At 39.4% G+C, this 62007-nt stretch overlaps 1 protein-coding gene across 6 annotated transcripts; it reads right to left on the bottom strand.

Annotated features, from left to right (window-relative positions):
* Positions 1-28262: 28262 nt before the first annotated feature.
* LOC129546801 (phospholipid scramblase 2) lies at positions 28263-57394 on the bottom strand. 6 transcript variants are annotated; one of them, XM_055412148.2, is made up of 10 exons: positions 57254-57392; positions 56881-57051; positions 49094-49133; positions 46402-46443; positions 41527-41729; positions 40175-40217; positions 36918-37138; positions 34868-35029; positions 31476-31637; positions 28263-28921 (listed from the first exon to the last, which is right to left on the bottom strand). In XM_055412148.2, the coding sequence occupies exons 3-10, from the start codon at positions 49104-49106 to the stop codon at positions 28868-28870; spliced, it is 900 nt and encodes a 299-aa protein (XP_055268123.2). In that variant the 5' UTR covers positions 49107-49133; positions 56881-57051; positions 57254-57392; the 3' UTR covers positions 28263-28867. The 6 variants fall into 6 exon arrangements, with proteins under 6 accessions (XP_055268123.2, XP_055268113.2, XP_055268096.2 ...); XM_055412138.2 differs by having other exon boundaries at positions 49094-49119; XM_055412121.2 differs by lacking the exon at positions 56881-57051 and having other exon boundaries at positions 49094-49119; positions 57254-57394.
* Positions 57395-62007: the final 4613 nt, after the last annotated feature.

Here is a 62007-nt window from a genome sequence, read left to right as displayed (position 1 = left end):
AAAAGACCATGATAAAGGCTGTCACTTAGTAAAAAATGCCACTAGTCCAAAAGGAACTGTGCTGCTTGGATGCCTAACTTCTGCCTAGGGAAAATGAGAAAGCCTAAAGGTTACAGGCCAACAGCAACTCATGACCCCTCAGCCAGATTAAAACATTGAAAATCTTTCCTTTTTCTGGACCCAGAAAGATCAAATGAGCATTTCAGGATTGTACTGTCTTGGTTTCAGTAACCTGCATCACAAGTTTCAGGGAACTGACATGAATGAGTAATTAAAGGAAATACAGAGATACTATGTCTCACTGAAAATCTAGTGTATTTCGAGTTTTGAAACATTGGTTACCTAAAAAAAGAACTTGTGCAAATCAGTAAGAAAAAATAAGCAAGTCAACAGGAAAAAAAAGATTTAAATATATTAAAAGGGTGATTTATATTAGAGGAAATGTGGACATCCAACAAACAATTGAAGCTATGCTCAACTGCACTAGAAATCTTGGAAATGCAAATTAAAACAACAACATGAGATTCCTTACTAAAAATACTAGTTGATGAAAACTGAAAATATATCAAGTTGTGGTAAGTATGTAAAGCAAGAATAATGCTCTTAAGACAATAAATTGGAATAACCAGCTTGAAGAGCAGTATCTCATGATAATGAAGATGTTCATACACTTTAAACAGTAATTCCGATAATAAGAATACCCCAGAGAATCTCCTCCATATGCATACAAGGAAACATACAGAAATACTCACTTCAAGATTGATTATAGAGAAAGTATTAAGGGTTTTCCAGAGAAACAGAGGGCTTCCCTGGTGGCTCAGTGGTAAAAAAATCTGCCTGCAATGCAGGAGACACAGATTTGATCCCTGGGTGGGGAAGAGGGGGAGATTTTTAAGAGTTGGATCACATGATTGTGGAAACCGGCAAGTCTAAAATCTGCAGGTTAGACCAACAGACTGGAGATTCAGAGAAGAGAAAATGTTGCAGTTTGAGTCCAAAAGTAGTATGTAGGAGGGTGCAGGGATAGGAGTGCAGAAGAACCTTTCCTGTCCTAGGATAATATAGACTCAATATTCTATGTGGTTTTGCCTTGTACACAAAAATCAATTAAAAATGAATTAAAAACTTGAATGTAAGACCTGAAAACAAGAAACTGCTAGAAGAAAAGATAGGGGTAATATCCTTGACATTGGTCTTGGCAATGGTTTTTTAGATTTTACACCAAAAGCACAAAGGCAACAAAAGCAAAAACCAACAAATGGGAATACATCAACTAAAATGCTCTTGCAGAGCAAAAGAAACTCAATAAAATGAAAAAATGAAAAAGAAGCCTTCAGAATCTAGAGAAAATGTTTACCAATCATATATTTTCTAAGTGGTTAATATATAAAATATTAAATAACTCATATAGTTCAAAAGCAAAAAAAAAAAAGAATCTGATGAAAAAATGGGCAGAAGATATGAATAAATGTTTTTCCAAAGAAGACATACAAATGGTCAACAGTTGCTCAATATCATTCCTCAATAGCAAAATGCACAGCAAAACCACAATGGTGTATTTCTTCATGTTGATTAGAATGACTGTTTTAAGAAAAGCAAGAAATAACAAGTGCTGTCAAGAATGTAGAGAAAAGAGAACTTCTGTGTACTCTTGGTAGAAAAATAAATTGGTGCAGTTACTATGGAAAACAGTATGGGGAGTCATCAAAAAATTACAACTATTATATGATTCAACTATTCCACCTCTGGGTCTTTAACTAAAGAAAATGAAATCATAATCTCTGAAATATAGCTGCAATCATGTTCATTGCAGCATTATTTACATTAGCCAGGATATAAAAAGAGCCTAAGTGTCCATCCACAGAAGAATGGATTAAAAAAAATGTAGTTATGTGTATACAGTGGAATATTATTCAGTCATAAAAGGAGGTCCTGCTATTTGAAACAACCTGGATGGACATTGATGGCACTATGCTAAATTATATACAACAGATAAAGTCAAATATTGTATGATTTCACCTATATGTGGAACCTATTAAAAAACTCTTAGACACAGAATATAGTGGATAGTTGTCAGTGGAGGGGAGTTGAGTGATTGACAAAATGAGTGAAGGTTGTGAAAAGGTACAAACTTTCAGTTATAAGGTAAATTAGTCCTGGAGATGTAATGTACAGAATGGTGATTATAGTTGGCAATACTGTGTCATGTATTTTGAAAGTTGCTAAGGGAGGAAATCTTAAAATTCTCATCACAAGGAAAAAAAATTAAATATGAGTTATTGGATGTTAACTAAATTTGCTGTGCTAATCATTTGCAATATGAACATAAATCATCATGTTGCACATCTAAACTAATACAATGTTATATATAAATTATATTTCAATAAAACTTGGAAATATTACTTCACTGTGTGCTATGCTAAACTACATATCACAACTCTTGATGCTCTATCTTACTGAATCCTATCAGTTTACTTTGTTCTCTTATTGACGACGATCACTTTGATTACATGATCATAGTGGAGGCTGCTAGTCTGTGATGGAAAAGTTAATATTTTCCCCTTAAAATTTTAAAAGGTTTCATGAGAAAGTAATTCAAAGCTATATCTGTGTCCTCATTAAAGTTTTCATTTTTACACTTATTATAAGGACACATGGTGTCCTACTTTATTAAATGGTAATAATCTAATAAAATATTTTGATGCTCAAGTTGTCCTTAATTTTGCTGATTGGAACCCTTTCAAATTTATTCATTTGATACTCCATCTTCATTCCTTGAGCACTTCCTTGATATTCCATAATTTGCTTGAGGCTCTTCTTTTAGTTTTCCCTGTTTCAGCTCTAGGATCAAAGAGCTCATTTCTCATTGATCAGCTGAGAAATTGATCTCATTTCTCATTTCGGCTTATTTCTCAAAGAGCCCAGTTTGGGTAGAGAATGATACTTAGAAACAAAGAGCTAGGACTTGGTGGGCAGCATGATGACCTGAGATGTGATGCTTTTCTTTTGTTCTTTTCAGGGTGAGAAGGATAGCCAGTTCTGAATGAGTCCATGTTCTGAATGAGTCAGTGACCCCATATCTCTAAGTCACATCATCTTGAGGGACAGAACCACTACAGTGGTAAGGCCTCTATTCAAAGGCAGGCTTGGGAAATGGGGGCACACTGTACCTTTCTAGGATTTCTCTTTGTCTCATATCCTTTGATCTTTTCAATATTTGTGGTTAAACAGTGCTGAATTGATTGAACCTTATTGATGAAGTAAAAAAAAATTAACTAGACTGTGGGAAGGTCATGAATTTTAAGCCACAGAAGTCATTCTACTAAGGTCTGACAATATCTGCCTTCCTGCAGACATATAATAATTGTTTTGTTAATAAATAATCATAAATAGGTATTTCCATGAATTTTTCTGATATATGACAAATTCATTTGACTGGAAGAGTAAAGTCAGTCCTGATTGCGAATAAGGTTTCTTACTTATAAAAATTATTCCTAGGGGCTCTGTATCAATCTAGAGGGGTGGGATGGGATGGGAGATGGGAGAGAGGTTCAAAAGGGAGGGGACATGTATACCTACAGCTGACTCATGTTGAGGTTTGACAGAAAACAAAATTTTGTAAAGCAATTATCCTTCAATAAAAAAATAAAAACATTATTCTTTTGGTTCTATCTTATTTCTCCATCTGGAATTCTGGTTGTACATAAATTGAAGTTGATATGTACTGTAATGTGCTTAGTTTGTCAGTCGTGTCCAACTCTTCATGACACCATGGACTGTATGTAGCCCTCCAGGCTCTTCTGTCCATGGGGATTCTCCAGGCAAGAATACTGGAGTGGGATTCCATGCCATCCTCCAGGGGATCTTTCCAACTCAGGGATCAAACCCAAGTCTCTTGCATTGCAAGTGGATTCTTTATCACCTGAGCCACCAGGGAAGCCCAAGAACAGAGGAGTGGGTAGCTTATCCTTTCTCCAGGGCATCTTCCCAACCCAGGAATCGAACTGGGGTCTCCTGCATTGCAGGCAGATTCTTTGTCAGCTGAGCTACCCAGGAGGCCCAAAGTTGATATATCTTTTCTTCAAAAATCACCTTTTCTGTCTATACTTTGTTAGACTTGCTGGAAAAGTTCTAAAATCCTTTTTATTGTGGTATCTTTCTTCCATCCTACTTTTGCCACATCAGAATGGTCTCATTTCTCTATTGCCTGTTCCAGAAATAAATACATAGCATTCCCTCAAAAATCAGAGATTACAAATTAGATATTTATTGTAATTCCCAGTATTTTTCTGATTTAAATGTCTAATCTTTCATATTTGGTCATTTTTCTCTTTGTAAATATTTAATGCGAAGGTATTTGTCTAATATTTGAACTTAAATGAATCCTGTAGATGGTATGTGGATTTCTGCTTAAATCTCTTTTGCACAGTTGAAGACAGAGGAATCTTTCAGATTAACTGCAATTTTACTTTACATAACCAGAGATCCTGGGTCCTATGTAAAGGAAAGAAAGGAAGAATATGGGAGGAAGGGGAGAGAGAAAATGAAAGCAAGATGTAGCTATACAGAGATAACATCTATACCTCTGACCTCTTTTGGGGTTGACTGTGGTACCTGACAGTTTGGAAAGCCCTCCTTCTCTAGCATAACTAATACCACTAGGATCCAGCTCTACCTCATTGTACCTGGCACACTGTCGGTACTAAATAAAAGCTGAATGTGAGTGCCTCAGTTACACTTCATAGGAATCTGGCATTTGGTGAATTATTTAGGCTAATGAAATGTGGTCTGGACATGACTTTTCCTGCAGCTCCTCTGCCACCCCAGTGTTCTCAACATTAGGACCTAGTGGTGTTCAGTTCTGCTGTGGATGAAAGGAAGTCTCTCCCCTAAGCTCTTAATTATTTATTTTTTAATTAATTAATTAATTTTAATTGGGAGCTAATTGCAAATGTCTCACATATAGGGTCATCATTACCATCTTCGTAAATTCCACATATGTATATGTTAATATTCTGTATTGATGTTTCTCTTTCTGACCTACTTCATTCTGTATAATAGGCTCCAGTTTCATCCACCTCATTAGAACTGATGCAAATGTGTTCTTTTTGATAGTTAAGTAATATTCCATTGTGTATATATACCAAATCCATTCATCTGCTGATTGACATCCAGGTTGCTTCCATGTCCTAGTGATTGTAAACAGTGCTGCAAAGAACATTGGCTCACACGCGTATCTTTCAATTCTGGTTTCCTCAGTGTGTATGCCCAGCAGTGGGATTGCTGGGTCATATGGAAGTTCCATTTCCCATTTTTTAAAGGAATCGCTACACTGTTCTCCATAGTGGCTGTACTAGTTTGCATTCCCATAAACAGTGTAAGAGGGTTGCCTTTTCTTCACACCCTCTCCAGCATTTAATGTTTGCAGACTTTTTAATAGCAGCCATTCTGACTGGCATGAGATGGTACCTCATTGTAGTTTTGATTTGCATTTCTCTGATTATGAGTGATGTTGAGCATCTTTTCTTGTGTGTGTTAGCCATATGTATGTCTTCTTTAGAGAAATGTCTGTTTAATTCTTTGGTCCATTTTTTGATTGGTTCGTTTATTTTTCTTATATTGAGCTGCATGAACTGCTTGTATATTTTTGAGATTAATTCCTTGTCAGTTGCTTTGTTTGCTATTATCTTCTCCCATCCTGAAGGCTTTCTTTTCACCTTGCTTATAGTTTCCTTCCTTGTGCAAAAACTTTTAAGTTTAATTAGGTCCCATTTGTTTACTTTTGCTTTTATTTCCATTACTTTGGGAGGTAGATCATAGACGATCTTGCTGTGATTTATGTCAGAAAGTGTTCTGCTTGTGTTTTACTCTAGGAGTTTTATAGTTTCTGGTCTTTAATTTTAGATCTTTAATCCACCGTGGTGTTGGAGAAGACTCTTGAGAGTCCCTTGTACTGCAAGGAGATCCAACCAGTCCATTCTAAGGGAGATCGATCCTGGGTGTTCATTGGAAGGACTGATGCTAAAGCTGAAACTGAAATACTTTGGCCACCTCATGCGACAAGTTGACTCACTGGGAAAGACTGATGCTGGGAAAGGTTGGGGGCAGGAGGAGAAGGGGACGACCAAGAATGAGATGGCTGGATGGCATCACCGACTCTGTGGACATGAGTTTGAGTGTACTCCGGGAGTTGGTGATGGATAGGGAGGCCTGGCGTGCTGTGATTCATGGGGTCGCGGAGAGTCGGACATGACTGAGTGACTGAACTGAACTGAATCCATTTTGAGTTTATTTTTGTGTATGGTGTTATAAAGTGTTCTAATTTCATTCTTTTACAGGTGGTTGACCAGTTTTCCCAGCACCACTTGTTAAAGATATTGTCTTTTCTCCATGGTATATTTTTGCCTCCTTTGCCAAAGGTAAGGTGTCCATAGGTGTGTGGATTTACCTTTGGGCTTTCTATTTTGTTCCATTGATCCATATTTCTGCCTTTGTGCCAGGACCATACTGTCTTGATGACTGTAGCTTTGTAGTAGAGCCTGAAGTCAGGCAGGTTGATTCCTCCAGTTCCATTCTTCTTTCTCAAGATTACTTTGGCTATTTGAGTTTTTTTGTGTTTCCATACAAACTGTGAAATTATTTGTTCTATTTCTGTGAAAAATATCATTGGTAGCTTGATAGGGATTGAATTGAATCTATAGATTGCTTTGGGTAGTATACTCATTTTCAGTATATTGATTCTTCTGATCCATGAACATGGTATATATATCTCCATTTATTTGTGTCCTCTTTGATTTCTTGCATCAGTGTTTTATAGTTTTCTATATATAGATCTTTTGTTTCTTTAGGTAAATTTATTCCTAAGTATTTTATTCTTTCAATCACAATGGTGAATGAGATTTTTTCCTTATTTTCTCTTTCTGTTTTCTCATTGTTAGTGTATAGGAATGCAAGGAATTTCTGTGCATTAAATTTATATCCTGCAACTTTTCTATATTCATTAGTTCTAGTAATTTTCTGGTGGTGTCTTTAGGGTTTTCTATGTAGAGGATCATGTCATTTGTAAACAGTAAGAGTTTTACTTCTTCTTTTCCTATCTGGATTCCTTTTATTTCTTTTTCTTCTCTGCTGTGGTTATAACTTCCAAAACTATGTTGAATAGTAGTGGTAAGAGTTGGCACCCTTGCCTTTTTCCTGACTTTAGGGGAAATTCTTTCAATTTTTTTATATTGAGGATAATGTTTGCTGTGGGTTTATCATATATGGATTTTATTATATTGAGGTACGTTCCTTCTATGACAGCTTTCTGGAGAGTTTTTATCATAAATAAAATTGAGTTGAATTTTATCATAAATGAAATTGAATTTTGTCAGTTTTTCTCTGAATCTATTGAGATAATCATATGGTTTTTACCTTTCAATTTGTTGATGTGGCATATCACATTGATTGATTTGCAGATATTGAAGAATGCTTGCATCCCTGAATGAAGCCCTCTTGGTCATGATGTATGAGCTTTTTAATATGTTATCGGATTCTGTTTGCTAGAATTTTGTTGAGGAATTTTGCATATATGTTCATCAGTGGTATTGGCCTCTAGTTTTCCTTTTTTTGTGGCATTTTTGTCTAATTTTGGTTTTAGGGGGCTGATGGCCTCATAGACGGAGAAGGCAATGGCAAGCCACTCCAGTACTATTGTCTAGAAAATCCCATGGATGGAGGAGCCTGGTAGGCTGCAGGCCTCATAGAATGTGTTTGAGAGTTTACCTTCCTCTGAATTTTCTAGAAGAGTTTGAGTAGGATAGGTGTTAGCTCTTCTCTAAATTTTTGGTAGAATTCACCTGTGAAGCCATCTGGTCCTGGGTTTTTGTTTGTTGGAAGAGTTTTGATTACAGTTTCAATTTCTGTACTTGTGATGGGTCCATTAAAATTTTCTATTTCTTCCTGGTTCAGTTTTGGAAGGTTATACTTTTCTAAGAATTCATCCATTTCTTCCAAGTTGTCCATTTTATTGGCATATAGTTACTGATAGTAGTCTCTTATAATCCTTTGTATTTCTGTGTTTTCTGTTGTGACTTCTCCGTTTTCCTTTCTGATTTTGTATTTAATTCTTCTCCCTTTTTTTCTTGATGAGTCTGGCTAATGGTTTATCTATTTTATTTATCTTCTCAAAGAACCAGCTTTTAGTTTTGCTGATTTTTGCTGTAGTCTCCTTTGCTTCTTTTTCATTTATTTCTGCTCTGATTTTTTTCTTTTCTTCTACTAACTTTGAGGTTCTTCATTTCTCCTTTTTCTAGTTGCTGTAGGTGTAAGGGTATTTATTTGATATTTTTCTCATTTCTTGAGGTAAGCTTGTATTGCTATGAACCTTCCTCTTAGCACTGCTTTTACTGAATCCCATTGGTTTTGTGTTGTTGCTTTCATTTTTGTTTCTATGCATATTTTGATTTCTTTTTTGATTTTTCGTGATCTGTTGGTTATTCAGAAGCATATTGTTTAGCCTTCTTAACAGTTTTTTTTTCCTGTTGTTGACATCTAATCTTAGTGATCAGAAAAGATGCTTGAAATGATTTAAATTTTTTTTGAATTTACCAAGGCTAGATTTATGGCCTAGGGTGTGATCTATCTTGGAGTATGTTCTGTGTGCACTTGAGAAGAAGGTGAAATTCATTGTTTTGGGGTGAAATGTCCTATTGATATCAATTAGGTCGAACTGGTCCATTGTATTATTTAAAGTTTGTATTTTCTTGCTAATTTTCTGTTTGGTTGATCTATCCATAGGTGTGAGTGGGGTATTAAAATCTCCCACTATTACTGTTTTACTGTTAATTTCCCCTTTTATACTTGTTAGCAGTTGCCTTATGTATTGAGGTGCTCCTATGTTGGGTGCATATATAATTGTTATATCTTCTTCTTGGATTGATCCTTTGATCATTATGTAATGTCCTTCTTTGTCTTTCTTCACAGTTTTTATTTCAAAGTCTATTTTATCTGATAGGAGTCTGACTTGAGTATTGCTATTCATGTTTTCTTTTGGTATCCATTTGGATGAAATATGTTTTTCCATCCCTTTACTTTCAGTCTGTATGTGTCCCTTGTTTTGAGGTGGGTCTCTTGTAGACAACATATATGGAGGTCTTACTTTTGTATCCATTCAGCCGGTCTCTGTCTTTTGGTTGGGGCATTCAACCCATTCATATTTAAAGTAATTATTGATAAGTATGATCCTGTTTCCATTTACTTTGTTGTTTTGCATTTGATTTTATAAACCTCTTCTGCGTCTTCTGTTTAGAGAATATCCTTTAACATTTGTTGAAGAGTTGGTTTGGTGGTCCTGAATTCTTTCAGCTTATGCTTGTCTGTAAAGCTTTTGATTTCTCCTTCAAATCTGAATGAGATCCTTTCTGGGTATAGTAATCCGGGTTGTAGGTTTTCTCTTTCATCACTTTAAGTATGTCCTGCCATTCCCTTCTGGCCTGAAGAGTTCCTATTGAAAAATCAGCTGTTATCCATATGGGGATCCTCTTGTGTGTTATTTCTTGCTTTCCCCTTGCTGCTTTTAATATTTTCTCTTTGTGTTTGATCTTTGTTAGCTTGACTAATATGTGTCTTGGGGTGTTTCACCTTGGGTTTATACTGTTTGGGACTCTCTCTGTTTCTTGGACTTGGGTGGCTATATCCATCCCTGATTTAGAAACGTTTTTAACTATTATCTCCCCAAGTATTTTCTCTTGCCCTTTCTTCTTGTCTTTTTCTTCTGGGACATCTATGAATTGAATGTTGGGGCATTTAACATTGTCCCAGAGGTCTCCGAGGTTGTCCTCATTTCTTTTAGTTCTTTTTTCTTTTTTCCTCTCTGCTTCATTTATTTCCACCATTCTATCTTTCACCTCACTTATCTTCTCTTCTTCTTCAGTTATTCTACTCTTGGTTCCCTCAGAGTGCTTTTGATCTCAGTTATTGCATTATTCATTATTGATTGATGCTTATTTCTTCTATGTCCTTATTAAACAATCCTCTTCTCTAGTCTATTTATTAAAAAAAAAAAGAAAAACTCATTTTTCTTTTCAAGATGTTGGTTCATCTTTACTATCATTACTCTGAATCCTTTTTCAGGTAGAATCCCTATCTCCTTCTCTTTGGTTTTGTGGGCATTTATCATGTTCGTTTACCTGCTGTATATTGTCACCCTGCTTATTTAACTTATATGCAGAGTACATCATGAGAAACGCTGGGCTGGAGGAAGCACAAGCTGGAATCAAGATTACCCACAGAAACATCAGTAACCTCAGATATGCAGTTGACACCACTCTTATGGCAGAATATTCAAGGATTCCCTGGTGGGTCAGATGGTAAAGCGTCTGCCTACAATGCTGGAGACATGGGTTTGATCCCTGGCTCAGGAAGATCCTCTCGAGAAGGAAATGGCAACCCACTCTAGCACTCTTGCCTGGAAAATTTCGTGGATGGAGGAACCTGGTAGGCTACAGTCTACGGGGTCACAAAGAGTCAGACGCTACTGAACGACTTCACTTTCTTTCTTATGGCAAAACATGAAGAAGAACTAAAGAGCTCTTAATGAGAGTGAAAGAGGAGAGTGAAAAGTTGGCTTAAAGCTCAACATTCAGAAAACTAAGATCATGGCATCTGGTCCCATCACTTCATGGGAAATAGATGGGGAAACAGTGGAAACAGTGGCTGACTTTATTTTTCTGGGCTCCAAAATCACTGCAGATGGTGATTGCAGCCATAAAATTAAAGGACACTTACTCCTTGGAAGGAAAGTTATGACCAACCTAGACTGCATATTAAAAAGCAGAGACATTACTTTAACAAGAAAGGTCTGTCTAGTCAAGGCAATGGCTTTTCCAGTTGTCATGTATGAATGTGAGAGTTGGACTATAAAGAAAGCTGAGTGCAGAAGAATTGATGCTTTTGAACTGTTGTGTTGGAGAAGACTCTTGAGAGTCCCTTGGAATGCAAGGAGATCCAAACAGTCCATCATAAAGGAGATCAGTCCTGGGTGTTCATTAGAGGAACTGATGTTGAAGGTGAAACTCCAATACTTTGGCCACTTGATGTGAAGAGCTGACTCATTTGAGAAGACCCCGATGCTGGGAAAGATTGAGGGCAGGAGGAGAAGGGGATGACAGACGATGAGATCGTTGGATGACATTACTGACTCAATGGAAATGGGTTTGTATAGACTCTGGCTGTTGGTGATGGACAGGGAGGCCTGGTGTGCTGCGGTTCATGGAGTCACAGAGTCGGACACGACTGAGTGACTGAACTGAACTTTACCTGCTGAGTAATTCTCTGCCTTTTCTTTTTGTTTAGATTATTCTGTTTATGGTGCCCTTTCTGTAGGTTGGAAGTTCATGATTCCTCTATTATGGAGCCTGCTCCCTGTAGGTGGGGTTGGACTAGTTTCTTTTCAACTTTTCCTTGTTAGGGGAGCCTATATCTGTGTTCCAGTGGGTGGAACTGGATCTCTTCTTGAGTGCAATGAAGTGTTCAATAGTGAGTTTTGGCATGTCTATGGGGTTGGCATGGCTTTGGGTTCAGTTCAGTTCAGTCGCTCGGTCGTGTCCGACTCTGTGCGACCCCATGAATCACAGCACGCCAGGTCTCCCTGTCTATCACCAATTCCCGGAGTTCACTCAAACTTATGTCCATTGAGTCGGTGATGCCATCCAGCCATCTCATTCTCTGTCGTCCCCGTCTTCTCCCACCCCCAATCCCTCCTAGCATCAGAGTCTTTTCCAGTGAGTCAACTCGTTGCATGAGGTGGCCAAAGTATTGCAGTTTCAGCTTTAGCATCAATCCTTCCAATGAACACCCAGGATTGATCTCCTTTAGAATGGACTGGTTGGATCTCCTTGCAGTACAAGGGACTCTCAAGAGTTTTCTCCAGAACCACAGTTCAAAAGCATCAATTCTTCGGCGATCAGCTTTCTTCACAGTCCAACTCTCACATTCATACATGACCACGGGAAAAACCATTGCCTTGACTAGACGGACCTTGGTTGGCAAAGTAATGTCTCTGCTTTTTAATATGCTATCTAGGTTGGTCATAACTTTCCTTCCAAGGAGTAAGCGTTTTTTAATTTCCTGGCTGCAATCAGCATCTGCAGTGATTTTGGAGCCCCCAAAAATAAAGTCTGAAACTGTTTCCACTGTTTCCCCATCTATTTCCCATGAAGTGATGGGACCAGATGCCATGATCTTTGTTTTCTGAATGTTGAGCTTCAAGCCAACCTTTTCACTCTCCTCTTTCACTTTCATCAAGAGGCTTTTGAGTTCCTCTTCACTTTCTGCCATAAGGGTGGTGTCATCTGCATATCTGAGGTTATTGATATTTCTCCCGACAATCTTGATTCCAGCACGTGCTTCTTCCAGCCCAGCATTCCTCATGATGTACTCTGCATATAAGTTAAATAAGCAGGGTGACAATATACAACGTTGACGTACTCCTTTCCCTATTTGGAACCAGTCTGTTGTTCCATGTCCAGTTCTGACTGTTGCTTCCTGACCTGCATACAGGTTTCTCAAGAGGCCGGTCAGGTGGTCTGGTATTCCCATCTCTTTCAGAATGTTCCACAGTTTGTTGTGATCCACACAGTCAAAGGCTTTGGCATAGTCAATGAAGCAGAAATAGATGTTTTTCTGGAACTCTCTTGCTTTCTCCATGATCCAGTGGATGTTCGCAATTTGATTTCTGTTTCCTTTTCCTTTTCTAAAACCTGCTTGAACATCTCAGGGCTGTGTTCCTGCTTTACTTGAAAATCAGCGTGGTATGTCTTGCACTGGAATTTGTTGGCTCTTGGACGGAGCTTGGTTTCACTGTATGTATGGAGGCTTTTGGGTGATGAGCTCTTCATTAATGTTCCCTGGATTCAGGAGTTCTCTGATATTCCAAGTTTTGGAGTTAAGCCACCTGCCTCTGGATTCCAGTCTTAACTTACAGTAGCCTCAAGATTTCTGCATCCATGCAGTACAGATGATGAAACATCTAGGTTAATGGTGAAATAGTTCTCCACAAAGAGGGACACCAAGAGAGGTTCATAGAGTTACATGGAGAAGAGAAGAGGGAGGAGGGAGATAGAGGTGACCAAGTGGAAAAGAAGGGGAATCAAAAGAGGAGAGAGCAATCTAGCCAGTAATCAATTCCCTAAGTGCTCTCCACAGTCTGGAACACCCAGAGAGGTTCACAAAGTAGAGAAGAAAAGGGGGAGGAAGGAGATAGGGGTGACCTAGGAGAGAAAGCGGGAGTCAAAAGGGAAGACAGCAACCAAGCCAGTAATCACATCCCTAAGTGAAAATGGATACTGAAGATTAGATTCTTAAAGTTACAAAATTGATAACAAATACCAAAAAGCAAAAATTAAAAATCTAGTGTAAAGATTAGACTCTCAAAGATACAATATAAAAAATACAAAACAAAATCAATCACAAAAATTAATATATATATATATATATATTAAATTTGCCTTAAAAAGAGGATTTTTTTTTGCAGGGTAATAGTAAATGAAAATAGTAAAAATGAAATAGTAAGAAAATGAAAATTAAAGGAGTAATAAAGAACTTAAACTTTTTAAAAAAAGTGATAATAGTAAAAATATATCTAGGAATTTTTCTGGAGCTGTTGTGGGCAGTGTGGATTCAGTTCAATTTCAGATAGTTTCTTGTTTCATTTAATCTGTTGCATCTGTCACTTCCAGAGCAGTTCCCTCTTCTTTATTTTGGCTTCCTCTCTTTGCAAGTCTCTTCAGTGTCTAATTTCCACCCTGACACAAAGGAGCGCAGGTGTTCACTTATTTAGGCTCACTTGTTCAGTTGTGTTGTGGGGAGGGAGGAATACTGCAAACAAATATTGCTGGCATGTGTTGGGATCACATGTGATCGCACTGTATGGACCGCACTGGCTTTGCCATAGATCAAGGCAGCATGTATTTCCTGTGTCTACCCTGCTCAGGATCCAGGTTGCTCTGCAAAGACACTGTCCAAAGCAGACCCTGAGTTTCATGCACCTCCCAGGTCTAAGCTGCTCAGGTTCTCAGGCACTCCACAAGGGCACAGACTCAGTTGGGTGTGCGTTTTTTGCCCTTCCCAGGTCCAAGCAGCTCAGGTGACCAGGCGCTTGGCAAGCCCACTTGCAGGTGGGCCTTGTGTCTTAATCACCTCCCCAGTCCTGGCTGCTCGGTTTCCCCTGTGCGTCAGAAGAGCACAATCTCAGGTGTGCCGTGTGTCTTCTCTGGGGAGCTGATCACAGGCTGTGACCCTCCTGGTGGATGTCAATAATCCAGGATCCCAGGAAGACATGATTATCAACTGGGAGCCTGCTCACAGTTTGGAGGAGGATGTGGTCTCTGGGGCTGAGATTGCAGCAGCCCCTTGCCTTCCACCTCTGGCTGTCACACACCTGCCTCTCTGCCTCTGGGGGCAGGGTGGAGTGGGGCCTGTATGCAGCTGGCTAGCTTTCCTTTGGTAGTCACTTAATCCTTTGTTCTGTGAGTGGGCCAGGCTGGACATTAGAGCTTTTCATGGGAAAGTTCTTTTTTTTCCCCCTCTCTGGTGATGCCACAGTTTGGGTTGCTATCTCATGTTAGCTCCTTCAGATTGTCCTCAGGGCATTCAGTCCTGGTCCTTACCCTAAACGCTGATTATGCAGCCCACACCTCTCTGCCCAGCCCCCACTCACTGGTGGTGGACTTGAGCATCTGGGCTACGTCTCCGCGGGCAGTTGCGGTTAGCTGCATATTCATGTTCTTTTTTTTTTCTTCCCGGTTATGTTGCCCTCTGAGTTCCAGAACCCCCCAGGCTCGCCTGTGAGAGAGTTTCCAACTGTGTGGAAACTTCTCTTCCTTCATGTCTCCCTCACGAGGAAAAGTCTCTTTCCCTGACTCTTTTAAGTCTCTCTTTTTGTGTTTTATATTTTGTCCTCAGTTCAGTTCAGTCGCTCAGTCGTGTCTGACTCTCCGTGACCCCATGAATCACAGCACGCCAGGCCTCCCTGTCCATCACCAACTCCCGGAGTTCACTCAAACTCATGTCCACAGAGTCGGTGATGCCATCCAGCCATCTCATTCTCTGTCATCCCCTTCTCTTCACGCCCCCAACCTTTCCCAGCATCAGAGTCTTTTCCAGTGAGTCAACTCGTCGCATGAGGTGGCCAAAGTATTGCAGTTTCAGCTCTAGCATCAGTCCTTCCAGTGAACACACAGGATTGATCTCCTTTAGAATGGACTTGTTGGATCTCCTTGCAGTCCAAGGGACTCTCAAGAGTTTTCTCCAGAACCACAGTTCAAAAGCATCAATTCTTCGGCGATCAGCTTTACTCACAGTCCAACTCTCACATCCATACATGACCACAGGAAAAACCATAGCCTTGACTAGACGGACCTTTGTTGGCAAAGTAATGTCTCTGCTTTTTAATATGTTATCTAGGTTGGTCATAACTTTCCTTCCAAGGGGTAAGCATCTTTTAATTTCCTGGCTGCAATCAGCATCTGTAGTGATTTTGGAGCCCCCAAAAATAAAGTCTGACACTGTTTCCACTGTTTCCCCATCTATTTCCCATGAAGTGATGGGACCAGATGCCATGATCTTTGTTTTCTGAATGTTGAGCTTCAAGTCAAACTTTGCACTCTCCTCTTTCACCTTCATCAAGAGGCTTTTGAGTTCCTCTTCACTTTCTGCCATAAGGGTGGTGTCATCTGCATATCTGAGGTTTATTGATATTTCTCCCGGCAATCTTAATTCCAGCTTGTGCTTCTTCCAGCCCAGCGTTCCTCATGATGTACTCTGCATAGAAGTTAAATAAGCAGGGTGACAATATACAACCTTGACGTACTCCTTTCCCTATTTGGAACCAGTCTGTTGTTCCATGTCCAGTTCTAACTGTTGCTTCCTGACCTGCATATAGGTTCTCAAGAGGCAAGTTAGGTGGTCTGGGATTCCCATCTCTTTCAGAATGTTCCACAGTTTATTGTGATCGACACAGTCAAAGGCTTTGGCATAGTCAATGAAGCAGAAATAGATGTTTTTCTGGAACTCTCTTGCTTTCTTTATGATCCAGCGGATGTTGGCAATTTGATCTCGGTTCCTCTGCCTTTTCTAAAACCTGTTTGAACGTCTGGAAGTTCACGGTTCACATATTGCTGAAGACTGGCTTGGAGAATTTTGAGCATGATTTTACTAGCGTGTAAGATGAGTGCAATTGTGCGGTAGTTTGAACATTCTTTGGCATTGCCTTTCTTTGGGATTGGAATGAAGACTATGGCTGATACATGTTGAGGTTTGACAGAAAACAAAAAATTCTTTAAAGCAATTATCCTTCAATAAAAATTAATTAAAGTCTATTTACTATACACTAAGATGTTATTGCTTTTTTAGTTCTTTTTTTCTATGAGTGTATAGTGGAAATTTCCAAAGTTTTGTGATATGTGGTGATGATGTCACTGCTCTGAAAGTTAACACTGAGTGTGAGCTCTCTTTTAACAGCATCTCAGTTTTGATTTCTAGTTCTGGTAAATATCACTAGATATGATCCACATAAACAAAAGCTTTTGGGGATGTTAACATAATATGCCTCCTGCTACATTTTCATATTTCTTAAATATCAGCTCTGTGTCCAATCCAGACTATATAGTTAGGTTAAGTGAGAGAGACCGGGAGAAGTATGTTTACTTCATCTCACCTTGATCTGGAATCTTTGGTTCTTTTTTGAATTCTCCTATTCGTTTTATAGTTTACTGAATATGTGCATATATATTCATTTATATTTGAATATTTGATTCCAGCTTGTGCTTCTTCCAGCCCAGAGTTTGTCATGATGTACACTGCATATAAGTTAAATAAGCAGGGTGACAATATACAACCTTGACGTACTCCTTTTCCTATTTGGATCCAGTCTGCTGTTCCACGTCCAGTTCTAACTGTTGCTTCCTGACCTGCATATAGGTTTCTCAAGAGGCAGGTCAGGAGGTCTGGAATTCACATCTCTTTCAGAATTTTCCACAGTTTATTGATCCACACAGTCAAAGGGTTTGGCATAGTCAGTAAAGCAGATAGCTGTTTTTCTGGAACTCTCTTGCTTTTTCCATGATCCAGCAGATGTTGGCAATTTGATCTCTGGTTCCTCTGCCTTTTCTAAAACCAGCTTGAACATCTGTAAGTTCATGGTTCACATACTGCTGAAGCCTGGCTTGGAGTGTTGGGCCAGCCTTTGCCCAAACCCACGTCTGGGTGGGCGACCCTGGGACCCAAGCACCACGCTGACAGATGCAATCAGCAAGAGGATTTTATTGAACGTTTGCGCAAACGGGCCCTCCACATCAAAAGCGAGCCGAGGACCCCTAGCAACAGTTACAGACAGGTTTTAAAGCCAAAAACCACGTAATTAACATATCACACTGGTAGGTACATGATTGGCTCGTTTAAAGGTCAGGGGAATGCAGTTCAGGGACTTTCCTTGGGAAACATGAGCCTCCGGGGTGGGGCTGTTTTTCTTTCCTCAAGGCGCTTTTCGGTTGCTCAAGTTCCAGGAATGCCTGGGTGTGAGCCTTTCCTTGGGTTAACGTTTTCTAGGGGGGAGGGGATATTTCAGGAGAATTTTGAGCATGACTTTACTAGCGTGTGAGATGAGTGCAGTTGTTCAGTAGTTTGAGCATTCTTTGGCATTGCCTTTCTTTGGGATTGGAATGAAAACCAGTGCTGTGGCCACTGCTGAGTTTTCCAAATTTGCTGGCACATTGAGTGCAGCACTTTCACAGCATCATCTTTCAGGATTTGAAATAGCTCATGGTTTCATTGAATTAGACAAGGCTGTGGTCCATGTGACCAGTTTGATTAGTTTTCTGTGATTGTGGTTTTCATTTTGTCTGCCCTCTGATGGATAAGGATAAGAGGCTTATGGAAGCTTCCTGATGGGAGAGACTGACTGAGGGGGAATTTGGGTCTTGTTCTGTTGGGCGAGGCCATGCTCAGTAAATCTTTAATCCAATTTTCTGTTGATGGGTGGGGCTGTGTTCCCTCCCTATTGTTTGACCTGAGGCCAAACTAGGTGGAGGTAATGAAGATAGTGGTGACCTCCTTCGAAAGGTCCCATGCAGGCATTGCTGCACTCAGTTCCCCTGACCCTGCACCAGGCCATTTCTGACCAATGCCTCCGCACACCCATGCCTCTGCCAGAGACTCCTGGACACTCACTGGCAAGTCTGGGTCAAGATTCAGTTCAGTTCAGTCGCTCAGTCATGTCCGACTCTTTGCGACCCCATGAATCACAGCACGCCAGGCCTCCCTGTCCATCACCAACTCCCGGAATTCACTCAAACTCATGTCCACTGAGTCGGTGATGCCATCCAGCCATCTCATTCTCTGTCATCCTCTTCTCCTCCTGCCCCCAATCCCTCCCAGCATCAGAGTCTTTTCCAGTGAGTCAACTTGTCGCATGAGCTGGCCAAAGTATTGGAGTTTCAGCTTTAGCATCAGTCCTTCCAGTGAACACCCAGGATTGATCTCCTTTAGAATGGACTGGTTGGATCTCCTTACAGTCCAAGGGACTCTCAAGAGTCTTCTCCAGCACCACAGTTCAAAAGCATCAATTCTTTGGCGATCAGCTTTCTTCACAGTCCAACTCTCACATCCATACATGACCACTGGAAAAACCATAGCCTTGACTAGACGGACCTTTGTTGGCAAAGTAATGTCTCTGCTTTTTAATATACTATCTAGGTTGGTCATTTAGGTTTAATAAAATGACCTGTTCAAGAGTTTACACTGTGTCATTCATTATTTGTTCTGTAAATATTTACTGAGGGATAAAGCAGGAATCAAGACATATGATGCCTAATTTCAGGAAATATACAGTCTACCCAGATGTTCAGACAGATTGAGACAACTTATATTAAAATAGTACCAGAGAAAGGAGTTAAGTTCAGATTTTGTGCGATTTATTAGTGTTCATGAAGTCCGAAATTTTCATGTCCATCTTTAAGTGTGGCTAGAAATAAATGTAAATGTGCATAATTTCATTTAAAGAAAAAAAAGATCTAAAGACTTGGTATAAAACTAGTAACACTGCAGCCCAGATACTATGAAGAAGGTGAGGCTGTCTTTCTCTGCTGGCAATATTGAAATCAAGCAGGACCCTGTGGGGCGACTGGGCCTGGAAGCCTTTCTGTTCCTGTCTAGCCTCCATGACCTTCCTTGAGTTCCAAAGGGACTGATTCCAACAGCTAATCTAGGAAGGGAAGGGTCGCAGAGATAAGGGAGGGGCAGCCCAGAAACAACAGTGCAGCCTTGAGGCAGGGTTCTGGTTCCACCTCCCAGAAAGTGGTAGATGTCAGTATTCTTCATCCCATAAAGATCACTTGAGGCCAGACTAAAGAAACCAGAGAAGCTCCTGGAGATTACCTGTGACTAGATTAAAAGAATGCAGGCCTACATACACCCTATTCTTATTAGCAGCCCCACTCTTGAAAGCTTGTCATAAAACTCTTCATCTAATTCCCCTGGATTTAAAATACATAGTTTTCAAGGGTGGGGGCCTGCCCTGCCCCCCTTAGTCTGGCAAACAATAAATTATTCTTTTCTACTTCACCCAAAACTCTGTCCTTGACATTTGTTTTGGCATCAGTACTCAGTACAGAGACTGAGTTTTCAGCATCAATAGAAAAAGGAAATAGGCTTCTGGTCCTCTTCTTTCAAAGTCACAAGGTTAGAAGTCCTCTTAGCACTTCAAGAGTAGGTCAGATTCAGTCTACTTCCCTTACAGCCTTTCAGAGTCACAGTGGACAGATCTGGGTTTAACACCCCAAATCACCACATTCTCTGAGAAAGTTATTTAATCTCCCCCTCAGTAAAACAAAGGTAACTGTGCCTGGGGTTGACAAGGAGGTTAAAGCTAATGCAGGTAAAGTCCCTCAGAAGTGTGTGCCTGGACACATTAAAAACAAAAAAGGAGAGAGCCATGTTATTAGTAGTAAGTAGAGCAGCAGGAGAAATGTTCCCTTGGAATCTCTAATTTTCTTGAAGAGGTCTCTTGTTTTTCCTATTCTATTTTCCTCTATTTCTTTGCATTGATCCCTGAGAAAGTCTTTCTTATCTCTCCTTGCTATTCTTTGGAACTCTGCATTGAGATGCTTATATCTTTCCTTTTCTCCTTTGCTTTTTGCCTCTCTTCTTTTCACTGCTATTTGTAAGGCCTCCTCAGACAGCCATTTCGCTCTTTTGCATTTCTTTTCCATGGGGATGGTCTTGGTCCCTGTCTCCTGTACAATGTCACGAACCTCCGTCCAGAGTTCATCAGGCACTCTATCAATCAGATCTAGTCCCTTAAATCTATTTCTCACTTCCACTGTATAATCATAAGGGATTTGATTGAGGTCATATCTGAATGGTATAGTGGTTTTCCCTACTTTCTTCAATTGTTGTCTGAATTTGGCAATAAGGAGTTCATGATCTGAGCCACAGTCAGCTCCTGGTCTTGTTTTCGCTAACTGTATACAGCTTCGATAAAGGACAGAAATGGTATGGACCTAACAGAAGCAGAAGATATTAAGAAGAGGTGGCAAGAATACACAGAAGAACTGTACAAAAAAGATCTTCACGACCAAGATAGTCACGATAACGTGATCACTGACCTAGAACCAGACATCTTGGAATGTGAAGGCAAGTGGGCCTTAGAAAGCATCACTACGAACAAAGCTAGTGGAGGTGATGGAATTCCAGTTGAGCTATTTCAAGTCTTGAAAGATGATGCTGTGAAAGTGCTGCACTCAATATGCCAGCAGATTTGGAAAACTCAGCAGTGGCCACAGGACTGGAAGAGGTCAGTCTTCATTCCAATCCCAAAGAAAGGCAATGCCAAGAATGCTCAAACTACCGCACAATTGCACTCATTTCACACGCTAGTAAAGTCATGCTCAAAATTCTCCAAGCCAGGCTTCAGAAATATGTGAACCGTGAACTCCCAGATGTTCAAGCAGGTGTTAGAAAAGGCAGAGGCACCAGAGATCAAATTGCCAACATCCGCTGGATCATGGAGAAAGCAAGAGAGTTCCAGAAAAACATCTATTTCTGCTTCATTGACTATGCCAAAGCCTTTGACTGTGTCGATCACAATAAACTTTGGAGCATTCTGAAAGAGATGGGAATACCAGACCACTTGACCTGCCTCTTGAGAAACCTGTATGCAGGTCAGGAAGCAACAGTCAGAGCTGGACATGGAACAACAGACTGGTTCCAAATAGGAAAAGGTGTACGTCAAGGTTGTATATTGCCACCTTGCTTATTTAACTTCTATGCAGAGTACATCATGAGGAACGCTGGGCTGGAAGAAGCACAAGCTGGAATCAAGATTGCCGGGAGAAATATCAATAACCTCAGATATGCAGATGACACTACCCTTATGGCAGAAAGTGAAGAGGAACTCAAAAGCCTCTTGATGAAAGTGAAAGAGGAGAGTGAAAAGGTTGGCTTGAAGCTCAACATTCAGAAAACGAAGATCATGGCATCTGGTCCCATCACTTCATGGGAAATAGATGGAAAAACAGTGGAAACAGTATCAGACTTTATTTTTTTGGGCTCCAAAATCACTGCAGATGCTGATTGCAGCCATGAAATTAAAAGACGCTTGCTCCTTAGAAGGAAAGTTATGACCAACCTTGATAGTATATTAAAAAGCAGAGACATTACTTTGCCAACCAAGGTCCGTCTAGTCAAGGCAATGGTTTTTCCTGTGGTCATGTATGGATGTGAGAGTTGGACTGTGAAGAAAGCTGATCGCCGAAGAATCGATGCTTTTGAACTGTAGTGTTGGAGAAGACTCTTGAGAGTCCCTTGGACTGCAAGGAGATCCAACCAGTCCATTCTAAAGGAGATCAGTCCTGGGTGTTCATTGGAAGGACTGATGCTAAAGCTGAAACTGCAATACTTTGGCCACCTCATGCGACGAGTTGACTCACTGGAAAAGACTCTGATGCTGGGAAAGGTTGGGGGTGGGAGGAGAAGGGGATGACAGAGAATGAGATGGCTGGATGGCATCACCGACTCTGTGGACATGAGTTTGAGTGTACTCCGGGAGTTGGTGATGGACAGGGAGGCCTGGCGTGCTGTGATTCATGGGGTCACGGAGAGTCGGACATGACTGAGCGACTGAACTGAACTGAACTGAGAGCAGCAGGTATACAGTAGTGCCAGTTCTGTTGTAGTTCTGTAACAACAAAACTGACACTTCTGGTTCTGAACTAGTAGCAGAAGTAGTTTTAGAAGCACAGAAACTAAGCCTGGTGGTTTGGTGCCTTGACCAATGTTGAATACTGGCCAGTTACCTAAAACATGACACTCTTGAATCTGATTCCAGTCCTTTCCCCACAGTATTATACTACCTTCCTTCTCTAAAAGGACTGCATTTCTATAAACATTGGTTGATAAGTGTTATCACCGAAACAAACAGAAAAGCATTCAGTGATGTTAACTCTCTTAATAAATTATTTCAGTCAAGACATGCTTGATAGAGTCAAGCAGTCACTAGGAAAACAGACCTAGGAAAACATCAACTGCAAACAATTGATCTATTATTTATATAGAAACAACACTACAGAGAATTTAACATGGGGAAAAAAAAAACCTAAGTCTATCAAGACAGTATTTGAAATGTTAAAACAAACACAAAACCTTTAGCAGGTCATTCTAAACTACTGGAATTGTGACTCTACATTGGTTTATTTTGTATAATGAGACTGCAGCATTATTAAAGGAAAAAAAGTTTCATTTTAGCAGTGTCATTATATTGGGTCAAGATTACTGGGGGGAATATCTTGACCAAATCTTTCCCCTGGTGCTGGGAAAGATTGAAGGTGGGAGGAGAAGGGGATGACAGAGGATGAGATGGTTGGATGGCATCACCAAATCAATGGACATGAGTTTGAGTAAGTTCTGGGAGTTTGCGATGGACAGGGAGGCCTGGTGTGCTGCAGTCCATGGGGCCACAAAGAGTCAGACACGACTGAGTGACTGAACTGACTACCCTCTATTTTTAAAAAAGGTGTATTTTAGAGTTGTGGACACTTTGTCAATGCCTGACTTTTTCTCTTTTTCTCCTAAACCCATTTCTTATTGTTCTTTATGTCTAAAGAATCCCAATTTTAGTGTTCTGTACTTATGGCCATACATTTCATCATGAAAATATACTCACCAACATGAAGACATTTTGACTGAAAGTGTAAATAATTGCAGCTTAGTGAAGGGAGGGCAGCTTAGAATGCTCTTGACCATCTTGCCGACCGCTCACTCCTGACTTTCCAAGACACTTGTCATTTATGATTACAACTGTATTCAGCTCATCAGTAGTTCCTATATAGAGTTTGGGAGGTTGTGCAGTTTGACTTCTTCCCACGACTGAAACTCTCTCTGTTTCTGACCTAGAAGCCTTTAAGTTGAAAGATGAACTATCGCACCATTTTGAGAGGTTGTAAAATTCTGTTTATGCTGAAGCTCTTTCTTATACAAAGAAAAATCTGTCTATGTGTAATCATTGGTCCTTGTTCCACCCTTTGGAGGAATAATAATGATAATATTATCTAGCATTTTTATAGTGTTTACAGTGTGCTAGAACGTATTTTAAGAGCTTAACATGTAGTGACTCAACTCTTATAACACCTCTATGAGAATTACACAATTATGGTATCAGTTTTATAGCTAAGAAATCTGTGGTATTATAGAACAATTAAGAATAAATTTGTGCTTACCACGTGGCTCAGCAAGGAGCCGTGGGAGACGTGGGTTTGATCCCTTGGTTGGGAAGATCCCCTGGAGGAGGGCATGGCAACCCACTCCAGTATTCTTGCCTGGAGAACCCATGGACAGAGGAGCCTGGCTGGCTACAGTCCACAGGGTCACAAAGAGTCAGACACGATTGAAGCGACTTAACACGGAAGTAACTTAACACTGAAGTGGCTTCAGTTCAGTTTAGTTCAGTTCAGTTGCTCAGTCGTGTCCGACTCTTTGCGACCCCATGAATCACAGCACGCCAGGCCTCCCTGTCCATCACCAACTCCCGGAGTTCACTCAAACTCATGTCCATCGAGTCGGTGATGCCATCGAGCCATCTCATTCTCTGTTGTCCCCGTCTCCTCCTGTCCCCAACCTTTCCCAGCATCAGAGTCTTTTCCAGTGAGTCAACTCGTCGCATGAGGTGGCCAGAGTATTGGAGTTTCAGCTTTAGCATCAGTCCTTCCAATGAACACCCAGGACTGATCTCCTTTACAACGGACTGGTTGGATCTCCTTGCAGTCCAAGGGACTCTCAAGAGTCTTCTCCAGCACCACAGTTCAAAAGCATCAATTCTTTGGCACTCAGCTTTCTTCACAGTCCAACTCTCACATCCATAAATGACCACTGGAAAAAGGCTTGACTAGACGGACCTTTGTTGGCAAAGGTCTCTACTTTTTAATATACTATCTAGGTTGGTCATAATTTTCCTTCCAAGGAGTAAACGTTTTAATCTTAGCACATGTATAAGAATAAAGATATTCCACTTCCATAGTTTAGCACCCACGTCTTCTCTTGAGGCTATATAGTCATTCTTCATAGAGCATGGTTTTCACACTCTTCTTCCTTTAATCCTATTTCTCGGAGGTCCTGTTTTGCCAGTGTTCTAAGAGCTTGGATTCTGTTATTGCAGTATTTATAACCCCCGGGATGAGTATCATTGACACATACAGTGCCAGAGCTACCACTCTCATTATGGATATTGTATTTCTGTCAGTTCATCTTTAAAAACTCTAGCTATTTTGGAGGTTTCTTGGGTCTATCATGAAATAAACTTGTTTTCCTTTTACATGAAATGTTAATACACTCTCAGTTTTGAAATTTTGATGATTTTTAGTCATCTGAGATGTTACATGTATCTGTTTAAAATTTTCATTTGTTCCACAACATGAAAAAAAAATTGTTGACATTAACTATATGCCATGGACAGAGTTTCTGTCATTATTGGGGATAGATAAAAAAATGATTTCGAGGCAGAGCTTACCCAGAAGGAGCACACACTCCAGTAAAGAAGATGAATCACAAACAGAAGACAGATATAGGGTAAAGTTTGCTCACATTCATAACAAAATTACCATTTTATTTTATGGCATGAAAAGGAGAAATACAGCCTGAATGCAAGCTAGAGAAGAATTTGATTGTAGCAACAATATTGACATTAAAAAATTAAAGGGCCACTTCTACCTTCCCTAGTAGCTCAGCTGGTAAACAATCTGTCTGCAATACAGGAGACACCGGTTTGATTCCTGGGTCAGGAAGATCCACTGGAGAAGGGATAGGCTACCCGCTCTGGTATTCTTGGGCTTTCCTTGTGGCACAGACAATAAAGAATCTGCCTGCAATGCGGGAGACCTGGGATTCCTGGCTTGGGAAGATCCTCTGTAGAAGGGAATGGTTGCCCACTCCAGTATTCTGGCCTGGAGAATTCTATGGACAGAGAGCTTTGTAGGGTACAGTTCATGTTGTCGCAAAGAGTCTGAAGCAACTGAGAGATTTTCACTTTCACTTTTCTGACTTCTGGTTTTGCATGAAGGTGCTTGGAAGTTGCCCTTCTGTCCTAAAAAAATAAAAAGCTGAACTGACTGAAAAGTTAACTGTAGGATCTAGGAACAGAAGTGAGGTCACAAGGCCAACTGCTGCCCCAAGACTGAAGAGACAGCTGAACACAGGTAGTCAGGGCTTATTGAAGCTAAGACCTACAGGAACTAGTGCCGTAGAAGGAAAATGTATTGGTGCACAGACACTCAGTGTGGACAAGCCAGGGAGTTAAAAACTCCACAAGAACCCTGTCATTGGTGGGTGTGGGGAGGATGGGGCACAATTTTGTGACAGGTTCCCTCAGGAGCTCAGTCAGGTTCTCACAGTAAATTAAAACAATTAAATCCCCTTGTGATTCCTACAGGGGGAGGGGAAAAGGTTCATTTTGAAAGACGCCAGAGCACTCTGTTCTTAACAAGGTCTGCCCTCAGGAAAAAGTTAACCATGGCCTAAATGACCTGGTGGGAAGGAAATACCGAACTCCATTCAGCTCTAGCCTTTCATGTGATAGATGGGAATTACCCAACTCCAGCTCACTGATAGCCTTCCTGATCCATCAAAGAAGGGAGAAAAAAAAATACTGACAAAAACACTTGTGAAGTTTCCAGTCCAGAGGGGAAAACTCAGTAAAAGACTGAGATGACTAGTAATCATCAGAGTACAGAACACTTTCCATTCTCCCACGTCACCATCACAATACAAAAACCCCTATTTACAATATTCCTTTTATCTCACTTACCATGCCCAGCTATCAGGAAAAATTACAATGCATACCAAAAGTCAAAAAACACATTTGAAGAGACAAGTATCAGAAATAGATATGGAAGGGTGTTGGAATTACAAGACTAGGAATTTAAAACAACCACGATTAAAATGCTAAGGTCTCTAATGGATTAAGTAGACAGCGTGCAAACAAAGGGTAAGGTAACAAAGTGATGGAAACCTTAAGAAAGAACCAAAAGGAAATTTGGTAGATCAAAAACATTGTGAAAGAAATGAAGAATGTCTTTGATGAGCATATTAGTAGGCTAGACACAGCTGAAGAAAGAATCTGAAGATGTCTCAATAGGAAGCTCCAAAACTGAAAAGCAGGTAGATCAAAGACTGAAAAAAAGTGTAACATAAATGTAATATGAATACCAGAAGAAAGACAAAGAGAAGAAGAAACAGAAGAAATGTTTGAAACAATAATAACTGAGAATTTTCTCATATTGTCAGACACCTACCCATAGGTTCAGAGATCTTAGCAAACATGAGGCAGGAAATAAATGAGGAGAAAAAAAAAAACACCTTATCCTGGCATATTATTTTTAAACTACATAAAATCAAAGATTAAAAAAGATTGTGAAAGGAGACAGGGAAAAACACCATACCTATAGAAACACAAAGAACAGAATAATATCTGCCTGTTCCAGAAATAAATATGCAACATTCTTTCAAATCTCATTGAGATTGCCAATGAAGACATTTGTTGCAAGTCCTAGTGTTTTTCATAAACTTGCAGCTTTCCATGTATGATAAGTCTTCTCTTTGTAAATATTTAATGAGAGCATATTCTTCTAGTATTTAAACTTAAATGGATTCTACAGATAAAGTGTGGGTTTCTGCTCAGATCTTCTTTGTGTAGTTGAAGAAGGAAGTTGTAGTTTTACTTTGCTTACCCAGAGACCTTGAGTTCTATCTGAAGAAGGAGGAGGAGTAGGGGAGATTGGGAGGAGGAAGGGGAAAGTGAAAGCAAGATATAGCTCTCACAGGGATAACATTAGTCCTTTTAGCCTCATTTTGGTTTGACTGTGGCATCACAGTTAGCTTGGAAAGGCCCCCTTCTCTAACTGGCATAACTAATGCCACTAAAATCCAGCTGTGCAAATACCTCACTGTATCTGGCCTGCTGTCTGTACCAACTATAAACTGAATTTTAGTGCCTGGTTATACCTCATCATTGGATGTGACAACTGGTGAATTATTTAGGCTAATGAAATTTGGTCTAGCCGTGAATACTCCTCCAGTTCCTCTGCCATCCTTAGGCGCTAGTGGTGCTGGAGTTCTGCTGTGGATAAAAGAGAATCTTTCCACTAAGCTCTTTATTTCCTAAACACACTTTTCCTTTCCATGAGGTAAATTGTGGGTTGGACATCTCCTCTCACTTGATTCAGTTTTCCCTACAAAACAGTGTATAAAAGTTGCACTAACTTTCTGACAGGAAGAAAACTCAGTTTCCAGCACATGTATATATATATTTTACCAAAGATTATCCTATGCTTTAGCTCTTTAAAGATTTGAAAGGGAAAGTGAGGTAAATGTGTAAACTTCAGAATATCATGTTAATTGACTGTTCACAGTTTGTTTAAAAACAAAAATCAAACAAAGAAATATATCAGCAATGTTTTATTTTAGTTATTTAATTGTTGGCAAAAATAATCTAATATACCATTATAAAATTTATACTCAGACAGAATATATATGTTCTATTTAATTAACACTTGAGTGATCTGAAAACTACTATATTCCATGAATGACAGAATATAGAACAGAAGCTAATTATTCCATATATAAATAATTATTTCAAAATATTATAGTATACCAGTTTTAGAGTGAGTGAATCTTTAAGTGTGTTCTTCTTTGGTACACAATCATTCTTTTATTCATGAAAAATCATCAAAATTTGGTAATTTATAGTCTTATCAATATAAAAATGTTAATAGTTGCAGATTATAGAAATTAAATGTAGTATGATTTTCTGAACAAAAAAATACATTTGACAATATGAATATTGAGTGTTATTTGAGCATAATTGTAAAAATAAACACTGAAAATTATGTTCATTTTGAATTTTTTTCAATATACCATTTTTGCAAAATAACAGTTGTTACATAGGAAATAACTAGATTTAATAAAATAATGTATATTTATATTAGTATTACTTTAAAAAGGCTTTAATTAATTTTGTTGTACAGATTGAAAACAAAGCAGAGACTCTAGTTCAACGCAATTCATCATAGGAAGTTATGTTTAAATGTAAAAATTTCTATATCCTTTCTCCAAAATGCACAATGAAAAAGAAAATGTATAAAAACATTTATAAGTAAGTGATATAGAAAATAAACTCTTTAATTTGAAAAGTAAAATCATATGCCTGAAGCTTCAGGTATCCTAGTATAATTTACACATGCTGTAATAAGTCATTTACATAAAGAAAAAAATCCACCCAATCTTTCTTTTACATAGTCCCAATCAATATACGGACTTCAGATTTTCTGAGACTTTCATGAATGTACTACCACACTCCTGCTCTCTGTTCACCTCTAGTCATTTCAAAGAACATGAAGTCCTAGAGAAAAACGAAATACAGAAATGAGTTTTCAGCACCAAGCAGAGATCAGCTCTCAGATGCATAAATGCTAAGGGATCTGATGAAACACAGTAACATACTTGCTAAACAAGAAAAATCAACTGTAATAGGTAGATCTAGGAAAAATTGATAGCTTCAACTTTTCAGTTTAATGGCAATTAAATCCTACAATTCTGTTAACTTATTGATACCTGCATGAACTTAAGTAATTCTCAGGTAATTTCTGTAAGTTTCACTTTTTTTTCATGCTTCTTAGAATGTTCCTCTTTCAATCTTTATTCCTCAACTTTTTGAACTCCTCTAGTAATATAACTTGTGTTGTGACCGTACATGGAGTTCCATGTACAATCTTTAGATTGTTTCAGGAGAATGACAGCCATCTTAGACTTAGAATAACATCTTAGAATTTTGGGGCCCAATTTTATGACTTCTCTTCCAAGCCTGTCTCTCTGTTCCTCAGTTTGTCTTAATCCATCAGTTTCTAACCAAATCTTCATCCCTATGACTTCTAAATTGTATGGATTTTAGCTCTCTCACATCTGTTATTTTCCTTTATCCCTTTATAAAGAAATAACTGAATCTTTATAACCATTCACTTACAATTGCACTAATACAGTTGGTCATCAAGATTTATCATTCTAAAATTTGGATTTATAATTACTTTTATTTATATGTAGCTTAAAACTAACCAGTTAACTAAACAATTTTTAGTATCTTCCCAAGGTCTATAAGAAGTTGCCCAATCTACCCTATATTCACTTCCTAATAACCCCACTCCAGTATTCTGGGCTGGAGAATTCCATGGACTGTATAGTCCATGGGGTCACAAAGAGTTGGACATGACTGAGGTACTTTCACTTCATAACTGTATCAGTTCAGTTCAGTTCAGTTCAGTCGCTCAGTCGTGTCCGACTCTCCGCGACCCCATGAATCACAGCACGCCAGACCTCCCTGTCCATCACCAACTCCCGGAGTTCACTCAAACTCATAACCATATCACTACCCTCCAATCTCATATCCCATCCAACCAGACATCCCAGACTACTCTCTCTGCTCTATACACATTGTATCTTTGGTTATGGTGTGAAAACCTTCGGTTAAACAGTTCCCCAAGATTAAGATTACAGTTTTCTTCTCATGTGAAATAAACATTTGTTGAAAGCACAAGTTTTAAACAGAATTGTGGTTATCTTTAAAATTTTATATAGAAAATATCGTCTATCCCAAACTAGATAGAATAGCATAATAAAGTCCCAGTGACTACTCACCCAGCTTAATTCACCAATTAATCCATCCCTTATGTCCCCCTGGCTTCACCTCCCTTATTTAAAAGCAAATTTGTGATAAATAACCATATCATTTCATACTTAAATACTTCAGTATATACCCTTAAAAAATATGGACTGTTTTGTTTTTGCATAACCATAATAACATCATTTAAAAAACCTTAATAATTCATTAATATCATCAAATAGCCAGTATTCACATTTGCTTGAAGGTCTTGTAAATGTCTTTTCATATTGGCTTGTTTAAATCAGCATCCAAACAGAGTCTACAAACTATATTAAGCTGATGTTTCTCTTTTCATTTTTATCTTCCTGATATTTATTTGTTGAAGTAACTGAATCCTTTTCTGTATGTTCTCTCACTTTTTAGTGTTTTTTTTTTTTGTGTGTGTGTGATTGCTTCTGCATGTCAGTGTCTAAGATATTAATCTAGTGGCTCCAAACCTCATTTGCATTGCAATCATATGACAGCTTGAACACTTGATGGCTTAGTTCCATCTCCAGATTTAGTTTACTGGATCTGGGTACAGTCTTGACATAGGGAGTGCAAAAGCTACCCAGGTTTTCCTACTGTGCAGCTAAGGTGGAAAACCACTGCTCTGTCCCCAGAGACCTTGACACTGGCTACATAAGGAATCACCTGGGGAGCTACACAAACTTTTAATGATTTAGTTAAACTGGGGTATGATTTACTACTAAAAACTTCCTAGCTAATTTAATGTGAAGACAAGTTCAGAATCAGTGCTGTATTCCATATATTTCCTCTCAATTGATAGTTCCATCCAAGAGCTGATCAAATGTACATTCTTATAGCAGTTTGTATTTCTGTATTAGATGGTTTAATAATGAATAAAGAAGAAATTTCCTTGTTTCACTGAGACTTGTTTCATTTAAACACATTCATTCAAACTCTTCTCCAAAGTACCAATTTGGGTTTTTGTTGTTGTTGTTGTTATTGGTGGTGGTAGTGGCTTTTATTTTTTTAACCACTAAAACCAGAACTTCTCCTTAACATATAAGATCCTTCTGTTACAGTGTGAAACTACACAGACCCTCCAGAGAGAAGCTAGTCACCTGTGAACCAAGAGTAGCAGAAGAAAATGGAATTTCAGAGCTAAGATTAAACAGGACCACTTTCAATACAACCTACAAATTTAAGGTCATTTAAATATATAAAATTTAAAAAATTATTTCAGAATAAAACTAGAGAAACCATCTGTACCCTAGATTAGCAGGAGTAAACTTACAATGAGGAAACATGCGCCGAGCATCACAGCTTTCATTTTCACATCAAGGTCTAACGGGAACTGAATGCCAAAGTTATCAACATCTGTAAATAACTCTTTAATAAGGCCAGTCCAGTGCTTGGAAATCTTGCCAACCACATACTTATCATCAAGAGATTTAACCTAAAAAAAAAAGGACAAAAACTTCTAGCAAACTAATAAAGCTACTTTCCAAGTAGAAGTAAAATGAAACCAATATTAAAATTATATGCCATTCATAACTGTGAACATTATATCACTGGGCAGATGCAGGTAGATTCCTATGTTTATTTACAGATTCATTTTAAAATTTTATTTGCTACAGAGAACAAATATGAAAGTAGTTTAGCTGAAATAGTTAACATTTTCTATTCTCCATTAAGATATACAGTAATAAATTAGTTGAATCTATCCAAAATAAAATTCAAGCAGGAAAAGATAAACTATGAAATGATTCTTTGAATGAAATTTCTAGAAGCCATCTGGTGCGGGGAGCGGGTAGTAAATGAAACTCTAATCTGACTTCAGCTTTAAGATTAGCACAGAAAGTTGACATAGGTCGAGTGTTTAAAGGTGATGGAAGGACTCAGGAAAACATAAAATCCCAAGAGGCTGGAAAAGAGGGCTGCCAGTTTTGAGTGAAGTAAAGTAACCAATAAGTAATTTGATGGGATGCTCCAGGTCAAGGCTTGGGGTAAGACCGGACAACAGAATGGGACTGAACAATAAAAGAGGAAGGATGTAGGAAACAAAAGAACTCCAAAGTAAAGTGTTTATAATTTTATGTTTCCATCTGAGTAAAGCTCAGGCCCATGATAAAGAACGGAACAGCTTGTAGCCAATGGAATGAACCTCACAAAGTGGGCATTTGGGGGCTGAATGTAGCCCACACTCACCGGGCTATTTATAGGCAGGGCTGTATCAGAACAGGAAGAGAAGCGTCCTTTTCAAATGTACCCAAGGTACCACACATGTTGGCAACAACATTTGAAGCCCTATCTTAGGTTGAAACCAGCTACGTAAATGTGGGGAGATTAAAAACAATTGACTCATTTTATTTGGATGTAGATAGTTAAGTTCTTTAAAAACCTGAAATAAACTTCTACCATGGATGCTGATTGCAGCCATGAAATTAAAAGATGCTTACTACTTGGAAGGAAAGTTATGACCAACCTAGATAGGATATTAAAAAGCAGAGACGTTACTTTGCCAACAAAGGTCTGTCTAGTCAAGGCTATGGTTTTTCCAGTGGTCATGTATGGATGTGAGAGTTGGACTGTGAAGAAAGCTGAGCGCCGAAGAATTGATGCTTTTGAAGTGTGGTGCTGGAGAAGACTCTTGAGAGTCCCTTGGACTGCAAGGAGATCCAACCAGTCCATTCTAAAGGAGATCAGTCCTGAGTGTTCATTGGAAGGACTGATGCTAAAGCTGAAACTCCAATATTTTGGCCACCTCATGCGAAGAGTTGACTCACTGGAAAAGACTCTGATGCTGGGAGGGATTCGGGGCAGGAGGAGAAGGGGACGACAGAGAATGAGATGGCTGGATGGCATCACTGACTCGATGGACATGAGTTTGAGTGAACTCCTGGAGTTGGTGATGGACAGGGAGGCCTGGAGTGCTGTGATTCATGGGGTCGCAAAGAGTTGGACACGACTGAGCAACTGAACTGAACTGAACTGAATGAATGCTGTGATAGCCTGGATTAGTGTTAATCAAATAGTCATTTCAGTGTCCTCCCTCTGAAATCCAGTATACTTCCCTGCACACTGAAATTAAGACTTGGCCATGTTCCTTGTTTAACCAATGGAGGGTAGGTGGATGTGACACCAGCAGAGATCTTAGACAGTAGAGATCTTGGCCTTGGTCCTGCTCTTCAGTGATCAGCCACTAAAAAAGTATGATCCAGACAGCTGCTATTGATGCAACTCCAGAGTGAACACAACTGGAGCAGACCTGAGGCCAACTTACAGCCTAAATCAGTGCCATCTGTCTAAACCTAGGTATATCCTCCAACACAGCTGACCTTAAAATCCATAAGCATGAGAATAAATTCCTGTTTTCTTAAGCCATTGAATTTTAGGGGCTGTTTGTTATGCTATAATGGCAAAACAGACTAATACAAATTCCCTATTGCACACTTACATGTTTCATCTGCTAATAGCTGTCATCTAAACATTTATACCTTACATTTTATTTTTAATTTGATTATTTTTAATTTTTGAAAAAATTTTAAATGAAATATACAAAAGATAATTTATCAGCCACCACAATCCTACTACTAGACTTGCAATACATTAAGATTTCCTTTTTTTTTTTTGATTCCTACTGAAAGAAATTTAAAAATTCACCAAAAATTTATGTAAGAAGTAGAATATATAAATTTTTAATGGAAAGGAACAGAAAAGCATATACAGATGTACAACTGGAAAGTCAATAGGACTAGATGATTTTTAACTAAATTCTTAAAAAAATTTTTTTAAACAAAAACCTATATAATAAAATGATTTCAATTTTTAGAAATAATAAACTTGTATTATATTACTATTACATTGATTAACTTATAAATTTAATGAAAATAACTTATAAACTATTCTAAAAATAAATCTATAGGTTCATCATAAGGGGGCCAGCCCTGCTCAGTTTTAGAATTTGTCCCTTCTGTGGAAATTGTCCAGTTTAACAGATTGTATGCTTGTACAAGAGAATTGTGGTATCAAGATTAAGTTTTATAGTTGCTTGACTTTTAAGCATTTGCATCCAATTAATTTGGGCTGTAAGTCTGGGCCCCATTTGTTGAAAAATTGCTGAAATGAAGTTCCTTGAGGTAGTAAATACACAGATAAACTGTGATTTCTAATTACTTTAATACAAGGATAAAGGACAGATCATAGAGAAGCATGGTAGGGTAGTACCTCATATATTATTGTCGTTAAAATTCTCTTTGCGTAGTTGGGCTTTTTGTAGGAACTCAAAGATGCTAGAATTATGAAGAGGGCCTAGAGCATGATAGCCTGTGTCTCAGACCAAGGAAAGACCATATGCTTTGGAAACCAGACGTTAGTGACAAGGTTCATTCAAAAGGGATAATACACAGTGTCTCTATACAGAAACCACCATGTGTAAATGTTAGGTACTTTGTTTATATTTATTGGACTACAAATCTTTGCTTCTCTTTTTCCACTTAGCATAATCAGCACTAACACTTAATCAGAGCAATAACCATTTCTCTGACCAAAGATAAATGTATGAGCACGCTGAGTCCCTCTTGGAATATCAGGACGTAAATATTCATTTAGTATATTTGTAACATCCTCCCAGCTTATTTTATTAACTAGGAAAGCAAAACCTATAAACATTATCACATGTCTTACCTCAAAATCAATATCTGCACAACAGCTGCAGACAACACATGGACCAGAAATTCTTAGTACATCCTCTCGCCTCTCATTTTGAACTGTAAACTTCGGCAGGCAAGGGTGCCAGGTCTGAGTAACGTAACCTACTGGGACACCAGGAGGAGCCTGGATTTCTATCTACAAAAGCAAAAGAATATATAAACTGTTTGTCAGACACTGTTCTTAGCACCAGTTAACTCACTCTATGTCCTTACCAGGTCGTTACTATTATCCCTATTTATACAGTAAGTAAAGGGAGGAACAGAGAGGTAAATTAACTTGTATCAGATTCCCCAGCTGCAAAGTGGAAGCGATAAGACACCAACTCAGGGAGGCTGCATGCCCATATCTACTCTGAAGTACTTCTCTGTTGGTCTCGTATATTTAAAAATTTCCATACTTATGAAAAATGTCTAAATTATTAAGAGCTATTTTTTAAACTCCTTTAAAAATAGAGGTTTAGATGTATGGACAGAGCCCTGATCACTGGAGCAATCTTCAAATAAGGTGAGTAGTGTTAGGGATGGAAAGAAGATGGGGCCTGGAATCTTGAAGCTGAACCTCAACTCTGCAACCTTGAGAGCATCTCGGCATGTTCATCTGTAACTGAGGACTTCCTAGATCTGTTTATGAAGGCCAATTTTATGCTAACATGCTCTATAAATTGTAAAGCATATGCTAACAAACTCTGTTTTACCTCAGCTATTCTTGAATATTATTATATCTGAACTAATTAACATGGGAAACAAAATAATTCAGTATGAACAACTTCAGTTATCCTTTCAAAATCAGTGCAGTATTAGACATCAAATTTCCACGTGCTTGTAGTTCTGTCTGCCCTGCTCTCACAGCTACCCGTGTGGACGACTGAGCAACCCAGGCAGCACTGGTCTCAGGCCAGAAGAGATACTGGCAAAGGTCAACTTCCTATAAACACTCTGGTGTCCCCCCGAGATCCATGTTCTATGTCAGAGGGCTGTCAAGTGCTATGGAAAAGACACTTGGTCTTTATGGGCCTGAAGGTGCTCACAACTCGCATTATCCTGTAATAGGAATTACAGGAACTCAAATATACTACTTTTTCAAATGGAGAACTGAAAACCACAGGAATTGAAATTTCTCAGAGGAAGCATCTACTAGGGCAGCTCCCTGTGTGCACAGTCGTGCTCAGTCACGTCTGACTCTGCGTGTCCCTAGACAGTAGCCCACCAGGTTCCTCTGTCCATGGGATTTTTCAGGCAAGAATACTGGACTGGGTTGCCATTTTCTACTCCAGGGCATCTTCCCAATCCAGGGACTGAACCTGCATCTCTTGGGTCTCTTGCACTGGTAGGCAGATTCTTTACCACTAAGCCACCTGTGCTAAGTCACTTCAGTTGTGTCAGACTCTTTGTGACTCTATGGACTGTAGCCCACCAGGTTCCTCTCCATGGGATTCTCCAGGCAAGAATACTGGAGTGGGTTTGCCATGCCCTCCTTCAGGGTATCTTCCCAATCCAGGGATCGAATCCATGTTACTTACATCTACCTGCATTGGCAGGAGGGTTCTTTACTGCTAGTGTCACCTGGGAAGCCCTCCTTAGCTCCCTGTAAGTTGGCTAAAATTATGAGATGAACATATGTGTTCTTTTCCTCACTCTTCTCTCCACTTGCTACTGGGATGGCATTTGAGGATATTCCCTATGGGGTCCTCATCTGGCTTTGCCCAGGCTCTCATGGTCATTTCAGGTGAGGGCCTTGACCCAGGTACCCTACGTTCTCAGCTCTCCCTGAAGATCAAGAGGTCTGATCTCTGAGATCTCTGATCTCACCCCAGAGGGCACAATGCTCAGGAACGTGGGCCAAACTGATCACTCCTTTCCACCTGCCTGCCTTACAATTTACTCTCAAGCATAAACTAATAGCTGGTGAACCACTTCACCTTTAAATCTTATTTTATTATATAAATTCACTGATAAGGTGAAAATTCCTACAGAACTATTTTGAAAAGTATTTGTAAAAATTACCCTGTTAATCTCTCACCCACCTCTTGCAGGCAGCAGGGAAAACAGCAGCTGGTACACCGTAGTGGTCTCTCCAGAGTTATGACTTCTCGGCCCATATTATCAAGAATCCTCATGGTAAAAGGCCTAGAAGGTCCACAGCAATTTCGGGTACAGCAATCAGTATCCTCTGCTGCAAAGTAAATCCTCTGTCCAAGGCTGTTCTTAATTTCATATTTGTTACTAGTTTCAAAACCTATTAGGACTAAAAACATAAAAGAGGGACTCATTATGTCTACAGCATTAAAAGAATAATCAGTCTACCCTAAGATGCTATAGTGTCTAGCTATACCATTTTTAGATGGTACTTCACAGGAAGAAGAAAAGGAAAGGTGTTTAGAAATGATCTAAATATAGAAAGGGCTTCCCTGGTGGCGCAGAGGTTAAAGCGTCCGCCTCCAATGCAGGAGACCCGGGTTTGATCCCTGGGTCAGGAAGATCCCCTGGAGAAGGAAATGGTAACCCACTCCAGTATTCTTGCCTGGAGAATCCCATGGACGGAGAAGCCTGGTAGGCTACAGTCCACGGGGTCGCAAAGAGTCGGACACGACTGAGCGACTGAACGGAACGGGAAATATAGAAAAAAGGTGAAGGGAATGGAGGAGAGGGTATTAGAGAACAGAGAAATTGGGAATTTCTATATGAGACATAAGGGCTTCCCAGGTGGCACAGAGGTAAAGTGCCTACCAATGCAGGAGAGGCAAGAGATGGGGGTTCAATTCCTGGGTCAGGAAGATCACCTGGAGTAGGAAATGGCACCCTACTGCAGTATTCTTGCTAGAAAAATCCCGTAGACAGAAGAACCTGGCAGGCTCCCATCCCTGGGGTCGCAAAGAGTGGGATACAACTGAGCAACTGAGCACACAGGCACATACATGTCCACAGCTCTCATTAACATGAGTCATAGGATATTAGAAGTCATCAAAATATTGAGCAATTAAAAAATATAGAGTCAAAAATGAGTCTCTAATATTGATGTGGATGGATTTAGATAAAGATGTTCTTCACAAGTTTCATCACCATGACCTCCCTTAAGTGTCTTTGCTATGACTTAGACAGACCCTGACTCTGCCTTTAAAAGAGCCACCCTTTACCTCAATATCCACCTGTCAAATATTTTATGTAAAAAAGTTAAAGTAATCATGAATGGGGATCTATTACCTAAGTGTTTCTTAGGTAGATTAATCTCAAAATTCTTCAGCTTGTTTATCTGTAAAGTGAGATAAGTGAGTTTATACAATCTTTTTCTTTCTGCTGCTGCTGCTGCTGCTAAGTCACTTCAGTCGTGTCCGACTCTGTGTGACCCCATAGACAGAAGCCCACCAGGCTCCTCCTTCCCTGGGATTCTCCAGGCAAGAACACTGGAGTGGGTTGCCATTTCCTTCTCCAGTGTGTGAAAGTGAAAAGTGAAGTCGCTCAGTCGTGTCCAACCCTTAGCGACCCCATGAACTGCAGCCTACCAGGCTCCTCCATCCATGGGATTTTCTAGGCAAGAGTACTGGAGTGGCTTGCCATTGCCTTCTCCGCTTTTTCTTTCTAGTTACTTAAAAAATGAAAACAAACAAAAGAATTCTATGGTTTTGTCTTTATTGTCTCTTAAGTTTTGAATTGGGACATGTATTAGTGCCTGTCATGTCTCAGGTGCTAAAAAATACACTGAGTAATCTTTTCTCTATACTATTTATAATGCTAAAATATAAACTTGCAATTTAATACAAGAAATAAGAAAATTAGATATATTTTTTAAAAATAAGAATTTATAATTATTAAATTTGAAATTTACTTTATATTTCATGACTAATACATATATATTTTTTCAAATATATATAAAACTTATAAATCTGAAAACTATAAATGGAGTGTCATATAATGTACAGTGTCTGATTTTTTTGGTTTTTATAATATCAAAAATAAACCTTAAAAAGAATCATTAAAAAAATTGAAAATTCAAGTTATTCTTTCCAGAGAAAATATAGTATAAACAAACTAACAAAAATGAGAACATTATGAGACTCCCTGGTGGTCCAGTGGTTAAGACTATGCTTTCAATTCAGGGGGTATGGGTTCGATACCTGGTTGGGGAACTTAGAGTCCCCCATGCTGAGAGACATGACCAGACAGTAAAAAAATAAAATAAATAAAACTCCCCACAGAGAATTCCCTGGTGCTCTAGTTGTTAGGACCTCATGCTCTAACTTCCGAGGGCCTGGATTCAACCCCTGGTCAGGGAACTGAGATCCCACAAGCTGGGCAGCAGGACCAAAAAAAGAGAACATTAAATTTCTAACAGTGAACATCACAAGTAATTTAAGTGGAATAAGCAACAATTACATATTCTAACCAAATATTAACCATATCACTATAGAAGTACAATTCACTTTATTATTCCTATCAGTGGTAAAGAACTTTGCATAGATGTGAAGAAAGACTTAATAGATATATTCTAAAATCGATTAGAGTTTTCACTGAATTATCTCTAAGGAAAATACGTTGGTTCATGAATTTACCCAGGTTCCTTTTCCCTGACAGCAGTTTTAAAACATCTACTGGCTTTCTTAAGTTTACTTTGCACCTGAGGAGCCCTGGACCAAAGGACACAACTGTAGGAGTTAGGCCCCATTCATAGGAACAGCAGTGATACTCTAGGAAGTCAGGTGTTTTGGCTGACTGGTCAGCACCCTTCAGTGCAGTGGCCCTGTGCCCAAGGTGGGAATTCATAGTCTGTGGAACAAAGGTTGCATAGGATTCATCTGAACTCCCAAGAAGAACCATGGACAATAATGAAGTTTTCCAAAATATCCCCATCTGTCCAAATTCAGAGTTCATTTACTTTGGTAATGTAGTAATGTAACTGAACTACTGCATGTGGCTCTTCAACAAGCTCAAGCTCATCATAGACTGGGGAAAAAAAAAAGTTGAAGAGATAGAGGTTAGGGTGGGTTAGTAATAGAACCACTGAAGTGATTTCTAGAGAGAAGATTGAACAAAAGTAAGTTTTGATTGGTTTCTTCCCAAGTCATGGTCTGTATCATGAGGAAAGATGTCCAGCTTAATGGTATTTTACCACTTGACTATTAATTTCAAAAAATGAGCTGCTGATAATCCTTATCACAGAAACATTTTTAAAACCAGGTTTATTTTTAATATCACTGAAGGTGCTATATCTGTGTTTGATGATATGCTTTTATCTGCATAAATGTCCTCTGTTCCTAGAAATATGATAAATACAGTGAAAACATACCTTCCAGAAGTTCGATTTGCTGATGAATCAATAGCTGATCTATCTATTATAGTTAAAAAAAAAAAGAGCTGTAACCACGTTATTAAGCCAAACAAATTAACATCAGTGTTTGTATATTTTAAAAGTACGTATATAATCAGTTATCAACATTTATCAATACTATCAATAGTTAATAACTGTTTATATCACTTCTAGGTATAAGATTAAAGTTAGTAAATTTTAACAACTACTGAAACATGTTTATTTTTAATGTGGGCAAATTCAGGTCAGGCAAAATTGACTTACACTCGAATCCCTGTAAAATTAGAAAAAAAATGTTCCTTCCAGAAAGGGCCTAAGAAATAATAAGACCTTTTCATCCATTTAAAGAGCTTTTTTCTACAAATGAAAACTGTTTTCTTTTTAAGTGTGCTTGATATCATTTGTAGTAGGTGATGACTTCCCCAAATATATTGTAAGGGCTTAATTTTTATTAAAAAAAATACTTAGGGTATTTCTTAGAGAATTTAGGAACTACCAAAATTCTTATATTATATGCTGCCCACGTGCATTATGGGAAATTAAATTAGTGCACAGTGCAAGAGAGACAGCTCATTTACTGAAAACTAACTTACCAGATTTCTAATGGCAAACAAATACTAAAACTCACATTGCTGAGGTAAGCCATTATGCTGTACATTAAAACCCAGGAATTTTTTTCCTTATTGGTAGCATTCATAAAATTAGGTCTTCCAAAGAACAAAAGCAACATAGAAATGTAATTTTCTAATTATTATAAACGGTAGGTCATATTATACACAGATTATTAACTCCTTTCTTAGTACCACTTGTGGAAAATGAACACTAAATTGAGTTGGATATTTCTTTCCAACTCCTGGGAAATTATTCAGTGTTGGGATTAAAGGGCACAGTTTTCAGAGCCAAGGTCCCGGAAGTAAAAATCTGTTCCTACTTCCTGTGCATTTTGATGTTGAGCAAATTATGTAACTTCTCTGGATGTAAGTTTCTTCTTCGGTAAAATGCTGATAATTATAATACTTACATATCGCAGAATTTTTTAAAAAGAGTTAAATGACTTTATACACGTATTACACTTAGGAATAAAGCATGGAAAATAGTGATTACTAAAGGTTTGATATTGGCTGTTACTGCAGATTATATTCAAGATCATAGAACACACAATTTCCTAAGACATTTGCAGTTTGCTGTAAAAGTAAACCTGACCTAGAAGAATTAGAGTAATTTGTTAGTAAAGTTGTTTCACACTTTTGTGAATTAGTCAATTGTTAATCTCATTAAGTAAACTGGGAGCACCGTTTTGTTTTTAATGAGTGTTTTGGGTATTGAATTACCTGAGTTAAATATTCCAGTCCTGGTGGGCAGTTTAATGGAGGTAGTGGTGCTGGCATCCATGGTACCTGTGTGGGCACACCTGGGTGACTAGTCACTGGCTCGTGTTGGACAGGAAAGCCGACTGGGCCAGGACTTGCATAGCCAGGTGGCGGCACTGGATAGCCAGCCTGGGGGCCAGGATAGCCAATATATCCTGGAGGTCCTGAAATATGAACATGTGAAATTATTTGTAACTGCACAGAAAAATGCAAACCAAGTCTTTTAGGATCACCCCAGTTGTCTACAAACTACAATTTCTACTCAGAAATCCTGTTTCCAAGAAGCAGGATTCTAAGATATTTTTAAAGCTTAAGATATTTAAGATTCTTAGGATTCTAAGATATTTTTATCTTTCAGTGATTTTTCAATGAGATATCTGTGGTTTCATGTCCACTCCTATTTTGAGGGTTTTAGGCTCTGTGTACAGAGTTGACACACAGACTTACCCTTATCATTCAAAATTCAGATGAAAATATGCCTGAAAACTAAGGAAGTAAAAGAAAGTCAACAACAATCTAGAGTCAGGTACATAAAACTTCTCAAATGTCTTCTTGAATAAGAGGTATGGCATTGAGTAGAAAGCCCAAAATAGAGGCTCTGAGTCAGAATTTCTATGGCCAAACCACCTTGTGAAAAAATGATTCTAGAATTTTAACAAGTGACATTTCCTATACATATAGATCTGACAGCAGTTTTGTCCCTTTGTTGCATACTCGTCAACATCCGGAGACCCTTCTGGCTGTCACAATTGGAGGGTAGAATTAGCATCAGGTGGGTAGAAGCAAGGGATATTGCTAAATAGCCTAAAAGCTCCAGAACAGTGCCCTGAAAAAAAAAAAAAGAATTATCCCCCCGAAAATATTATGGTGCCTTTGTTGAGAAACCCTGGTAAAGAAGTAAAGGCATGTCATTCCTTCCACTACTGCCCAGATACTCCCCTGGGTTAACAATTTGCCTGAAGTTTGAACCCATGGTGTATTCCATTCCTAAAATCCTCCACATAGAAAAAAAAAAGTTTAATTATGAAACTTACATTCCAAATTTAAATTTCACAATTTAGCAACTCTCTGGAAAATATAACTTGAGAATCAAGTAAGGTAAAAACTTCTAGCAAGCAAAATGTCTCAAGTATTTAATTATTAAGCACAGTAGAGGAAGAAATTCAATAAGTATTTATTCTATTCCACATGAATTTGTGATTACAAATATGAAGCTTTGTAACTTTATAACTTAAATGAATAGTCTACAGAGTAACTGTTCCATAGGAATGCAATGTAACTTCAAAGCAAATACTACAATATTTTAATAATTGTTGTTTCCAGTTGCTAAGTCATGTCTGACTTTTTTGCAACCCCATGGATTGTAGCCAACCAAGCTCCTCTGTCTGTGGGGTTTCCCAGGCAAGAATACTTAGTGGATTGCCATTTCCTTCTCCAGGGGATCTTCTCTACCCAGAGATTGAACCCATATCATCTGCATTGTCAGGTGGGTTCTTTACAATTGAGTCAGCCACCAGGGAAGCCTCACCCATTAGGTACTGTCTGTAACATGAACATATCTATTTTTAAACAGCACTGACTATAGTGCAAAGATAAAACCATAGGAAGCCAGTGAAGGAGAGATGTGAATTAACTGGTTACATTATAAGCATTATTAAATCTTCACAGGATTCTTTGAGAGAATAGTTATTTTCCAAATCAATGGATTAAACAGGCATATGGAATTACCTGAAATAATATTTCATTTACTTAAAGTCCAACTGATTTATCAAATATATTACTAATATAATAGCAAATATTTGTCATTTATTAATTGTAAAGCATTGCGCTGGGTGTTTTATACATAGTCTCGTTTAATCTTCGGACCACCTGAATTAGAAAATATTATGCCCATTTTATACATAAGAACTGAGGCTCAGAGGTACAGCAACTTGGTTAAAACCACTGCTGCTGCTGCTGCTGCTGCTAAGTTGCTTCAGTTGTGTCTGACTCTGTGCGACCCCATAGACGGCAGCCCACCAGGCTACCCCATCCCTGGGATTCTCTAGGCAAGAACACTGGAGTGGGTTGCTACTGCCTTCTCCAATGCATGAAAGTGAAAAGTGAAAGTGAAGTCGCTCAGTCATGTCCAACTCTTAGCGACCCCATGGACTGCAGCCTATCAGGCTCCTCCATCCATGGGATTTTCCAGTAAAGAGGACTGGAGTGGGGTGCCATTGCCTTCTCCAGCTTAAAACCACTCAGTTCAGTTCAGTCGCTCAGTCGTGTCAGACTCTTCGTGACCCCATGAATCACAGCACACCAGGCCTCTCTGTCCATCACCAACTCCCAGAGTTCACTCAAACTCATGTCCACAGAGTCGGTGATGCCATCCAGCCATCTCATTTTCGGTCGTCCCCTCCTCCTCCCACCCCCAACCTTTCCCAGCATCAGAGTCTTTTCCAGTGAGTCAACTCGTCACATGAGGTGGCCAAAGTATTGCAGTTTCAGCTTTAGCATCAGTCCTTCCAATGAACACCCAGGATCGATCTCCCTTAGAATGGACTGGTTGGATCTCCTTGCGGTACAAGGACTCTCAAGAGTCTTCTCCAACACCACAGTTCAAAAGCATCAATTCTTCGGCGCTCAGCTTTCTTCACAGTCCAACTCTCACATCCATACATGACCATGGGAAAAACCATAGCCTGTTTTTGCACTTGCATAATGGGGATAATGAATAGTATTTACCCTGTTAATATTGTCTGAGAATTAAATGAGTTAATCCACAGTAGGCACAATAAGCTCTCAATTTTAATCCATCACTGTTGTTAGCATCATTATCATAAAACACCTGTGCTACATGAGCCTTAGACTTGAGAAATAAATAGAAAGTGAAAGTGAAGTCGCTCAGTCGTGTCCAACTCTTTGCAACCCCATAGACTGTAGCCTACCAGGCTCCTCTGTCCATGGGATTTTCCAGGCAAGAGTCCTGGAGTGGATCTTCCTGACCCTGGGATTGAACCCAGGTCTCCTGCATTGTAGGCAGACGCTTTACCATCTGAGGGCTTCCCTGATGGCTCAGATGGGCTTCCCTGGTAGCTCAGATGGTAAAAGCGTCTGCCTACAATGCGGGAGACCCGTGTTCAATCCCATGGACGGAGGAGCCTGGTAGGCTACCATCCATGGGGTCACAAAGAGTCGGACACAACTGAGCGACTTCACTTTCACTTTCTACTGTTGAGTAATAAAGTTGAGCTATTTTTCTCACAAGCTCTCCAGTCTGGTTATAACCTAATTATGTACCATCTACTGTTATTTAGCCATGGGTGGATTAAAATATCCCCCAAGTGCTAATAATTCTCTAAACACCAACCATATAAAAATTTCAAGTCGTAGTTCTCAGCCCTGGCTGCACATTAGAATCACCTGGAAAATTGAAAAATTACCAATCCCAGGGTCCCACAGCCAGAGCTTCTGCTTCAATTTTCCTGGGATGGTGCTCTGATACTAGTGTTTTCAACAGTTAACAAGTAATACTTAAGCTTAGGCACCTCTGAGAACTATCACCTTAGAACCTTGGCAGTCTTTCTACTTTACATTTTTTTAAACAAACATCTGGAGGAGATCCAGGCTCCACCGAAAGGTTCCCGGCTAGACAGCTAAACAAGTCACTCAGCTCCAAGCAAATGTGTTTGCTCAGAGTAGAATACAAAATGCGTAAACCCTTGTGGCCAAACCGGATCCCTTTTGATCCTAAGTCCTGGTCTCTCAAGATGTGGGTAGCCTGCCTACTTGCAAATGAACTCTGCCATCTGGTAAAGTTCTGGAAATGCTGATGACTGTGTTTGTCTAAATGAAAATCTCTGAAGTCTTCTAGGCAGTGGTTCAAAAGAAATAATATATTCCTTGGTGTATATAGTGATATGACTCAGTTACTTTTCTTAGAAAGGCAAGGCACAGTTGAGTATGTATATAAAAGTAAAACTTTCACATTTCTGTATGTTTCAAAATGAAAGCGAGAATTATCCCAGGTAGCTATGTTTCTGTTGAGTGAAGCTTCCATGCTTAAGTAGTCATCTATTTTGCATGACAATCACCGAACACAATTAACTCCAGATAATAAATAACTCAAAAATACCGAGACAAATCTCCTAAATGTGATTGAATGACCATAATTTTCAGAACAAATGGAGAATCAATCAAATCTGTTACTTAATATGTGTATTTCGGTTTTTAATTTACGTGCAACCTTATATTTCATTTGCTGTCAACTCACTTCTGATTTTATTAACACTATAGTTTTACTATCCTGTATAGAAAAAAATATTTTAATGATCTTTATGATAATATGTAATCAAAGAAAAAATCAAGAACTACACTGTCAATTTCATTATTGCCCCTTTAATAAAAGACACTACTAAAATACACACAGAGTTAGACACACACATGGACACACACATACACAACCTTTGGGGAAGGTTCATAACTGATAAATTTTTTTTTTTTTTTTTTCTTTGCTGCTGTTGCTGCTGCTAAGTCACTTCAGTTGTGTCTGACTCTGTGCGACCCCATAGATGGCAGCCCACCAGGCTCCCTGGGATTCTCCAGGCAAGAACACTGGAGTGGGTTGCCATTTCCTTCTCCAATGTGTGAAAGTGAAAAGTGAAAGTGAAGTTGCTCAGTTGTGTCCGACTCATAGCGACCATACCATGGACTGCAGCCTACCAAGGCTCCTCCATCCATGGGATTTTCTAGGCAAGAGTACTGGAGTGGTTTGCCATTGCCTTCTCCGTTTTTATTCTTTAAGCCAATGTTTACCTGGGAATGCTGCTGATGGATATTCAAGGGGATACTCACCTGTTAAATTTGTTCCTGGGTGTGGAGCATTCATTTGCACATCTGTAATTCAACAAAAGGTAAACATGTATCTTTTTAAAAATATATATACATATCAGAAAAATGCATAGTTCTTCAATAGTTTCATTTACATGCTCTCGTGTTGTATTGAAACAGTGTGGATTCTTCACTTAACAAAAGTGGCGCCTGTTATCAAAGGTAATTTGCAGTAGAATCCTGGTTCAAACAAATTCTCTTTGAATAAAACAGGCAGCTAAGTTACTGGAACCGAATTTCTATTTCTCAAAAAAGTTTGATGAGTGTTCTCTTCCATATTTTGATTTTGTTATGAGGAAAAAACAGATTGTTTTAAAACCACATATAGACTGTGGAGAAATGACACTAGTTGGATGTGGGTTTGGTAATGGAAGGATTATAGGTGATTTTAAAGCTTATCTATAATTGTTGCTATAAGAATTATGTTTTAAATATTTAAAATTATACATGTATTTCAGTATTTAAATATCCTTTTAAAGCTTACTCTGAAACTACCCCATTAAGTTTGTACCATAGGAAATTCCCAGTATTTGACTGATTTTGACTGACAAAAATCATAACTGAGTTAATTACAATAAATAAACATATGACATTTTGCTATCTGCTAATCAGTGTGTTTTGAATAATCTCAATGTATGTACAAATTTTTCAGTTTCTTATTTCTTCAGATTTGCATTTGTCTAGTCATTCCTTTAGCAACCACCTTGGCCAGAAAATAAGTATAAGTATAAATAAGTATTTACTAGCATGGCTACACTGGCTCTGCCTTTATGGAATTTATGGTCTAGTAGACACTCCATTTATGCAATGTTCTCCTTTCTTTCCTATGGCTTATTAACTGTAAATTCAAAATAGTTTATTTTTGAATAATGGGGACATAGCATGAATGTAGAAGAAAAAGTTGGCCAAACTTTCAATCTGACACATTTCCTGTATATTTCTCTATCATGTGCCTTGAAAGACTACTCAAGTCATGTGATTTCACAGGAAGACTGGGTTATGCCCCACTCCTACCCCCTTTTTCTCCCCATTATTGGTTTCATAATAACTTCAGCTGAATGGAGTCAATGGATACTGTGCAAATTCAGGCAACAGAAAATCCTCTACTTGAGTTAGAGCTTTTCCCCATACGGACCACAGCATACCCCATATTATCACACATCGCTGCAATATCACAAGTCATTTTGTCCTAACCATCTCTTCTATTTTTGTCTCGGCTTCAGGTGAGTGGGCCAATTCCAGTTCTCTAGCTCTTCAGACTCTGCCCACAGCCCCCTCACAGGGTAAGACTCAACAGATCTCAAGGAAAACACACTATAAGTGTGACTTATAGACCCATCCTTAAATGGTATGTCACATTTTGGCACTTCTTACCAGGTATTGCTGTTTGAACAACAGTAAATACACACACAAATCGAGGAGCTGACAGATTTAAGAAATTAGGAGGCTATAATCTCTGGGGTTTCAGTATTAGAGCAACAATCCCACTTTCAGGAATTCCAGGGGGAAGTTATACAAAGAAAAACAATAAGTGAATGGGCAAGTTTTCAAGTAGATCAAAGAGCAAATGAATTATGGATGCATTTCTGCAATGCAACTTAGAATAACTTAAAGAATCATAGGACTTTCATATCATCAACAAGTTATTTTATTGCTCTCTGTATCAGTATATATATATATATATATACACACACACACACACATATACATTCTACTTATGTACACATGTACACACAAATTCATACATTTGGATATATGTAGCTGAAGAGTTAAAAGGTAATTATGACCTTTTTTAAGTTATTTGAAGCATCTTAAAGCTTACAGCAAGGAAAATAGCTTAATATTATGAGTTTACATTTTGAAAGTTTTTAGTATTGTTAATTAATATAGCATATATTAAGAAAAACCATGAAACGTTGTGAAAGAAAGTCAAGGTTTCTGGCCCTAAAGAGGATCTGATATATGTAGCAAGGCTGGCATTGTGGTAGATAAACATCTCTTCAGTTATCTAAGTAAAGATAGAGAATAGAGATCCTTCTGAAGACAGAATATTTTTTCCCATTTGATTTTTCTCTCTTTAGAAACTTAGATTTTTTAAAAGACAAATTCTTTTATTACATGTTTGGCCAATACTCATCTTACTTAGAATTTTCTTGAGGAAAAAAAAGCTATAAAATAAAGACATATTTATTTAAACCTATTCAAATGTGTATTTTATGATATATATATTAGGGATATATCTGAGCATTTTGTTACAATGCCCTGGCATATTAAATCCATTGTTTGTTAAAGAATATGACTTGAATAGTCCTTTTTTTTGTATATAAAATGTACAAAGAAAAGGGAAACCTGATTCAGATGAAGTGTAATATTAAATTATATATTTTTCAGTAAGCCTAAGATTTTATTTTTTTAAGCCTAAGATTTCATAGGTTTATCTAAGGCTTTTTTATTTTTAAAGGGAAAGTTAGTGGTAGTGGATATTTGTGTACATTTTCTCTATAGTCAAAACACTGCCCCAGACTGAGGGTTCTGGAACATAAACAACACAAACCAAATTCTATTCTTTCAGAAACTGAATAAAACATTTTGACAAATAATACATTAACAAGAGATTTAATATTATAGGAGGAAAATAAACACTTAGATTACTTACTTTGCTTGTCCATGATTTACACAGTTCTGAAAAAGAAGACCTGACATAAATACATAGGTCAAATATATGTAAAAGGATACCCGGAAACTATATACACACAAGATAGTCCTGTATTCATCTAACCATTGAGAATCTGGTCATTTGAACCCTGTGGTCTTGACTCTGTTTCCCACTGCTGTGTTTCTGAGTAGGATTTTAGAAATTGTGGGTCAGTCCAGGATGGTGAACGATTTCTAAAAATCTTGGGAGGAGAGGGTCCAAAGAGGAAGAAAGACAGAAAAGAAACTGTGAGCCCAAGGCTCTCCAGTTAAAAACTTGAGCCTTCCAACCTACACAACCTACAGGGAGCGTGCAATCCAGGACTAAGCCACAGTGCTGGGCTCCAGCTGTGGTCCAGCATGAAAAGGAGAAAGGTTAGCTATCAGGTCACACTATTGCAGATATCTCCAGAAATCCCAGGCCCTGAGGATATTTTCTGCCCAGCTTGAACAGCAAATTTGAGAAGGCCTGACCCCCTGTTTGTATATCAATAAATGATTTTTAGCCTAAAAACGTACACTCAGAGGTTGTAGAAGCTGTTTTTGTCTTCTTTTGACTTGATCACATGCTAGTCTTTCCACTATTACCTAGTCACTATTTTTTCCATCTCTCCACCTTAAATCCCAACCCCTGAATGCATGTTAATTATAACTAACACATTAGGCAAAAACTTGCTACTTGACTGTTTCATCTGGGACGTGCACACTAATATGAATCAGCTCAGCCTTTTCCAGGCCCTCTCCAGTCTTTGCTGCCCCTTTAACAACTCCAACTACTCTGTTACCCTAAATGATAAATAAAAGTCAACTGATCCTTCCGATAACGTGATCACTGACCTAGAGCCAGACATCTTGGAATGTGAAGGCAAGTGGGCCTTAGAAAGCATCACTACGAACAAAGCTAGTGGAGGTGATGGAATTCCAGTTGAGCTATTTCAAATCTTGAAAGATGATGCTGTGAAAGTGCTGCACTCAATATGCCAGCAAATTTGGAAAACTCAGCAGTGGCCACAGGACTGGAAAAGGTCAGTCTTCATTCCAATCCCAAAGAATGGCAATGCCAAAGAATGCTCAAACTACCGCACAATTGCACTCATCTCACACGCTAGTAAAGTCATGCTCAAAATTCTCCAAGCCAGGCTTCAGAAATATGTGAACCGTGAACTCCCAGATGTTCAAGCTGGTTTTAGAAAAGGCAGAGGCACCAGAAATCAAACTGCCAACATCCGCTGCATCATGGAGAAAGCAAGAGAGTTCCAGAAAAACATCTATTTCTGCTTCATTGACTATGCCAAAGCCTTTGACTGTGTCGATCACAATAAACTGTGGAACATTCTGAAAGAGATGGGAATACCACACCACCTGACCTGCCTCTTGAGAAACCTGTATGCAGGTCAGGAAGCAACAGTCAGAACTGTACATGGAACAACAGACTGGTTCCAAATAGGAAAAGGAGTACGTCAAGGCTGTATATTGGCACCTTGCTTATTTAACGTATATGCAGAGTACATCATGAGGAACGCTGAGGTGGAAGAAGCACAAGCTGGGATCAAGATTGCTGGGAGAAATATCAATAACCTCAGATATGCAGATGACACTAGCCTTATGTCAGAAAGTGAAGAGGAACTCAAAAGCCTCTTGATGAAAGTGAAAGAGGAGAGTGAAAAGGTTGGCTTGAAGCTCAACATTCAGAAAACAAAGATCATGGCATCTGGTCCCATCACTTTATGGGAAATAGATGGAAAAACAGTGGAAACAGTGTCAGACTTTATATTTTTGGGCTCCAAAATCACTGCAGATGCTGATTGCAGCCATGAAATTAAAAGACGCTTGCTCCTTGGAAGGAAAGTTATGACCAACCTTGATAGTATATTAAAAAGCAGAGACTTTACTTTGCCAACCAAGGTCCGTCTAGTCAAGGCTATGGTTTTTCCCGTGGTCATGTATGGATGTGAGAGTTGGACTGTGAAGAAAGCTGATCGCCGAAGAATTGATGCTTTTGAACTGTAGTGTTGGAGAAGACTCTTGAGAGTCCCTTGGACTGTAAGGAGATCCAACCAGTCCATTCTAAAGGAGATCAATCCTGGGTGTTCATTGGAAGCACTGATGCTAAAGCTGAAACTGCAGTACTTTGGCCACCTCATGTGATGAGTTGACTCACTGGAAAAGACTCAGATGCTGGGAAAGGTTGAGGGCGGGAGGAGAAGGGGACGACAGAGAATGAGATGGCTGGATGGCATCACCGACTCTGTGGACATGAGTTTGAGTGAACTCCGGGAGTTGGTGATGGACAGGGAGGCCTGGCGTGCTGTGATTCATGGGGTCGCAGAGGGTCGGACACGACTGAGCGATTCAACTAGACTGATCCTTCCATATCCTTAACTAAAATCTGTTGTTCCCAAGAAGAAACCACATCCTTCCTCTCCTCTTCCAAATTATTGATTTGTCATTGCCTGTCATAAGCATAAATTGTAATAATACAGCAAAGCTCTTAAATATATTCCAATTACAGTCACCTCTTAATTATATATACTCAAGAAGTTCAGTAATGGGTTTTCGTGGCCTTGGAATAAATTTAAAAAATATGTTTCTTGTTGCAGTGTTGACTTTTTGGATTTTCTTAGAACAATAATTACCCCCTGTTAGCATTAACTGGTCAGAAACCAATTGCTATGGACCCCTTCATGCCAAAAGAACAACAACAAAAAAATTAACATCTTATGTTTTTCTGCAGTTTTTCTAGAACAGTGAACAATAAACTAAGAAACACATGTAACAAATGTATGCCAAAAGTTTTCAAAGGCCATATTAGAGTTTTATGTTCCATTACATGAAGAACTACAAAAAGAAGACTAAATTTTTATATACAGTAAGCCAAGATTACTTTTGTCAACACTCATTTCTGTGATCAAAGAGTGTATATTAAAATTCATACTCATTATCTTCAAATGTACTAAGAGTTCTTTAACATATATAAAAATTTAAAACCTAACAAATTCTGGAGTAGAAATGGGTAGTATCCCTTAATTAACACACTAGACTAAACAGCTCAGTTTTTACTTTACCACTGTTTCTCCTAGGATCACTTTATAAGTGTGATTAGTTTTTTTTAAAATGTTATATGGCTCTTTAATCAACTACGTAATTTTAAGGAAGTACTGGTTCAGTCATTCTTCCCTTTCCTAAAAGGCCAGAAGGAAACTCAATTCAAGGAAAAATCCTAAATAATACCTGGAGATGTTATTTTTAGAATTAAATAATTTATTTTCATGTGAAAAATCACTGAATTAGTAAAAAAAAAATCATTGTTTCTGGAGGGCAAGTCTATCCATTTGAAATGGAAAATAATTGTTTTAATTTACATTGTAATTCTTATCATTTTGTTGTTTGATTCTGGGAAATCCAGTGTCAGTCAGAAATAAAGAATGTGCTAAAAAGAGAGGAAATTTATACACGAATGCTGTGCATCACATTGGGAATAGGTGGAGGCTTCTAAATAACAGAGAAATAAGTTCCCAAATCCTTGCCAAATGAGTACTATGAATATAAGGGTGTTTACCTTTCATGAAGCCAGAGATAATTCCCTCCTTACACAGAAATCCAAGGAAGGGAAACTAAATAGACTCAGAGTTAATTTGCTCATATTTACATGTTCCCTTCCTACCAGGTCACATTACCTTGAGTCTTAACCTATAGCTTTGTGAGGATGAGTATCTGCTGGTAAAACGACGACAGAACAAAATCTGGGTCCTCAATTTCCTGTTCAGTTCAGTTCACTTCAGTCACTCAGTCGTGTCCGACTCTTTGTGACCCCATGAATCACAGCACGCCAGGCCTCCAATTTCATAATATCTCAAGCAGGAAAAATGGTATGTCATAAACTCTGGTACAAAATGTGAAGTAACAGTGGAACCTGTGTGTGTGCCAGGTAGAACAACATATTTGTGGGCTAAAGACATCCCCCCATGTTCATCCCTGTATGGTATCCTTTGCTGTTTTAAGGTTCTTTTGGTTTTCTCAAACGTAATGGGTCTATTACAAGATAAAACATCACTCAGCTTTGGAAATGACTGTGCTGTGTGTTCTGGACGAATTAATTAGTTAATTAATTCAATATAACTTTTAAATAATGTCTTCCACTGTTCCTAGTAAGAAACAAATCACAGAAAGACTTCCAAGAAAATCATATTTATCTTGTAGTAGTAGAAAAAGATTTCTAATGAAATCATATTATATATTGTACCACTGGAATCATAACTGCTTAGGGACAAATACAGAACTTCAAATTATAATTGGATTACTGCACACTCCTAACCTGTTAAATGAGAGCATCTGAGGAAATTAAAGCATCATACACTATACACATATAAGCATATCTCTGTCAGATTTATTCTATCAGACCTATTCTATTGGTGCTCTGGGATATTAATCATAAACCTCTCCTACCAGGGAGAAGGAGAAATAGTGCAGGTCATATATACAGTTATGTTCCCACAATTCATATTCCAGGAAACCCTTTGACCCATCTCTTGGGGTTCTGAAGTTTCTATCTTATTGTGAATATTAATATTTAAGAAATTATTAAAGTATGACCTGCAATTCAAAGGGTAAATATCCCTAATTTTTAAAAGATTTTAAAACTACTATGCCAAAAACTAGGCATTAACTAGATTTGGATTACTTATCCAAATCCACTTCTTAATTGCCTAAAACCAAGCCAGTTAATATTTTTTTCCAAGTCCCAGGATGGGAATATGTGTTATTATTTTAGGAAAACATTACTGCTCTAACCACAATCCCAGAATTCTGTATCCTTAACTTCTTATGAGGAGAAGGCAATGGCAAGCCACTAAAGTACTCTTGCCTAGAAATCCCCATGGATGGAGGAGCCTGGTGGGCTGCAGTCTGTGGGGTCGCTAAGGGTCGGACACGACTGAGAGACTTCACTTTCACTTTTCACTTTCACACATTGGAGAAGAAAATGGCAACCCACTCCAGTGTTCTTGCCTGGAGAATCCCAGGGAAGGGGGAGCCTGGTGGGCTTCCGTCTGTGGGGTCGCACAGAGTCGGACACGACTGAAGTGACTTAGCAGCAGCAGCAGCAACCTCTTATTAAGTGAAAATGAGATACTAGACTAAGGGGGAGGTGAGGAATCACACAGAGGTATGGAGAATTCAGTACTTGCTGAGGTAAGTCACAAATCAAGCAATTTCCATGTTGCTCAGCTTATGTTTGTAGGTAAAATTCACACATTTAAAAAGGTTAACATCTAAGGACAAAGCATTTCATCTGTTGAACTGAAGTTTTAGTAAAGGGCAAACAGAGCAAACACAGATGGGCTGGTTCACACAAACAGGTAGCCAAGATGTTGGTGTGGATTTGAGTACATCAGAACATGTGCATCCAAGATGGGACAGAAGTGGGATGGCTGAGGCTGTTATCAATGCAAGGAACCTAATGAGAGGGAGTCTATCTATAAAATTTGTTTTGTTTTTTAATCACTAAGCCATGTCCGATTCCTTTGCAGTCCCACGGACTGCAGCCCACCGGGCTCCTCTGTCCACGGGATTTCCAGGCAAGAATCCTGGAGTGGGTTGCCATTTCCTTCTCCAGGGGATCTTCCCAACTCAGGGATCAAATCTGCATCTCCTGCATTTAGCTTGCAGATTCTTTAACACTGAGCCACCAGGGAAGAACCCCATCTATACAATACCACTGTGGTATTTTAAATTCAAGAAATGAAAACAAATATGCTTAGAACCACAATGGAATTGCATTTAACAGTAAACCTTGAAGAAAATCATGGGCATTACATCAACTGGGGCCATCTGACAGGTGGTCAAGTGTCCTACAAAACTAACAACTAAACCAAAGAGACCAAAGACACATAAACTAATCTTTATGTTAGTTATCCTAGTTTGGTTGCTTTATTAATCCTCAAAAACCTTTCCCTGACAACTAATAGCTCCCTCACAAATTTGTTTTGTTTCCTTTCCTTCTTATAAATGAAGAAACAAAGTATGGAAAGATTACAAATGAGGAAACTAAGCCCAGATAGTTACTTAATGTTATATAGCTCACTGTCTAGCTCACACAAATGATTCATGATTCATTTCCTTTGTCATCATTCTCCCAAATTGCCAAGTTCCAGTGAAATTTGTTAAAAGACTATCTTTATGGTATCTTTCTTATGTAAGGTGGGTAGCGTGAATTTCAGATTTACTCCTGGCTATTTGTTTTTACTAGGAAAGGCAAGAGTTTTTCTTTTAAATACTTATTTTCAAAATTTGAAAAATGTAAACATAGTAGTTAGCACTGCTGAACTACAATGCTTTGGTTTTTAAAGTTAGCACTATGAAAGAAAATGCAAGAGCATACACACATATATACATTCATATATATATATAATATATATATGTCTGTAAATATTCACTCAGTATAAAGTTTGTGCCTGTATTCCAGGAATATTGCTTGAAGGCACAGAGCATGGAAGGCACTAAAACAATCACTAGGACAAAATGACGGACAATTAACAATATATTATTACAAATACTAGTATTATGAATAAAAATAATGGCTCTATAAAAAGTTATGGGGGCACTAATTTAGATGGTGGTGGTGGGTTGTCAAAAAGTCAAAGGCAGTTTAAAATCGACCAGGCTAGGGGTGTGTGTGTGTGTGTGTGTGTGTGTGTGTGTATGTGTGTGTTGGCTGGGGCGAGGCATTCAGGCAGGGGTAACTGTATGGGTAGAAGTCCTGTGGCTGGAGTGAGAGAGCTTGGCTCATTCAAGGTTATGAAGATCTGTGGGTGGCAGAACAAAGAAGGACAGATCATTAGACGAGGATGGAGAGGTGGACAGGGAGCAGTTCTTATAGGTTTTCTGTCTCTCTAAACTCTCCAAAGCCAGCACATGGACTGTCAGGACAAGACACTTAATTGGTGCTTGTTGATTGATTCAGCAGTGTGTTCAGTATTATTTCACTCCCTTCAGTCAGAAAGAATACTTGCCAATCAGATGTGACGGTTGGCTAACCTGTGACTCAGACATCTTATCTGATACTTCTATCCAACTGCAGAAACCTACTCATTTCCCTTTCCATTTATTTTCCATTTCTTTGTGCTTGTTCAGTGTTCAAAGCTCTACAATCCTAATACTTGCCAGGGTGCTATTAAGAGAAAGTTCTATTGTTGAGAAAGTTCCAAGAGGAACAAGGGTATCCTGAATCGCTTGATACTTCCCACTAAGCAAGTAACACCTACATGTATCTCAGATTGCTAAACTAAGAGAAATACTGCCTGCCTGTTCCTGGAACTGGGAAGTGGCTGTGCCAGGACTTGCTGGAATAGCTGTCTAAATAAACCACATGGGAACCAGACAGTGAGCCTGGAGAAGCAGGGGCTTGGTCAGATATTAAAAGTAATAAATCTAACGTTACTGAGTATATTCTGCAGTGCCAGAGTTATACATCATACTCTAACTCTTGTAACTTTTGATCGTTACCCAATTTCAGATATGAGCCAAGAAAGGAATGTGTAGAAGGAAAGTGCCCAGGAGTCCACAGATATCAAGTAGTAGAGACAAGTTCAAGTCAGGCAGGTGGATTCCTACTTTACCTTCTACGTGATAAACCACCTGTCTTGGCAATTCTTCCTATGTTTCAGGATGCCTAGCATAGTTTTGGCTCCAGGCACAATCCTAATTCATACCTCCTGTTCAAAGACAGCTAGCAGGCTCTATTAATCGTACCTTTGATTTCCCTCAAATGCTGGCAGATAACCCTTGAGTCCAGGTTCTGGTCATGATCCAGCGCCGCTCCGCGTCGTTAAGAGATGGACTAAGCTAATTCGAACCTACTAGGCGGTTTCAGGCAGGAAATACCTTGACCTTGGAAAGATTCTGAGACTGGCCAGGATGGGACTGCGACGGCCGGGCCCCGGGCTCAGACGCCGCTCAGCTTCGGCGGTCGCTTTCCTAGCCCGCTGGGGCCCTAGCCCCCACCCTCTACCCCCGATCTCAGCGCAAACGCAACCCGCCGGCCCTCGCGCCCCTCGCTCGCAAGTGCCCCCAGCGCCCCTCCGCCGCCGGGAACCCGCGCCGCCCGCGCCGGCTGCCCGCCCACCTGTCGGCCCGGCTGCGGCGGCGCTCGCTGCGGTGAGAGGAGCTCGGGGAAGCGGGCGCGGGGCCGGTGCTCTGCTTCCAACGCTTGGTGATCGAGCGTGCTCCTTACACACAACTTTGGCTGGAGTTACCGAGGCTTCCGAGACGTAGGTGGTTTCTAGTTTCGTTTCCTAAATTCTGGGTAACAAAGGGGCTCTCGCCCTCTTCCCCACTTGGGCACTTCCGCGTCTCTGCGCGAGACCTGGGGGCTGGACCGACGCCCGGCTGCGGCGAGGAGAGGCCCTCGGTTACTTTCCTTTCCCCTAGAGAGGCTCCAGAAACCTGGGTCCTGAGGTTCAGGGCCGCGAGGAACTGGGAGGTCGAAATCAGCTGGGAAGTTAGAAAGTCATTAACAGGGAGTGGCCGCCTCCGGGGGACCTCTGGGTGCGGAGTTTCCTTTCCTGTTGTCTTGCCCGACCTCTGTCCCTTCGAGTCCCGTCGCTTTCCAGCCGGGGAGCAGAGGGCAGTAAAGAGTACACATGGCAACGAGTCGAGTTTGTTTATCTTTAGACAAACCTTTTTCTGTTTAGCTCTCTGCTCCTGTCTCTCTGTCTCTCTCTTTCCGCTAAATGACGTTTAACTCCTTTGAAGAGCCCAACCAGCCAGGTCCTTTAGAATGTTTGCTGTTTACGGCGCTCCTACTAGCAAACAGGCCCACTAAGAAAATATTTGTTGAAATGAAAGATTCATTGTTGTTTTTCAATCATTGGAACAGAATAGAGCCCAGAAATAAACCCATATTTACATTTTCAATTAATGTATGATAAAGTACTGAAAAGTATACAGAGGGGAGAATACAATCTCTTTAATAAACAATGTTGGGAAAACTGACTAGTCCATGCAAAAGAGTGAAAATGGACTACTTTCGTGTACCATATACAATAAATAAATTCAAAATGTATTAGAGTCAACTGTAAGCCCTGAAATAGTAGAAGTCCTGGAAGAAAATATAGGCAGTATGCTCTTTGACATCAGTCTTAGCAGTATTTTTTATCTGTCTCCTTGGACCGGGGAAACTAAAGGAAAAATAAGTGGGACTTCATCAGACTAGAAAGTCTTTGCCAGAGGAGGAAACCTTCAATAAAATGAAAGTCAACCTACTAAAATGGAGAATATATTTACAAATGATATATCTGATCAGGGGTTAATATCCAAAATATATAAAGAGCACATATATTTAATATAAAAAACCCAATCTGATTTAAAAAATGAGCAGAGGACTTGAATAGCCTTTTTTCTGAGGAAGACATACAGATGACCAACAGACACATGAAAAGATGTTCAGCATCGCTAATCATCAAGGAAATGTCAATTTAAATGGCAGTGAGATAATACCTCACTGCCAGGGTCCAGCCTCGGGAGAGTCCAGGGAAACCCTCAGGATGAGCGGTGTCAGCGAGAAAAGAAAGAAAAGAAAGCGAGTTGAGTATTGGTTGAGTGCGGAATCAAGATTGCTTTATTTTTTTTACATCAGTGCTTATATACCCTAAAACCAGCAATACTAAAAAGGGAAGAGGGATTGTCGTGATAAAATTGTGCCAGGAATGCAGTCATAGACCATCTTCTAGAACAGTCAGTACCTTTACGCATAACTCTTAAACAATGGGCTCTTGAGACATCAAGGCCACAAGCCAAGAGAAATGGCTTTATTTGTGTATCAGTCAACTAAAAACTATTCAGTTCAGTTCAGTTCAGTCGTTCAGTCGTGTCCGACTCTTTGCAACCCCATGAATCACAGCACGCCAGGCCTCCCTGTCCATCACCAACTCCCGGAGTACACTCAAACTCATGTACATCAAGTCGGTGATACAATCCAGCCATCTCGTTCTCTGTTGTCCCCATCTCCTCCCACCCCCAATCCTTCCTAGCATCAGAGTCTTTTCCAGTGAGTCAACTCGTCGCATGAGGTGGCCAAAGTATTGCAGTTTCAGCTTTAGCATCAGTCCTTCCAATGAACACCCAGGATTGATCTCCTTTAGAATGGACTGGTTGGATCTCCTTGCAGTACAAGGGACTCTCAAGGGTCTTCTCCAACACCACAGTTCAAAAGCATTAATTCTTCAGTGATCAGCTTTCTTCACAGTCCAACTCTCACATCCATACATGATCACGGGAAAAACCATAGCCTTGACTAGACGGACCTTGGTTGGCAAAGTAATGTCTCTGCTTTTTAATATATTGTCTAGGTTGGTCATAACTTTCCTTCCAAGGAGTAAACATCTTTTAATTTCCTGGCTGCAATCAGCATCTGCAGTAATTTTGGAGCCCAAATAAATAAAGTCTGGCACTGTTTCCACTGTTTCCCCATCTATTTCCCATGAAGGGATGGGACCAGATGCCATGATCTTTGTTTTCTGAATGTTGAGCTTCAAGCCAACATTTTCACTCTCCTCTTTCACTTTCATCAAGAGGCTTTTGAGTTCCTCTTCACTTTCTGCCATAAGGGTGGTGTCATCTGCATATCTAAGGTTATTGATATTTCTCCCAGCAATCTTGATTCCAGCTTGTGCTTCTTCCAGCCCAGCGTTCCTCATGATGTACTCTGCATAGAAGTTAAGTAAGTAGGGTGACAATATACAACCTTGACGCACTCCTTTTCCTATTTGGAAGCAGTCTGTTGTTCCATGTACAGTTCTGACTGTTGCTTCCTGACCTGCATACAGGTTTCTCAAGAGGCAGGTCAGATGGTCTGGTATTCTTATCTCTTTCAGAATGTTCCACAGTTTATTGTGATCGACACAGTCAAAGGCTTTGGCATAGTCAATGAAGCAGAAATAGATGTTTTTCTGGAACTCTCTTGCTTTCTCCATGATCCAGCGGATGTTGGCAATTTGATCTCTGGTTCCTCTGCCTTTTCTAAAACCTGCTTGAACATCTGGGAGTTCACGGTTCACATACTGCTGAAGACTGGCTTGGAGAATTTTGAGCATGACTTTACTAGCGTGTGAGATGAGTGCAGTTGTGCAGTAGTTTGAGCATTCTTTGGCATTCCCTTTCTTTGGGATTGGATTGAAGACTGACCTTTTCCAGTTCTGTGGCCACTGCTGAGTTTTCCAAATTTGCTGGCATATTGAGTGCAGCACTTTCACAGCATCATTTCTCAGGGTTTGAAGTAGCTCAGTTGGAATTCCATCACCTCCACTAGCTTTGTTCATAGTGATGCTTTCTAATGCCCACTTGCCTTCACATTCCAAGATGTCTGGCTCCAGGTGAGTGATCACGCCATCGTGATTATCTTGGACATGAAGATCTTTTTTGTACAGTTCTTCTGTGTATTCTTGCCACCTCTTCTTAATATCTTCTGCTTCTGTTAGGTCCATACCATTTCTGTCCTTTATCGAGCCCATCTTTGCATGAAATGTTCCCTTGATATCTCTAATTTTCTTGAAAAGATCTCTTGTTTTTCCTATTTTGTTTTTTTCCTCTATTTCTTTGCATTGATCGCTGAGGAAGGCTTTGTTATCTCTCCTTGATATTCTTTGGAACACTGCATTCAGATGCTTATATCTTTCCTTTTCTCCTTTGCTTTTCGCTTCTCTTCTTTTCACAGCAAGCCTTATCTTGGGAGCCTCAGTTCTAGGCAAACTTTGTGACTCCTAGGTAGCATGGTATCTATTTTTGGGCTCTACCCCCATACATCTGTAGAGACAATTTTCTACACTAATACTATATGCTTATTCATTTTGTTATCAACCTTTTTCTCTATGTTTTCTTCTAATGTACTCCCAGGCACACCATGAACAGGGGGCAGGGAGACATATCAGCAAGCACTGTTATGTGACCTTGAGGGCCAAGAGTCTCATGAGCTCCCTCCAGATCTCACTCTAAGGGGCCCTTCTAAACTCGTGAAAGGCTTTGTATCTATTTTGATTGTGGAGTGTTTAGGCCTATTGTTCGCAGACTTAGTTTTATGCCAGGGCACCTTGTGCAGTCTTGAGCATTCCAAATTCTAAAATGACATTTATAACCCCAACAGGGCCAAAAGGGTTAGGATGTTCTGTGTAAAAATATTTTCTTCATTCCTGGCCTGTTTATAGGGCCCATACACCCTCAGGGACTGTATTGTTGCCATGCAAAGGCTTCAAGGGGGATACTTGAGCAGGAGTCAGAATTCTTAGAAAGCACAGAGGACTACCAAGCATCAGAAGAAGAAAAGACAGAGGCCCAGGAGTAGATGATGGGGCGGCCCTGAGAAATCCCTGGGGGTCTGGACGGCCTTGCGTGTCAGCTCCTCAAGCCAAGACCTTGTCATGGGCGGGGTCTCTCTTGCCGGCTCCCGACACCTAACACCTGGTAAATTGGTATAGCTGCTATGGAAAGCATATAGAGATTCTTCAGAAAATGAAAGATAGAAATTTGTTCAATGTAACAATTCCACTTCTGGATATTTGAATAAAATGAAAACACTAAATCAAAAATCATGCGCTCTATGATTATTGCAACATTATTTATGATAGCCAAGACATGGAAGCAACTTAAATGTTCATTGATGGATGAATTGGGCATATTTATACTGGAAAAGAGTCTGATGCTGGGAGGGATTGGGGGCGGGAGGAGACGGGGATGACAGAGAATGAGATGGCTGGATGGCATCACCGACTCGATGGACATGAGTTTGAGTGAACTCCGGGAGTTGGTGCTGGACAGGGAGGCCTGGGATGCTGTGATTCATGGTGTCGCAAAGAGTCGGACACGACTGAGCGACTGAACTGAACT

This window comes from Moschus berezovskii, chromosome 1, assembly GCF_049115385.1.
Source record: "Moschus berezovskii isolate FMDL1 chromosome 1, NW_MosBer_1.0, whole genome shotgun sequence".
In the NCBI taxonomy this organism is placed as follows: domain Eukaryota; kingdom Metazoa; phylum Chordata; class Mammalia; order Artiodactyla; family Moschidae; genus Moschus; species Moschus berezovskii.
The sequence above is the reverse complement of the archived record's forward strand: the minus strand, read 5'-3'. Positions and strand labels throughout refer to the sequence as shown.

Bases quoted from the DNA above. Each gene is read 5' to 3' on its own strand.
- LOC129546801 (XM_055412121.2), bottom strand. The intron at 37,139-40,174 runs GTATGTTTTCAC...TTATGTTTTTAG, and splicing joins GCAAATCGAACTTCTGGAAG to TCCTAATAGGTTTTGAAACT. The intron at 31,638-34,867 runs GTAAGACATGTG...TTTTTTTTTTAG, and splicing joins GTGCAGATATTGATTTTGAG to GTTAAATCTCTTGATGATAA.